At 36.8% G+C, this 72089-nt stretch overlaps 1 protein-coding gene across 1 annotated transcript; it reads left to right on the top strand.

Annotated features, from left to right (window-relative positions):
• Positions 1 to 35200: 35200 nt before the first annotated feature.
• On the top strand, positions 35201 to 36055 carry LOC145679022 (histone-lysine N-methyltransferase SETMAR-like). Its single transcript, XM_081749623.1, has one exon. The coding sequence runs from the start codon at positions 35201 to 35203 to the stop codon at positions 36053 to 36055; it is 855 nt and encodes a 284-aa protein (XP_081605749.1).
• Positions 36056 to 72089: the final 36034 nt, after the last annotated feature.

Here is a 72089-nt window from a genome sequence, read left to right on the forward strand (position 1 = left end):
GACGCTGACTATTACACGACTGTTTCATACAGGTAATGAGATCTTGATCACTAGCAAACTGCCTGCCACAAAGTTGAGCCTTTAGTCGATCAAAGAGAAAGAAATCGGACGGGGTCAGATCCAAACTATGGGGGGTTAAGGGACCACTTCCCATTCTATTATTCTGATTTTCTGCTGTGTGTGATTGGCAGAATAAGTTTGTTTCTGTTCCTTTGTGAGCAGATGCGACACCCAACAGATACAAAGTTTTCTGTAACGTAAAGACTGTATTAATGTTAGAACAGTATCCACAGATAACACAGTCGCTTCAATAATCTGTAAATGTGGGCTTTGTTAACGCAGTTCGCTGCAGTTGATGGTCTCCCGAACCGTGTTGGTCCAGCAGACTGAAATCACCATTGTGGAACCTTCGTATCTATCCCTGGATACTGGGGCGGTCAATGTTTTATCCTCATACACAAGAAGCAATTTGCGTCGGATGGATGTTGCTGAATAATCGCTGGTCTTATACTGGAACTCAATTACCGGCCGTTGGCAGGTGTGGCTTTCTGTTTCCTTCTCCATTCTGGGCGTATCTGTAAATAGGGAAAGAAAATTTATCATAGGCCCTACAACTTCAGCATAAAGGACACACGTACACTCATGTCCCAAATGATTGTCACATATCTATAACTGTCTTCTTGTAGAATATAATTTGATAATGATGTTGCAGGGCACTTTTAATACTGATACTATGTGTATAATCGGAAAATGTATACACGACTCCAAAAGTGCATTACCACCTGCAATTCTCGTTTTCCTGCAATAGCAGGCAACCCAAAAAGCTCGGCGGTTGGGTTGGTTCCGAATTCGAAAGGCGCTGGACCAAACCTCAATTTTGTAATAAATATATCAGTGTGGCAGACTGCAAATGAGGGAATAAAACAAATTGTTAAAAATGACAATAATATTATCATAACGGAGATGGATGACATCAAAAGTTACAAAATGATCTTACTTAAGCAGTTCAAAAAAGATGAATGGCAAAAGACACATATCAGAGGAAAACATTTCTCTCCTCACCTCCCAAAAAAAGAATCTCATAAAAAAGAAAAAGTTACATAAAGTTACGTAAGTTTTAATATAAAAGCCCCACTCTATATTGTGAAAGTTGACACCCGAAAGGCAAGAACAACTGAACCAAAGTCAATAAAATTGTGCACAGATATTGTAGACGTAAAAGGAGGGAATACGAGTTTCGTATTTTCCTGGAAAAAACGGTTGGGTGGGGCACGAACCCCTCCAAACCTTTTATCACGAAATATCAAAACTGCTAGTAACAGTATGTCAGAAGTGTGTAAAAGACATGAATAATTGCAACGGAACATTTTGTATTGAAAATACGCAAAAACTAAAGGAATACGGCCTTTTTAAATTTTCTGCGGAAAAACGGATTTAGGGGCAAAAGCTCCACCCAAAATTTTGAAACTTGATGTTCGAAAGGCAAGAAGTGAACCGAAGTGAACGAAATTAAGCGCAGATATTGCAAACGTAACATGAGGATACGAGTTTCGTATTTTCCTCGAAAAAACGGTTAGGTGGGGCGCGGAACGTGGCACGGAAAATCAAATGTGCTGGTAAGAGCATGTCAGATATGTGTAAAGGACATGAAGAATTTAATCAAACTGCGTCTATGGACAATACGCAAAAAATAAAGGAAAACATTTATTTAAATTTTCTGTGAAAAAAAAAAACAGTTTTAAGGGAAAAAAGCTCAAACCCAAAATTTTGAAAGTTGATGCCCGAAAGGCAAAGGGAAGTGAACCGAAGTGAATAAAATTGTGCACAGATATTGTAGATATAAAATGGGGGAATACGGTTTTAGTATTTTTCTGGAAGTAACGGTTCGATGGGGCACTAACTCCTCCAAACCTTTGATCACGAAATATCAAAAGTGCTAGTAACCGTATCTGAGATGTGTGTAAAGGACATGAAGGATTGCAACGAAACTTTATGTGTGGACAAAAAAATAAATGAATATTGTTGTTTTTTATTTTCCGCGGAAAAACGGTTTTAGAGGGAAAAATTCTAACACAAAATTTTGGAAGTTGACGTCCGAAAGGGAGAAGAAAAAATGAAATCTTTCAGTTTTACGTCTCACGATTATGCCGGTTAGGCTAAAGGAGACAGACGTTGATGGTGAGTAATGAATGAAATGGTGGAATGAAGAAAGTGGGAGGAAACGGAGAACCCGTAGAAAACCCACGCACACGGTGTTTGTCCACCACAAAGTTCACTTGGCGGGGGCTCGGATCAAACCCAGGACCCCAAGCACCAGAGGTGAATGCTCTACCACTGAGCCACGGCGGCCCCTGAAAAGCAGAAGTAAACCGAAGTGAATAAAAATTTTCACAGATATTGAATACGTAAAATGAGGATACGAATGTCGTATTTCCCTGGAAAAAACGGCCGCGTGGGGCACGGACCCCTCCAAACATGACCACGAAAAATAAAAGTTCTTGTAACAATATGTCAAATGTGTGTATAGGACATGAAAAATTGAAACGAAACTTTGTGTATGAACAATAGGCAAAAAATGAAAGAATACGTTTTCTTAATGTTCTGCAGGAAAACGGTTTTAGGGGGGCAAATGAACCCACCCCAAAAGTTTGAAATTTGACGCCGAAAAACCAAGAAGAAGTGAACCGAAGTGAATGAAATTTTTCACACATATTGTGAAAATAAAATGTGGGAATTCTAGTTCCGTATTTCCTGAAAAAACTGTTAGGTGGGGCACGGATCACTTCAAACATTTGCTCAGGAAATATCAAAAGTGCTAGTAACAGTATATCAGATTTGTGTAAATTACATGAAGAATTCCAATGAAACTTTACGTACAGGCAATACGCAAAAAAAAAAAAAAAAAAAAATGGAGAAGGGTTTTTATGCGGAAAAACGGTTTTAGGGGCAAAAGCTCTCACACAAAATTATGAAAGTTGACGCCGGGAAGGCAAAAAGAAGTGAACCGAAGTGAATCAAATTGTGCACGGACATTGTAGACATAAAATGAGGGAATATGGGTTTGCTATTTTCCTGGAAAAAGGAGTGGGTGCGGCACGGACCCTCCCTAACGTTTGATCACAAAATATCAAAAGTGCTAGTATGTCAGATGTGTGTCAAGGACATGAAAAATTGCAACATAACTTTGTGTATGGACAATACGCAAAAAGTAAACGAATACGGGTTTTTCTAAGTTCTGCGGGAAAACGGTTTTAGGGGGCAAAAGCTCCCACCCTGAATTTTGAAAGTTGAACTCGAAAGGCAAACAGAAGTGAATCGAAAAAAATTGAAATGAAATCTTTAAGTTTTACGTCCCACGGTTATGCCGGTTAGGCTAAAGGAGACGGTGATGATGAGTAATGAATGAAATGGTGGAATGAAGAAAGTGGGAGGAAACGGGAGAACCCCGAAAAAACCAACGCACACGGTGTTTGTCCACCACAAAGTTCACTTGGCGGGGGCTGGGATCGAACCCGGGACCTCAAGCACCAGAGGTGAACGCTCTACCACTGAGCCACCGCGGCCCCAAGAAGTGAATCGAAGTGAGTGCAAATGTGCACATATATTGTAGACATAAAATAAGGATACGGGTTTCATATTTTCCTGGAGAAAATAGTCGTGTGTGGCACGGACCCCTCCAAACCTTTGATCACAAAAAATTAAAATGCTAATAACAGTATGTAGAAAGTGTATAAGGGACATGAAGAATTGCAATGAAACTTTTTGTATGGATAATACGCCAGAAATAAAGCAATACGGGTTCTTTTATGTTCTGTTGAAAAATGGTATTAGGGGGCAAAAGCTCCCACACAAAATTTTGAAAATTGACGCCCGAAAGGCAAAAAGAAGTGAACCGCAGTGAATGAATTTCTACACAGATATTGTAGACGTAAAATGAGGGAATACGGTTTTCTATTTTCCTGGAAAACAGCGTTGGGTGCTGCATGGACCCCTCCAAACCTGTGATCACGAAATATTAAAAGTGCTACCAACAGTATGTCAGATGTGTGCAAACAACTTGAAGAATTCCAACATAACTTTGTGTATTAACAATACGCAGAAAAATGAATAGTTTTTTTTTTGTTCTGCGGAAAAACGGAGGGGCAAAAGCCACCACCCGAAATTTTGAAAGTTGACGACCGAAAGGCAAGAAGAAGTGAGCCGAAGTGAATTAAATTGTGCACAGATATTGCAGACGTGAAATGAGGGTACGAGTTTCGTACTTTCCTGGGAAAAACAGTAGGGTGGTGCACAGACCCCTCCAAACCTTTGATCCCGAAAAATCAAAAGTAATAATAACAGTATGTCAGATGTGTGTAAAGGAAATAAAGAATTGCAACATAACTTTGTGTATGGACAATACGCAGAAAGTAAATGAATACGGGTTTTGTTATCTTCTGCGGGAAAACGGTTTTTGGGGGGCAAAACCTCCCAAACAAAATTTTGAATGTTGACTCCCGAAAGGCAAAAAGAAGTGAACCGAAGGGAGTGAATTTGTGCACAGATATTGTAGACATAAAGTGAGTGAATACGGGTTTCGTATTTTCCTTTAGAAATCAGTTGGGTGGGGCAACGACCCCTCCAAAGCTTTGATCACAAAAAATGAAAAATGCTAGTAACAATAAGTTAGATGTGTGTAAAAGACATGAAGAATTGCAACAAAACTTTCTGTGTGGACACAAAATAAAGAATATGTTTTTCTTTTTTGCGGAAAGACGGTTTTAGGGGCAAAAGAACACAAAACCAAAATTTTGAAAGTTGACGCGCGAAAGGTAAGAAGAAGTGAACTGAAGTGAATGAAATTTGGACAGATATTGTAGACACAAAATTAGGGAATAAGTTTCCTTATTTTCCTGGAAAAAACTGCCAGGTCGAGCATGGATCCCTCCAAACGCTTCATCACGAAATATCAAAATATCTAGTAACAGTATATCAGATGCGTGTAACGGACATGAAGAATTGCATCAAACTGCGCGTATGGGTTGAGTTGAGTTGATTTTAGTTTAGCGTCCCTTTCAGCAGCGAGGCTATATGAGACGTGGACCTACTGATTAACGTGGAATCCGAACCACATGAGCTCCGCCGGGAATCGAACCCGGGTCTCCCACGCCAAAGGCGCGTACGCTAACCGCTTAGCCACGGAGGAGTATGGGCAATACGCAAAAAATAAACGAATACATTTTTTAATTTTGGTTAAAAACGGTTTTGGTTGGCAAAAGCCCCCGTCTACAATTTTGGAATTTGACCCCAAAAGACAAGAAGAAGTGGACCGAAGTGAATGAAATGTCCACTAATATTGTAGAGGTAAGGTGAGGGAATACGTGTTTCGTATTTTCCTGAAAGAAAAAAAAATTGTGAGTGAACCGAGGCGTTGAGTCGCGGGAGAAGTGGACCGAAGCGAAAGCAATTGTATGTAGATATTGGATATGTAAAATATGGCCTCTCGTGTTTCACAAGTGTCGTGTCTCCATCCGATTTCTTCAAATTTGGCAGATCAAGTAACAGCAAACACAAACAGTATAGCGTATTTTATAGTATTTCAGGAGGTACCTTTAACCCTTGTAATGTTTCTTCAGCATAAAGAAAAACACGTGTCGATTTATTTCCAGTTTGCTATTGGTATGCCAAATTTGAAGCAAAACGGATAGGAACACTTGAGAAACCCGAGAGGCCTTATTTTACATATAATGTCTACACACAATTTGATTTGCTTGGGTCCACTCCTTTCTGAGCTATTACGGTAATATTTCCTTTTTTTGGGGGGGATGGGACCTAGGCCCCAACACTGTTTTTCCGCAAAAATTAAAACACGTTTCATATACTGTTTTGCAAATAGTCCCTTTACGAAGTTTCGTTGCAATTCTCCATATTCTTTAGGAACTTTTGCGTATGCTTATTTGTACTTTTGATATTCCGTAATCAACGGTTTAGAAGGTCCGTGCCTCACTCAACCGCTTTTCCCAGGAAAATACGAAACCAAATTATCTCGTTTTTCTTCTACAATATCTGCGCACAATTTCATTTAATTCGGTGCACTTCTTCTTGCATTTTGGGCCTCAAATTTCAAAATTTGGGATGGGAGCTTTTGCCCGCTAAAACGGTTTTTCCGCAGAAAATAAAAGAAAAACCGTATTCGTTTATTTTTTGCGTATTGTCCCTACACAATGTGTCGTTCCAATTCGTCATGTCCTTCAAACATTTCTGTTATTAGCAGTTTTGATATTTCATGATCAAAGTTCTGGAGGTATGTGTGTCCCACCTAAACGGTTTTCTTTTTTTTCTCAGGAAAATGAGAAAAACGTATTCCCTCATTTTATGTCGACAATATCTGTGCACAATTTCATTCAGTTCGGTTCACTTCCTCTGGCCTTCCGGGCCTTAACTTTCAAAATTTTGGGTGATAGTTTTTGCCCCCTGAAATCGTTTCTCAGCACAAAATAAAAAAAACCGTGTGCCTTTATTTTTTGGTATGTTGTTCATACACAAAGTTTCGTTGCAATTCTTTGTGTCCTTTACACACATTTGTCATATTGCTATTATCACTTTCGATATTTCGTGATGAAAGTTTTGGAGGGATCCGGTCCGCACCTAACCGTTTTTTCCAGGAAAATACGAAACACGTGTTCCCTCATTTTATATCTGCAATATGTGTGTAAAATTTCGTTTACTTCGGTTTCCTTGGTTTTTGCCTTTGGGGCGTCAACTTTCAAAATTGTGGGTGGGGTCTCTTGCCCCTTAAAACCCTTTTCTCCGCAGAATATAAGAAACACGTATTCGTTTATTTCATGTATAGTATCTACCTTCCAAATTTTATCAAGATCGGACTGTTACACTTCAGAAGTGTTGCTTGTTAATAATAATATTTCTCTAAAATTTTATGAATAAATAGAGGGAATTAAAGCGAAAAATTGGGATCAATTGGAACTTCGGCTCCTACCAACATTGAAAGAAATGACAGCACAAGTATTTAGATGCAAGGTAGACATAAAATTTAGAACTGAGATTTAACTATATTTCTGTCATGATTTTAATGCAGACTTCGAAGTTCTTAAATGCTAATTAAGTCAGGATTTCACATCCAAATTAAGTTGCAACATAATAATTCTTGTTAGAAAACCCGAATTGGCAATGCGAATTTAAGATTAGCCGATACTTTAGATAGCATGGGAAAAAGGTGAAGAGTGTAACCTAAGTGTGCTGCCAAGTGAGTTGCGAGGCGGTTTAACAAATTGGATGTCTTCTACTCGGCAGAGTCCACTTCAACCTTTAATTTTGTTTTAAAACAAAACATTTTTGTCATGAGTTACATTTAGGGATGCGCACGAGACGAATCGAGACAGGATTTTCCTGACAAAATTCGAGTCGAGACATGGCACTTCCATTAGAGAAATATACATTTTTTGAGTCGAGACATCACTTTTACAGCACATTTTCGAGACGAGACAGCCACAAATCTTGTCTCGTGCGCATTCCTAGTTATATTAGCACACACTACATGAGTGACAATTTATATTATGATAGAATATACTATGAGCTTTAATAGAAAAAGTGTAGACACTCGATAATTATTTTATGTAGTAAGATTTCAATAGATTCAGTGCTTGATCGTGCCGTGTATGAAGTTATGAAATATGAATTGGTTTCAACAGGCGCGGATCCAAGAGGAATTTTATAGGGGACAGGGATACAGCCCCCCCATGATGCTCAGGTGTACACTGGATAGAGTGGGTTTCAATCCTACTTTATTTACACTGGGTAAAGTTGGAAACTATGGTTTAGTCCAGCGTTTCCCAACCTTTTTCAACTAGCGGCACACTTCAGGGTAACTTGAATTCTCGCGGCACACATATTATTATTATTATTATTATTATTAATATTATTATTATTATTATTATTATTATTTGAAAATATAAAATACTGTATTATTTTTGTCTGATTACTGACATCCTTCTCACAGAGAAGAAAGCTAGACCACTGTTTTTTTCCCCGTGGTAAATCATCATGCTTATTTTTCATTTTAATTTAAAAATAGAAAACAATTACAATCAGATATAGGGCTCAAGTTGTTAAAAATACACTTTTTTTTCGAAAACTGTATCCAACCTTTCATTAAGAAGGAGGATCACTAAATAACGAACGAACAAACGAATCTCTTTTACTTTTAAAACACAAATATAGGTAATTCGTATGCATGTTTACTTTGCCGGATAGATTGAATAATATTTTAAAATTTCAAATTACGAAATAGTCTGCAACAATAAAGAAGCAATAATGGTCATAACAGTGATAACAAATACTTTTTTTTCAAAATTAGAAATGTACAGAAAAATGTTCTACAGAAAAGTATGACAGTATGAAACTTTAAATTTTAGATTCATAGTAATAATTTGAAATACAAATATACCTTTTTCTGTATGTCTTTGAATTTGATTGCTATAGAATTAATAATTTTGTTCCGATTTCCTCGCGGCACACCAGTGACCCATTCGCGGCACACCACTGTGCCGCGGCACACCGGTTGGGAAACGCTGGTTTAGTCCATCCCTTGATCATATTCTGGTTGTGCGGTGTTAATATCTGGTCAGAACTTGCTGTTCTAGAAGCCTTAAGCTCATACGCGATAAAATAGTATTTCCGCATTATGCACCTTTTTAAACTATTTTCACTTTGTGGTGGACAAACATCGTGCTCGTGGGTATTCTCGGGGTTCTCCCGTTTCCTCCCACTTCCTTCATTCCACCATTTCACTCATTTCTCATTATCACCGTCTCCTTTAGCCTAACCAGCATAACCGCGGGACGTTAAACTTAAAGATTTCATTTCATTTCATGATTTAAAATATCACTAGTTGACCTTAAGGGTATAATTGCGATTTAAATATTCGTAAATTAGAAGAGATGTAAAAATTAAGCGTTAAAATAAATCCGATAATTCCTAATGCAACCTAATAATAGCAATAAAACTCCTTATGTAACATTTTCAAAGCTAAGATTAACAGTTATGCTCTTGAAGAGGTTTTATGGCAACATAGATTATAAATCCAATTACCATAAGTAGTACCTCTGACAGCCCCGCATTTCACATCACCATCGCCCTTCATCCTGACAATTCCGGACATCCGGGCAATTCACTTACCCACAATGACTTTTCAGGCGTTCCAGTGACATCAATATCTCAGTTTGGGTTTGGGTTCATGCTTCGGTGAACCTTGACTATCACCATCAGCAGCTATTAGAGAATCAGAACTTATTTCCGTATTAGATAATGTGGGTAACTATAGCTTTTCGTCTATAGAAGACTGAAATACTGCCTTCGGTGCCCGTGGTCATGGGTTCAATTTCCGGAGAGGCACTCAACAATTTCGATGTTGACCCAGCATCGTGGGGGAGTTATCTTAAGTAAGAGGTAGCGGACTCCAGTCTAGAAAGCCGACATAAGGACTTCGGGTGTTGATGCGTTGACTACACATCCCCACTTTGAACGTAAGGCCGCTGGTAGGAACCAAAGGACTGTCGTGCCAAGAATTTAGTTTGTTTTTATTATTAAATTTTATCCAATATTTTATTTTCAACTAGTTTGCGAAACTCGGAGCTAGCTACTTGTTTTCTTTTTAATTCATGTTCATAGTTAGAAGAACTAATCACTAAGGAAAAACAATCTTTTCAATAAAATTCGTCTCGCGTCTTTCGTAGCTCTAAGTTTAGTTATTTTTAGTTTTTTTTTAAGTTGAAGGGTGGTTTATCATTTCCCCTCGCTTTCCCTATTTTTTTTCTAGTTTTACCTATATTTCTTTGCACGGACATTGCACCTATACCCACGTGCTTAGTGTGTTCGTTTACAAAAGCGGGCCATTTTCCTGCCACTATAGAAAGTAAGAGTGCACTGTATCAGAGAAATATTAATTGACGTATGTAAGTGAATATATCTGTGACGAAGTCATAATTACTCAGTTTTTGCATCGTACATAGTTTCCTCATCCTCATTAATCTCTTTACCCCCGCTTCCTGAATTCCAGTTCTAGTATTTTTTCTTGATAGCGGACTGATGTCTCATGTAGACTTATTAACTATAACATCAGCAATAAATAAAGTACGGTTTAATTTGCACTAATTTTAAAACATTACATTAATTAAATAATAATAATAATAATACGGAGCGAGCTCAGGCTACTTGTTATGATTCTTGCTTCGCAATTGGATAATACCGGATTCGAATTCGGAGACCAGCCATCCTGACTGAGGATTTTCCAGGGTTGTTTCTCAGTTATACTGGGCAAATGCTAGGTTAGTACCTTGATCTAAGGCTCTGTAGAAATTCCTTCCATTCCTTTTCCAATGTTTTCATCTGTTGATTACTACAGTGTAAAGGAGCCTCTGAGGATGTATCTAGTAGCTTATAGTGAAAAAACAATAACGACGTAATATATCTTCACGAAACGTGTGGGTTAATTTAACTACAGCCTTACAGTCCCAATATATAGCTAAAGTTTTAATATCAATTTCCTGACTTTTAAATACTATTTTCATATTGTTTCAGCTTTCAATTTTCTCATGTATGTTCCCACCGAGAATGGAACCTGAGATCACATGAACAAATGCGAATATGTTAAATATTTTTGAACACTTTAATATACAAAACACAAAACGCTTCAATGATACGACGCATGGATATGTTTTGGTTACCTCCTGCAATGTATGTTTAAAGAAACATGGAGGGTGAAGAAAAAATAATAGAAATCTCTTTTATATTTACTCCTTCAACAAACGACCGACCTCAGAAGGGCAAGCCATAAGTTAGGTAATAAAGTCATACAACGAACACAACCATATCGCTCTCCTGAATTTCTCACGCCAACCAGTCTATATTTTTTGTTGTATATACCTTCGAAGTGAAAGATATTCATTATTACATTTGTCCATTTTTGGACTCTGGTGAGTCAGAAACTACTATTAATAAAGAATTTATTTTGTCTAGTATTCCTGCGATTAAAAGGGCCTTATCTAAAAGATATTTCATTTGTATCTGAGAAAAGGAGAAAGTTTATTTTCTAAGAATAAAATAAATATTATCAATGTGAAGCTAACATTAAGTTTCGAAGAGCAGCTAAACAGAAGAATTTGTTACCATTTACATCAGTTTTCAGACAGTTCACTATACTCTGAAATGGGAAGAAATCAAACTTGGAAACATTTTACTAAAGCGACTTCGACAGAAAGGGCAACATGTAAATATTGCAAGGTTAAAATAAAATAAAGAACAAAGGTAGCACAAACGTGTTACGGAAACATTTAAAAGCACAGCAACCTACTATATCAGTGAATCCGAAAAAAGTTTTAACGAATTTTAGATATTCAATTTTATAAGATCACAATTTCAGATGTAGGTTTGGATACGAATCAAGGTCTGAGATTCGAATTTCGGATCCAGATCCGAGATCCGGATCCGGATCTCACTGGATCCGGGATATCCGGATCCAAAAATTTTTGGCCATCCCTAATATATATAATAACATAGCATATTTCTTTCCAAAATTTTATAAAAACGATTTATTTTATAGATTTCAAAATTCGGCCAAATATTTATTAGTATTAATATTGCATGTTCACTTTTACTTTTTCTTGCTAAGGTAATATTATAGCGCGCTAATTAAAAATTAATTTTCTTCCATTTAAAAGCTGTTTAAGATATCGGCTGCATTTTGCAACAGTGCTGAACAGCAGATAGGAATCTAACCAGGTAGATTTCTTTCTCTCTCTTCCCTCGCTAGGTCACGTGCGTGAACTTAGGATTGTCCGCGGAGAAAAAGAAACCGATGGAATGTAGATTGACAGCAAATAAGAACAAAGTCTGTTTTCTTTCTCTTCATAGATCGTAAAGATTTCCTTGATTCTATGTAAACATTTCCGCGAATAATTACCTGTACAGGAATATTGCAGCTAACAGCGTACGAAAGTTTCAGAAAATCTGTCTATGTTGTTTTCAAGTGTGGGGAGTCTGTTCATCTTATAAAATCAGTTTCGAAATGTAGAGCGTAGAACAAACTCACTTATTTTTTTTCATCAACTGACAAAAGTTTACATACAGATCAAAGAGAAGTCTTAGTGCGTTTGCACACGGCAACGATAATATCGGTGGAAGCATCGATAATGTCGGCGGTGAAATCGACTTCAATGTACTCAAATCGTAGCTTACACACGCCACCGATATTATCGGCCGATCCTCCGACACGCAGATGCTGTCGGCCAAGTCCCAGATAATGTCGGCGGTATCGCCGACACCGATTTTGTCGGTGGCAATGTTTTCTTATGATTGGATGCACATGTGGCCGATAATGTCGGCCGGCCAGTGGGTTAGATGAAGAGAATGAGTGACAAGGCGCTGTATATTTTTGTTTCGTTTCTTGTCTTTGGAATTTTGTTGTTTCCATTTTTTTCTATTATAATTGTATAATAATATTATTATTATCTTGTCCTATAAACAACTTCGGAACAGCTTATTATTTTTTTACAGTCTCTGTTTTGGAGTACCTAATTCCCTTTATTAAATAAGTATAAAATGTGGGAAGTTTGAAGAGTACTGGTTTCCCTCTAAATAGCTATTACCAAATAGAATATAGAAAATTTAGATAACCAAGTTCTTGATTATTTTCCACTAATTTTTAATTTTTGTTCTTTCTCTCTCTCTCTCTCTCTCTCACACACACACACACTCTTTGATGGTATATTTTTTAATCTATTAATGCATTTAAATTTCAATACATTCTGGAAATTAATTTAAGCGTAATTTTCAAATTTTGATACACTGTGAATATAAGCATATGGAAAAATCCTGATTATTATTACTTCCTTTTATTTTCATTAGAATTGTGTGCAGATCACTTTTCCCGGTTCCACTCAATAAGCAGTGATTGAATACAATATTTTTTGACAAGTCAAAGTAGAATTATTATTTTGAAACGAAACCAACACAATCAAACACTCTTTCCCAAGCTCCAAGGACAAGTTACTCACTTGGCATTTTCTTGATTGTGATCTCAACAATAGGGATGTGACTTCATGCTTCACTTGTTACAGATTTTTTCTCTCACTTCCAAAACTATCCCAAATCTCCCATTTTAAAAAATAATGTGTAGAATGGCAATTGAAAACAAAGACCAAAGCTATGTATCCAAGTTTTCCCTCTCCCCTTTGTACCGGGATCGACCCCCTGATAGAGTTCTGCATTTTAGCTACAGTGACTGGATCAAAAGGTTGTGTATTATTGCATTCTTACCTTTCTAGTTTTGCTTAGATTTTTAGAGATGGCAGGAATTTTTCCATTCGATATTTTAACCGTTATTGAACTTGTGGAATGTAGACTTTGCATATGGGATAAGATAACAGACTCTTTCAAGGACAGACCTCCGTCGTGGCTAAGCGGTTAGCGTACGCGCCTTTGGCGTGGGAGACCCGGGTTCGATTCCCGGCGGGAGCTCATGTGGTTCGGATTCCACGTTAATCAGTAGGAACCACGTCTCATATAGCCTCGCTGCTGAACGGGACGCTAAACTAAAATCACCTCACCTCTTTCAAGGACAGGATTGAAAAGCAAAAAGCACGGCGAGAAATTTATGCAAGCCTTGTCCAGGATTTTGAGTTCATGGACAAAAAGAAACGAGAAACGACAGGTATGTATGCAACAGCGCAAATCTGTCTTCAACATTAGGGGAGGGGGGGACGGGTGAGATCGTTCCCATATTATATATATACATATATAGCGATGTTCAAAATATTTCTGTAGCCGAGAAACAATGCTGTAGAGGATCAGGGGAGCAGAATTGTCTTCAACATTGGGAGGCGGGCAGATTTGAGGCTTATTCTGAGTGGACATTAATTTCATCTCACTTTCCTTTCTAGCGATCGGACACAAATAATCAAATTTCTCTCCCAAAAAACACATTTCAAATCGGATTATTGGGGAGGACAATCTCCCCAGTTCCAAGATTGGAGGGGACATGTCCCCTTCATCCCCCCGGGATTTGCTCCAGTGTATGTATGGAGCAATGTAAAACAGAATTACTAATTCGAATTTTATCATTTAATCTACTATGACATTAATGTTAACTACATGGAAAACAAAATAATATATATACATGTGTTTTCATTGGGAAGGCCGATGGGGGCTGAATTTGAACGTAAACACTATCGGGGTTGTCACTATACATCTGAGCAATCCCGATAAATATGGATTCGACACAAATATTGGTCATTTTCTACTACTTTTACATGTCCCGGTAAACGCCCTCTGAGACCCCCTTGGTTCGAATTGTGAAAAACTCGCCTCTGGCCTCCAGCCGATACCGCGAAAACTTTGAATGTGACACTAAAATCTGCCATTTTCTACTACTTTTACATATTCCGATAAAAGCCCCTATGATCCTCTGGTTCCAATTTTGAAAAAAAAACCATGCCTCTGGCCAGCAGCCGATGGGGGCAGTATTTGGAAGTCAACGCCTGTGTGAGTATCACCATTCATCTCAGCGACAGTGAAACCTATTGATTTGAGACTAATATCCGTCATTTTCCATTCTTTTTACATGTCTCGCAATTCTCGACCCCGGTGACTCCCGGCCCACATACAATGGTGGCTGAATTAGAAAATCATCGCTAATGAAAGTATCACCATTGATCTCAGCGACCGCGAAAACTATGAAATCGACACTAATATCGGTCATTTTCTACTACTTTTACATGTCTGGGGTAACGCCCTCCTGAGACCCCCCTGGTTCGAATTTAGTATAACGCTTCACCTTGGTCTGGGACCTGAACCAAGGTATCCGTGTCCAAAATTTGGTAACTCTCGGCCAACTTGTCTGGTTCCCAGGCCGGTCCCGGTTGAAAAAAGAAAAACTCTTCGTATTGATCTGTGGCCTAGACCAAGCTACCCGCGACCAAATTTTAAAAACTTTCGTCCACTCGTCTGGTCCACGGGCCGCACACAGATAGAGAGACAGACACTCAAGCAAACTCTATTTTATTTGTATTAGAAAGGTCAGATCCACCGTTATTGTAATAGAGCGGTGCTTGAGTGATTGATCGTAGAAATTTAAAATCCAATGAGTGATAATTTCATAGCCTTGTTTTATTACAAGTTTAAACTCTTTAGTCAGTAGAGAAGAGGGCATGATTCGTGGGTCAGAGTTGATGACAATGGGTTTCGGTGGGTCTTGGGTCACAGTGTGTGACAGTGGTTCATGGTGGGTGGTGGGACAGAGTGGGTCACGGTGGGTGGTGGGTCAGTTGGTCGTGGCTAAAGTTTTCATTGCCCCACACTCTCTCTGAACTACAGTGTTGAAAATTAATCAGTGAAAATCAATTGCAATTGATCAATCAATTGAAAGTAATTGCTGTGGAAATCAAAAATTGCAATTGAATTAATTGCTAATTAATTTCAATTGCAATTACTTTCAATCGATTGATTAATTGCAATTGATTCTCCTTTATTAATGGGCAACTGCAATTAACAATTAACCATTACTTACTTCCGTTGTCAATTGCAATTAACAATTAAATTTACAGATTAATTATTAGTGTCAATTCAATTGAAATTTGCCCAACACTGCCAGTCTTCTCTTCACTGTCCCGATCCGGCCCTTCAAACTTTTTTTTCCTTCTATCGAAGCCAGTACTAGCCTATTTGGGAAAAGTCTCAATGTAGAGTGGTAGTGGTAAAAACGATGCATATTCGCCGTTCTGTTGGAAGGGGGGCTGGTGGAATGTGCCGTAAAATTTTACGTTGCCCCCATAGGAAAAAATCTAGATTCGACACTACTAATATATATATATATATATATAATTGAGAAACACTATGTTTGTGACTATAAATCTCCCGAACCGCCCCACTGATCTTAATCAAATTTGAAACATGGATGAGTTTTACGGCTGGGCTGGTTTTAGGCTATTCACTTTGATGGTACAACTTAGGGGGGGGGGGTAAAAATAAATAAAATTTAATAATTCCTGAACCACTCGGCCAATCTTGATCAAATTTTCAACATAGATGAGGCTCAAGCCTGGGATCGTGTTATTTAAATTTGACGAAGTAACGTGTGGGCGGAGAAGGAGGAGAGATATATATATAAAAATCAATTTATATAAGACTGAAAGCCACTATTTTTGTAACTTAATAACTCTTGAACTATATCTTGAATATCCGACCGATCGCAATCAAATTTTCAAGATGTATGAGGTTTGGATCTGGAAACATTTTTGTAATTTTACTTTAACGGTACATCCTAGGGGGGAGGGGGAACCTATAAATTGAAACTAATAAAACCTAATAACTTTTGAACCACCCAACCAATCTCGATCTAATTTTCAACAAATATGAGGGTCGGGCCTTGGGTGTTTTTTTATCATTTCACTTTGACGAGCCAACGTAGGGGAGGGAGAGGGGGCAGATATATGTAAAAAAAATAAAAATAAAAATGCCTGTCTCTGTGACTTCATCACTCTTGAACCACCCGACCGATCGAAATCAAATTTTCAATATACATGAGTATAGGGGCAGGGATTACTTTAGGCTATTCACTTTGACGAAGCAACGTAGGGGAAGGAGAGAGAGAGAGAAATTTAAAAATGATCAAAAATGACCGATATTACTGTTAAATCCATAGTTTTCGGGCCCGATGAGACAAACAGTAACACTTCTGATGCTGTTTCAATCCAAGTTCAGCCCTAATAGTTGGGAAGGTGGAGGGTACAATGGAGGAGAGGGGGATAAACGTTTAAAAATTATCGAAACTGAGTAATATTAGTGTCGGATCAATAGTTTTAGGAGTAGCTGAGATTAACAGTGACAATTCTGATTTCGTGTGCCACAGCACGGGGGAGGGGGAGCTATATATAATAATAATAATAATCGAAAATAACCAATATTACTGCCTAATCCATAGTTTTCGGGATCATTCTGATGAACTGTGACATCTTCGATCCGGTTTAAATGCAAAATCAGCTCCGCCACTTGCGGGAAGGGGAGAAAGTGATATATAAAATGATCGATAATGGCCACTATCAGTGTCAAATTTATAGTTTTCTGGGTCGCTTAGATGAGCAGTGGTACTTTCGATCATGTTTAAATTCAAATTCAACCCCTCAACTTGGGGGAAAGGGAGGAAGAGATATTTAAAGATAATGGAAAATGACCGTTAATTAGTGCTGAATCCACATTTGTCGGGGGTCGCTGAGATGAACAGTGACACTTTCGTTGCCATGGCCCGCAACATAGGGGAGGAGGAAATATATATATAAATGACCGAAAATGACCATTATTGGTGTCGAATCCATGATTTTTGGGGTCGCCGGGTTGATCAATGATTTTTCCGATGCTGTTTAAATCGATGCCATTAAAAACGAAAACAGCATATTTCACGGGTACTAAACACATGAAATACGGAGTTGTGCTTTAAAATTTTCATTTTAACTTAGCAAAGCGGGTAATATATGCTAGTAATACTAATAAAGCTCAGGTACTGTCCTTTCTCTATTTCAAAACCACCTAATTTTTAAATCTCTTTGCTATAATATCTATTACTGGAGCTATCAGTATATTTTGGTTTTTCGTCTTTATACAACACCAAGGTTATAAAGGAAGGTCTTTTATATGTGGGTTCGGAACTTGAATCTGATAGGTCGTTCCCAACCATACTATCTCGCCTCCAGAAAAACTGGATTACAGGGCAGAGTCTAAAGCAAGAAATTTCTCTCTCTTTTGCTAAAAAAAAACTTTAGTTCGCATAATAGTCATAGCACATGTTTAGAGGTTTTTCAACGAATCTGTATGAGACGAGACCTGCAAATGACACAATACTGAAAGTTGAGCTTACACCAGGAGTCGAATCTGGTATCATCCTAAAACAAAAAAATCCTAATGGCTGACTACTTAAATGCTCATAAATCATTCTAATGTAAAAAGTTTTGGTGAGCCCGGCCCCCTAGACTCCCCGTGGATACGAGCCTGTGTGACCCCCCACCCTCGAACACAATTTTCTGGAAGAAAGCCTCTATTCTTCCTTTTGTCTGTCTAGTTTACTGAAAACATGAAAAGCAAACTAGATCACAGAGCATAGAGTTGGAAATGATTGGCATGTTGCATTGCAGACATATTTCGTACCGTTGATGATTTTGGGAGGTTTTCCAGGGACAAAATTCACCTCGGAGTTATATCTCCTATGATGCTCAATATGAGTTGAGTTTATTTTGTCGTCCCTTTCAGCAGCGAGGCTATATAAGACGGGACCTACTGATTAATTGACAAACCCGAACTACATGACCTCTCACCGGAATCGAACCCGGGTCTCTCACGCCAAAGGCACGTACGCTAACCACTTAAACACGAAGAAGCTCGGAGCTCATATTAGAAAAGAAGAAAGCACATTATGGGAATTTCAGTGCAGACAACTAAGTACGACGACTGTTAAAAGAATATTTTTCATCTTGAATATATTGTAATAATGGTCAATCTTATTCGATAATGTCATTAAAAAAACAAACTTTCTCTTCTCTGTAACTTACTACAGTATACAAGTTAAATTTCACACAGTGTGCAAAAGAGGGGAGGGATTACAACGTACGATGGGCTTCGTTCGCTTCCTATCCGATGGACAAAACCTTTCTTGTAAAATTCAGCGTTTCAAAGAACCTGTGTGCTTGCTGATAGCTACACATAAATTGACAGAATTTTAGTACTGTCTGCCTGAAGCAAAGTCTTATTTTAGTACTGAAGCTGCCTGAGGCAAAAAAGCAAGCACACCGCAGGCGTGGTGGCTTCTGTGCCTCGTAACATTGTGTTTAAAAAAACAGACACAAGGCCACTTGTCAGTTCTTGCAACTGATAAGGCTTTTTTTCTTTTATACAAATCATATTGTTGTTTGAAGCCTCTATTCCTTTCAAAAACAATATAACCAGATTCATGGGAACCCACAGCAATTGTAATAAAAGTTGAAAAAAATATCTGTATCATTCAGATACTTTATTATTATTATTATTATTATTATTATTATTATTATTATTATCACATAATATTTTTCGTTAGTCCTCACAGCAATTAATACTTAGCAGCAGGGGTTAAAGCGCGTGGGAACGCGGGGGACCCTATCCCCACCTCCAAAAAACTGTGTACGGCGTCCTCCCACTTCCTAAGCAATTACAATGGGCAAAGATAGGCATGGGGGACGGTGTGACGTCATGCTGCTACCTACCGTACCCCTACCTTTTCAGATGATTCCATCCCATCTAGTCTAATCCCACCTCGCCTAACGATTTATCAGCCTAACGACTTATATCTCCAAAATAAGAATGTCTACCATTTTAGGCGAGATGGGAATTTCCATCTTACTTAATCCCATCTCGCCTAAAATAGCGGTAGGATGCAAGGAGGGAATTTCTGTACTGAAGAGGGAATTCCTCTAATAGAATTTTAACCAGATATTTCAATCAATATTGGCAATCTCTGTCAATTACAATATAAATATATAATAAGTACTATACAAGAAGAAAGCATAGGGGAAAGGCGATTTAGTGAATTTAGTTCACTTTTGGTTTATTTTGGGAATACTGGAAATTGATTGGCAAAGAGAAGCTAATCAGAAACAGGATAGAAATATAGAGAGTGTTTCAAAACAACACTTACAACGTTTGAGGGCTCATTCCTGACACCGTGATAAGACAACCTGGGTGCACAATGCTTCATTTTGGCGCTATGACCAGCCAAAAACCAGTCGGAAAAATGCCCAAAACAGCCGTAACTCGAGAACAAAAGGTCGGATCGAAGTCGGGGGATAGGAAAGGTATAGTATTTTTAGCCATGGCTTCCATTAATGCACAACCCGATATGGTACAGAGGCAGCACAATGGTCACCTCAAATAAATTCAAGAATTATGGGGATATTTTATGAAAGGGGGTTATAGCCCCACACAAGTTACTGGCACATGGAAGGAGCATTAGAATATTAATTCTGTGACATTTGTGAAAAATCTGACGCTCACTGGCATTTCCGGAAAAAAATTTTGAATTTTTATAAAGGTACATCATTTAATGCTTCGTCCCCTGTGCCCCCCTAAGGCGGTGCGTTACCAAAATAGCATTCCATATTTCAAAAATGCATACTCTTTTGCTACAACGACGCCAAATTTCACACTAATTAACAAAAACACCTTCTTCTCGTATGTCCCTACTAAGGATATTTCTGGTGATTTTCTTACTTTTGAAAGGGGGCTGTAGCCCCATTATCAGTCACTCTTACATGTAAGGAGCATTGGAGCATTAATTATGTGACATTCGTGATTAATCTGACGTTTACTGGCACTCCGAAAATAAATTTTGAGATTTGGTAACACATCACCCACCAGCTTTTTACGGCCCTTGCCCCCCGAAGGGGGGCCTTCCCAAAATAATGTTTGAGACGGCTTTAGTAGCTTTGTGAATGAGTGTTTTTGCATTTCGTAACAAATACAACTCATTTGCCCCAAAATCTTTACGAATAATTATTGGAGAAAACTGCTTCCAAAATTTAACATTGAACCTCCCATAAGGAAAATGAACTTCTGTGTTTACACTTCCAAAAGGGGGGCTAAACATTAATTTTCTTCTATTTCCTTTAGAAATTCGAAAAATTAAGATATTTCTCAATAAGAGTGCCAAATTTTATATTAATGGTGTGAAAACTTCATCTTCTCCTAGTGCTGTAGAAAATTACACGAATTGTATAACAGTCTGTATATATATATATATATATATATATATATATATATATATATATATATATATATATATATATATATATATATAATTTAAAATCACGTTTTCAGTCAAAAAAAAGAACATTTCATTTGTTTACCTTTGGAATACCAATATCTAATCTAAATGATCTAGACCCTCAAAAGTATTGTAATATTTATTTTGTATATTACTGTTACGCACACGCCTAAAATGCCATGATTGTTCTTTCATTTTAGTAGATATTTCTTTTAAAGTTATGTTTTTTAAGTAACATTCCGTATTTTGGAATGCAAAATATTGATGATAATGCTTCTACAATAACTTTGTTTTCCTTCTGTCGTATCTTCCTTTCTCACCTCGCAAAAGTCGATTTATGGTCAAAAATGGTTGGAAAATGAAAACAGGGATATTTCACCCTGTTTGACAAGTCTTGTTATAAAATACTGTACTTAGAAGGTAAATTCTGTACCACCAGACATGTCAACTCTGACGCGAAATCGTAGCAGTTATATTAGTATTAACTGTGGTCGTAGTAGTAATAATAGAAGTAGTAGTAATATTAGTAGTATTACAGTACTTTGCAGTCTAGAATAAAGAGTCAGTTTCCCAAACACACTACGATTAACATAGACTGACAGTAAGACCGTACGAACACGGCAAAGGCAGGGGTAGTGGAGGACATTTAAGGGAAAAAATGACAACATTAGTTTCCAATCCGTCCTTGAGTGCCCGGTTCCAACCCGGAAATACGTGCGCCCGGTTCGGCCCTATAGCATTTGTGTCCGGGCCGAACAGGACACGCCCAGCCCGTGCAGGGCAGAGCCCTGCAAACCCAGGCCCGAAGACGGCCCGGCCCGACCCGAATGGATCTGAATTCTGTGCCCGGCTCGGCCCGGCCCGAATCTTGAGCCGGGCTCTAACCGGGCCGGGCACATTTCGGGCCGAGCCGGGCCGAAACGGGCCGGGCACAAATCGGGCCGAGCACAAATCGGGCCGAGCACAAATCGGGCCGAACACTGTGAAAGACGGATCGGAAACTAATGTTGGCAGCCTGTGTTAATCGTAATGTGTTTGGCATGGGCGGCGATTAGGGGGGGCAAAGGGGGGCAGTTGCCCCCGCACTTTTTTTAAGTAACCAATTAATGTATATAGTTTCATTTGGAAATGTAACGATTTTGTATGTGTTACTGATTAATAGGAAAAAATGCTGCCATATAATATTTGCTGTTGCGTGAATATGTATTGGTTGTCTTCCCGTGGAGTAAAGAAAGCTACAGTAATTGCGTTTTAATCGCCACAGAAAATAACCCCCCAAAAATACTAACCTATTGGAGCACAATTTCAGCATACTTTCATTTCTTCTTACAAGGGCTCGATATGTTAGTGAGCCGCTTTGAAGCTAATCGAAAGAACATTATGCAAAAAAGTAGGGCCTATTTCACAAGTTATTCTTTAATTGCACAAAAATTGACAGTTCCTAAAATGTCTTTTCTTCTTTCTAAAGTAAGGAATATCGATTAAAAAGAGCGTGATAAGAAACAACTTCTACCTTTTCCATTGTTTTGTAGTGTAATATACGAGTGAAGTGTTGTGTTTAAGGATGTACGAGTGTATATACAATAAAATTTAGTAAATTGAACATAATTCTAGGTTTTAAGTTTATTTTATATAACTGAAGTGTGGATTGTAAGTATTGTTGTGTTTTGATGTGTTCCAAGAAAGTGAAATCTGCACCTAATGGCAACGAACATATTTCAAGAAGTTGCAAAAGCAAATATTTCTTTAAATGTCGTAGCATATGCTTGTAGTATTTACTGTCTTTCATTTTCTAAGAGTAATAACGTACATTTAATATCATGTTTGGAATTAAATATTAAGTTTTTCATTAATCCTCAGTTTCAATATAACTTTTGCAAAACAAGCATCATTATTCATTACTATGATTAATATTATTCTTTCTATTTATTTGTTTTGCAAATTTATTAAATAATCTGATCACACAATTTTCCAGACAAATTTTAAGATGTTCATGAGCAAGGAATCAAATCTCTTCTTACACTTTCGTTGTTTAAGAGTACAAAGGGCTAGTATCTACTTACGTTGTTCTTCTCAATTTACTTAATAAACTATTATATACGATATACGGTATTTTAACTGAAAATATAGTATCCTATTAGTTATACAACCTTTCGTCAAACAAAATGTTAGAAACAACCAGAAAAACTAACATTTATATACAAATATCCAGATCATGTCTTGCCCCCTCACTTTTAACGTCCAACCGCCGCCACTGGTGTTTGGGAAATTAACTCTTTATTCAAGACTGTAAAGTACTGTACTTCTACTACTCTTATTACTACTACTACTGCTACTGCTATTATTATTATTATTATTATTATTATTATTATTATTATTATTATTATTATTACTTCTACTACTACAACTGCTACGAGCGTCAGAGTTGACATGTCTGGTGGTACATACTTTACAATCTAAGTACAGAAAAAATCGAAGAAATACTAGTTATTATGGCCAGTCTGCGTAGTCTGGCCAGTAGAATGCATTCACATCTGGTGCTAGAGGTCGTCGGATCGATCCCTCCTCGTGTTATGTGAGCTTTGTTGTGGACAAAAATCGTGAGCGTGGGAGTTTTTGGATTAGACCGTTTTCGTCCACTGTCTTCATTCCACCAATTCATCCATCATCATTCATACGTCTTGAGCCGTAATTGCCTAAAGAACATATGAGAAAGTCAAGTCCTTGACCTATTAATTAGAATTTGTTCCGCTACATTAGACCACGGAGGACGAAACCATGAACTGGCGTGTTCATAAGATTAGCGCAATTTGTAGTAATGTTCAATTAGCACGGCAGATTCCAAATCATATTACATGTTCCTGTATTCTTTATAATTCGATGCTACAATAATAATAACAAAAAACAATGATCAAATAAATCACCCAGACCCCAGGATCGATGAAGTGTTCCTGGAACGGTGCGTAACAAGTAAATAACTGAGCTATATGACGGAATGCGAGGCAGTAAATCAAAACAAAATCCACACATATCATTGTTGATTAAAAAATACCTCAAAAGTCCCCTGAATGAAAAATGTATAGATATCAGCTATCAAAAATGCCTCTTAACATCACATATAATAGAAGGGATAGTTGATATTAAGAAAATGAAAATATAAGGTTTCCTAAGAAACCAATAGTGCAAAATGAACATCGCTTTACTGTATGTCCTTGTACGCATCGAATAGCACGGAAACAGATTCAACAGTTTCAGGCTTTAGAGCATTTCTCCGTTCCTGAGAACTAAAATCTCTTTCAGTAGACGCACTAGAAGCAGGGATGACGAGATACTGACGCGTTAATTTACACAATTTTGGTAATGTTTGTTCTTGTTGCTTCCACCACTGCAGTATATCTAGTTCTCTTACACATGATGACATGTTGAGGTAGATGTCTACTTCATCATCAAATTCACCAGAGACTGAATGTCTATCTTCCCAATCCATTAGTTTATTCTTCTTGGTAGGTGGTTCCAAGTTATGCAAACTAGCCTAAAGGAGATGATGGTGAGAAATAAATGAAATAGTGGAGTAAATAAAGTGGAAGGAAACAGGAGAACGCCGCGAACCTCCCACACGGTGTTTGTCCACCACAAAGTTCACTTGGCGAGAGCTCGGATCAAACCAGGGACCCCATACACCAGAGGTGAACGCTCAACCGCTGAGCCACCGTTCCAGGAACACCTAATCGACCCTGGCGATTTGGTGATTTATTTGATCATTATATTTTGTTATATTTGTAGCATCATACTATAAACAATACATGAACATGTAACACCATTCGATATTTGCCTTGCTAATTGAACATTACTACAAATTGCACTGATCTTATAAGCACGCCAGTTTATGGTTTTGCCCTCCGTGGTCCAATGGTAGCATACCAAATTCTACTTACTAGGTCAAGTACTTGACTTTACCATACGTTCTTTAGGTAACTACGGCTCAGGCTGAATGGATGATGACGGGATGAATTGGTGGAAAGAAAACAGTGGGAGGAAGCGGGACCACCCCAGAAACTCCCATGCACACGATGTTTGTCCACAACAAAGCTCACATAGCATGAGCAGGGATTGATCCGACGACCTCTAGCACCAGATGTTAGTGTTTTTTCTATTGAGCCACTATTCTCCCTCGTAGATCAAGCATCAGTTCACATTCTACGCAGACCGGCCATAATAACTAGCATTTCTCAATTTTATTCTGTACTTAGAAGGTAAATTCGGTACCATCAGACATGTCAACTCTGACGCGAAGTCGTAGCACTTGTAGTAGTATTAGCAGTGGTCGTAGTAGTAATAGTAGAAGTAGTAATAGTAGTAGTAGAAGTAGTAATAGTAATAGTATTACCAGTACATCACAGTCTTGAATAAAGAGTCAGTTTCTCAAACACATTACGATTAACATAGGCTGACAGTAAGACCGTACAAACACGGCAAAAATAGAGGTAGTGGAGGACATTAAAAAAACAAGTAGGCTGACAACATTAGTTTCCGAACCGTCTTCCAGACTATCGGGCCGAGCCGGGCCGGCCCGGCTCGGCCCGGTTAGGGCCCGGTCCAGTTTGATATTACTTGAAACGGGTCGAGCCGGGCCGGGCACCGGGCCGAATCGGGCGCGCCCGGCCCGTGCAGGGCTCTGATTCATATCCACTGCAAACGCTGTTTTTGTTCCATTTTGACTTTTATTTTAGTACTCAGACGAGAATTGTGTTCTATGTCTTAATTTTCTGCATTCTTTCACATATGGAAAGATTCGTTTACATATCTAAATGTTTCATTACGTATGGAGAGCTAAATGACAAACAGGTATGGGCTGATATTAATACAAAGTTTCGAAATATTGAATTATTAAGTATTTCAATCAATGTTGCTTTTTTATACAATTAATAACAAGTCTTATTATATTTAAAAGAAGAAAAACACATCTGCAAAATTTCTCCCGATTGCAAAGGTTGACTTCGAGGTTCGAACCTGGTTTACTTTTTCCCGAAGATACCCGAAGCTGGACTTAGAAAATTTTTTCCTTAAAATAGCAATAAAGAATGCCCTCGACCTTTGAGACAACATGTACCTTTCGGGAGTCAACTTTCAAAAGTTTGGTGTGGGTTCTTTTGCCCCATAAAACTGTTTTCCTGCAGAAAATAAAAAAGCATTCCTTTATTTTTTTGCGTATTTGTCCATACAAAAAGTTTCGTTGGAATTCTTCGTGGCCTTTACACACATATGACATACTGTTACCAGCATTTTTTATATTTCGTGATCAAAGGTTTGGAGGGGTCCGAGCCCCCTAACCGTTTTTCTTAGAAAAATACGAAACCCGTTTGCCCTCAATTTAAACCTACAATATCTGTGCAATATTTGATTCAATTTGGTTCACTTCTTCGCGTCTTTCGGGCGTCAACTTTTAAAATTTTGGGTGGGTCTCTTGCCGCCTAAAACCGTTTTCCCGCAGATCATAAAAAACCCGTATTCCTTTATTTTTTGCGTATTGTCCATACAAAAAGTTGTGTTGCAATTCTTCATGTCCTTTACACACATCTGACATACTAGCACTTTTCATATTTCGTGATCAAAGGTTTGGAGGGGTCGGCGCCCCACGCTTCCGTTTTCCCCAGGAAAATACGAAACTCGTATTCGCTCATTTTACGTCTACAATATCTGTGCACAATTTAATTCGCTTCGCCTCACTTCTTCTTGCCTTTCGGGCATCAACTTTCAAAACTTTGGGTGGGTTCTTTTGCCCCCTACAACTGTTTCTCCGCAGAAAATAAAAAAAACGTATTCCTTTATTTTTTGCGTATTGTCCATACAGAAAGTTTCTTTCGAATTCTTGGTGGGCTTCACACACACCTGACAATCTGTTACTAGCACTCTTGATATTTCGTGATCAAAGGTTCAGAAGAGTCCGGGCCCCAACTAACCGTTTTTTTTAGGTAAATACGAAACTCGTATTCCCTCGTTTTATGTCTACAATATTTGTGCAAAATTTCATTCACTTCCGTTTATTTTTCATACTTTTTGGCGTCAAATTTCAAAATTTTGGGATGGGGTCTTTTGCCCCATAAAACCGTTTTTCCGCAAAAATAAAAAAAACCGTATTCCTTTGTTTTCAGTGCATTGTCCATACAAAAGTTTCGGTGCAATTCTTCATGTCCTATACACACATTTGACATACTGTTAGTAGCACTTTTGATTTTTCGTTATCAAAGGTTTGGAGGGGTCGGCGCTCCACCCGACTGTTTTCTCTAGAAAAATACGAAACCCGTAACCTCATTTTCTGTCTGCAATATCTGTGCAAATTTCATTTACTTCGGCTCATTTCTTCTTTTCTTTCGGGTGTCAACTTCAAAATTTTGGGTGAGAGATTTTGACCCCTAAAACAGTTTTCCGCAGAAAATAAGAAACCAGTATTCATTTACTTTTTTGGTTATTTTGCATACTCAATGTTTCGTTGCAATTCTTCATGTTCTTTACACACATCTGACATACTGTTACTAGCGCTTTTGATATTTCGTGATCAAAGGTTTGGAGGTTTCGGTGCCTCACCCAACCTTTTTCTTCAGCAAAATACGAAATTCATATCCTCATTTTACGTCTGTAATATCTGTGCAGAATTTCATTTACCTCGACTAATGTCTTTTTACCTTTCGGGCGTCAACTTTTAAAATTTTGGATGGGGTCTTTTGCCCCCTAAAACCGTTTCTCGCAGAACATTAGAAACTCATATTCCTTTATTTTTTGCGTATTGTCCATACAAAAAGTTATGTTGCAATTCTTCGTGTCCTTTACACATATCTCAAATACTGTTACTAGTACTTTTGATATTTCGTGATCAAAATGTTTGAAGGAGTCCGTGCCTCACCCAACCCCTTTTTCCAGGAAAATACGAAACCCGTATTCCCTCGTTTTAAGCCTTCAATATCTGTGCAATATTTCACTCACTTCGGTTCACTTGTTCTGACCTTTCCAGCTTCAAATTTAAAATTTTGGGGTGGGTTATTTTGCCCATAAAACAGTCTTTCCACAGAAAATAATAAACCCGTATTCCTTTATTTTTTGCGTATTGTCCATACAAAAAGATCTGTTGCAATTCTTCATGTCCTTTACACACATCTCAGATACTGTTACTAGTACTTTTGATATTTGGTGATCAAAGGTTTGGAGGGGTTGGCGCACTACGGAACCGTTTTCCCCAGGACAATACGAAACCCGTATCCTCATTTTACGTCTGCAATATCTGTGCACAATTTAATTCACTTCGGCTCACTTGTTCTTGCCTTTCGGGCTTCAACTTTCAAAAGTTTGGGTGGGGCTATTGCCTTAAAAACCGTTTTCCCGCAGAACATAAAATACCCGTATTCCTTTATTTTTTGCGTGTTGTCGATACGAAATGTTTCTTTGGAATTCTTCATGTCCTTTACACACATCTGACATACTATTAATAGTACTTTCGATATTTCGTGATCAAAGTTCGTTCACTTCGGCTCAATTCTTCTTACCTTTCGGGCATCAACTTTCAAAATTTTGGAGTGGGTTCTTTTGCCCACAAAATAATTTTTCCGCATAAATAAGAAACAAGTATTCATTTTCTTTTTGCGTATTCTCCATACACAATGTTTCGTTGCAATTCTTCATGTCCTTTACAGACATCTGACATACTGTTACTAGCGCTTATGAAATTTCGTGATCAAAGATTCGGAGGAGTCCTTGCCACACTTAACCGGGTTTTTTTTAGGTAAATGCGAAACCCGTATACCCTCATTTTATGTCTACAATATCTACGCAAAATTTTATTTACTTCGGTTCACTTTTTCTTCCCTTTCGGTGCCCAATTTCAAAATTTTGGGGTGGGGCCTTTTGCCCCATAAAACCATTTTTCCGCAAAAATGAAAAATCCGTTTTTTTTTTTGTTTTCAGCACATTTCCCATACAAAAAGTTTCGTTGAAAGTCTTCATTTCCTTTACACACATCTCACCTACTATTAATATTATTTTTGATTTTTTGTTATCAAACGTTTGGGACGGTCGGCGCCCCACCTGTTTTCTCTAAGAAAATATAAAACCCTTATCCTCATTTTACGTCTGCAGTACTTGTGTAAATTTCATTCACTTCTGCTCATTTCTTTTTGTCTTTCGGGTGTCAACTTTCAAAATTTTGGGTAGGAGCCTTTGACCCGTAAAACAATTTTTCCGCAGGAAATAAGAAACTCGTATTGATTTATTTTATGGTTATTTTCCATACAAAATGTTTCGTTGCAATTCTTCATTTTCTTTACACACACCTCACTGTTACTAGTACTTTTGATATTTCGTGATCCAAACTTTGGAAGGGTTCGTGCCCTTTCCAACAGTTTTTTCCAGGAAAATATGAAACCCGTATTCACTCATTTTACGTTTACAATATTTGTGCACAAATTCATTTATTTCGATTCACTTGTCCTTGCTTTTCGTTCGTCAACTTTCAAAATTTTGGGTGGGTGCTTTTCCCCGTAAAACCATTTTTACGCAGAAAATAAAAAAAAAACAGTATTCGTATGTTTTTCGCATATTATCCATACATTAAGTTTCGTTGCAATTCTTCATGTTCTTTAGACACATCTCACATACTGTTACTAGCACTTTTGATATTTCGTGATCAAATGTTTGGAGGGGTCCGTGCCTCACCGAACCTTTTTTTGCAGGAAAATACGAAACCCGTATTTCTTCATTTTAAACCTACGACATCTTTGCAATATTTCACTCACTTCGGTTCACTTCTTCTTATCTTTCTCGCGTCAACTTTAAAATTTTGGGGTGGGTTCTTTTACCCTATAAAACTGTCTTTCCGCAGAAAATAAAAAAAACGTATTCCTTTATTTTCTGCGTATTGTCCATACAAAAAGTTTCGTTGTAATTCTTCATGTCCTTTACACCCATCTGACATTTGTTACTAGTACTTTTGATATTTCATGATCAAATGTTTGGAGGAGTCCGCGCCCTACCCAGCCATTTTTTAAAGGAAAAAAAGAAACCCGTATTCCCTCATTTTACGGTTATAATATCTGTGCAGAATTTCATTCAGTTCGGTTCACTTCTTCTTACCTTTCGGACGTCAAATTTCAAAATTGTTCGTGGGGGCTTTTGCCCCCTAAAACTGTTTTCTGCAGAACATTAAAACCTCGTATTCCTTTATTTTTTACGTGTTGTCCATAGAAAAAGTTTCGTTACAATTCTTCATGTCCTTCACACACATCTGACATACTGTTACAAGCATTTTTGATATCTCGTGATCAAGGGTTTGGAGGGGACTGTGCCCCACCCTACCGTTTTTTTTTCAGGAAAATATGAAGCCTGTATTCCCACATTTTACGTCTGCAATATCTGTGCACAATTTTATTCACTTGAGTTCAGTTATTCTTGCCTTTCGCGTGTCAATTTTCAAAATTTTGGGTGAGTCTTTTATATTAAACCTTTACTTTATGTAACTTTTTCTTTTTTAAAATTCCTTTTTTTGGGGGGGAGAAGGAGAGAAATGTTTTTTTCTGATATGTGTCTTTTGCCATTCATCTTTTTTGAACTGCTTAAGTAAGATCATTTTGTAACTTTTGATGTCATCCAACTCCGTCACGATAATAAAATTGTCATTCTTAACAATTTGTTTTATTTCCTTATTTTTCAGTTTGCCACACTGATATATTTTTAACAAAATTGAGGTTTGGTCCAACGCCTTTTGAATTCGGAACCAACCTAACCGCCGAGCTTTTTGGGTTGCCTCCTATTGCAGGAAAACGAGAATTGCAGGTGGTAATGCACTTTTGGAGTCGTGTATACATTTGTGGTAAATTTCATAGGAAGAGAATTATAAATACGAAAATTAGAATGACTAAAACAAAATATTGCTAAATAGACGAGAAAGTTTCATTTTCGTTTTATTGTTCTTATTTACTGCTCTTTTGACATGAAAATTGCCACATACATGTCTTTGCCGATTATACACATACTAACATTATAAGAAATACCGGGCGAATTCGTTATTGTTAAACTTTTTTACTGTAATTATTAAAAGTAATTTCCACTAAATTATTTCATTTATCAGCAGAGCAATAGATATACTCAAATTCACTACCTTCCATGTATTTCAACTCTGTTACTTCCTCCAAATACCTTTATTCATTAAAACTCATAATACACTTTAAACTTAATGTCGTAATCTTCCAATACACTAAATATAATCAACTTCTACTACTTATTTACACGTAACTCACTTGACATTATCCTTAATCCATGTCCATATCACAATTTCAGTAAACAAGAACAATCTACGTAGCAACACACTTCTTTTTCTTTTTAGTAAGTATATTACAAATTTAAAACATTTCTCGCCCCAACTAATATTTCTCCTAACATTTCTCCCGGGTGTCAACAAAACAAAAAATGAACTGTACACTGTAATATTCTACCCACTCCTTTTGTTTTTAAATTCTCTCCTTCTTCTTTTTACATGCACAGCGATTTGTGCCCGATTGTGTTAAACTCTTCTCTATGTTCGCCATTATGTCCCACCATTGAAGTACTTTTTTATGCCACTTTCTTTGATCTTGTAGGAGAAACTGAATGACTTCCTTTTTTAATCCCAAAATATATTTTTCAGTATCGTGCATTGTAAGTGTCTTTCTTCGTCTATAGTTCTTTTTGTATGTATTGCGTTTTCTATTTTTGCCTTTGTAACTATCATGTTCCATCTCCATGGGTGAATTAGATTGTCCACTATAATTGTAAAATAGCTCCTCTTCTTCAGACTCGGACAGTAATTTATAATCTTTCGTGTTCACTGAATCCTTTCTTTGTTTTTCTTTTTGCGATTTATCTGTCTTAGATTTCTTTTTCTTTTTTTAATTCAGGCTGAGGTACATTTGTGCATTCGTCTACGACTTCATTTGAAGATTGGTAATGCAGGGTGTCCATAGTTAGTACTGTATACAAATCTTGTACTTGCATCTGGTACAATACTGAAGGCTTGTCTGATACTTGCTTTATACTGTGACTAAGGCTTTGTTCCTTTTCCGCAACTTGGTCATCTATGTGTAATTCGTTAATCTCTGTATGTAATTGTTGAAGTATACAGGCACTAGAAAAGTGATGCAATCCTGTGCATTTGTAACACCTCTTACCAAAAGCTAGACAATTATCTTTTACATGCGAACGTCGACAATTCCGGCATTTAATAACCTTTCCATCATTGCTATCTGAAGAATCTAATGATACCGAATAACCTAATTTCTTCTTTGTACTTCTTTGCGAGTTACTAGAATCTGTAGAATACACTGATCGTGGTGAGTTACTTGTACTAGTATGATATGCTGAGCGACCTTGTAATTCTTTCCTTTCTCTCATTCTACTATGTTGCATCATGTTAATTGGAAGTTGATTTCGCTCAGAAACACTGCTGAAAATCGTCATCTGCTCTTCCGTGTTTTCAACCGCCTTAGCAATATCAACTACTTGTTGAAAATCAAGGGAACTAGACGTCAGTATCTGTCTACGGGCTACATTATTTTTCATGCCGAACACAAACTGATCCCGTAAAGAATGGTCTAAACATTTATCAAAGTTGCAGTAAGCAGCTTGATTCTTCAACACCAATACAAATTGGGCAACCGTTTGATGTTCCCGTTGTATCAACTGATAGAACTTGAACCTCTCAGCTATTTCGTTAGTTTTAACTCCATAATGCGTTAACATAAGCTGTTTTAATTCTTCATACGATTTTTGTGCTGGTTTACTTGGCGTGCACAAATTTCTCAACTCTTCATAAGCTGGACCCCCTATGACAGCCAAAAATGTCGCTACTTTCCGATCCTCCGGAAAAGCTGCAGATAACACCACCTGTTCGAATCTCTCAATGTAAATTTGAATTCTTCCAGTTTCCACATCAAAAGGTTCAAAGTTGCTAAATGAAGCCATCTTTACTATTTAAAAGCGTAATGTTCTTTATAATCGACTGCGCCAATTTTAAACTTTTTTACTGTAATTATTAAAAGTAATTTCCACTAAATTATTTCATTTATCAGCAGAGCAATAGACATACTCAAATTCACTACCTTCCATGTATTTCAACCCTGTTACTTCCTTCAAATACCTTTATTCATTAAAACACATAATACACTTTAAACTTAATGTCGTAATCTTCCAATACACTAAATATAATCAACTTCTACTACTTATTTACACGTAACTCACTTGACATTATCCTTAATCCATGTCCTATATTACAATCTCAAATTGTATATCACAATTTCAGTAAACAAGAACAATCTACGTAGCAACACACTTCTTTTTCTTTTTAGTAAGTATATTACAAATTTAAAACATTTCTCGCCCCAACTAATATTCTTAAACCTAACAGTTATCAAATTATGTTCCTACAACAACATATTTATAGACATGCGACAATAATTTTGGATATGAGTGTACATGTACAAAAAAGAGGTTCTAGTGCTAGCCATGAAAAGTTATAGTCCATTGTGCAAAACTTTTTGAGCGCTCTTTGTACTTCGTGCGCGCTTTGTTTTCATCCTTTTTAGAAAACAACATAACATGACAACGCTAATGCAATTGTGGTATGTCAATACTTTGTTACTCTAATATTTCACAACGAATGTGCTTCTTGAAACAGTTATAACTAGACATATTGTTATAATATCCCCTGATGACATCTACAATGTAATTTGCAAATGAAGTTTTGACAAATCACAGATGGTATTTTTATTGACTAACTTGTAAACTTCTAATGAAGTCAGGATAATTAATAATAAAGAGTTTCTTACATAGGCCTACAATTTGTCCTTGAACACTGCATTTCACAAAAATATGAAGAATTGCATTATATCCTTTATTAGACAAATTGCCACCTTGTTGCTCTTGTTGACGTTCTTTCGGTAACCGCGTGAACAATACCCGCCCAATATCAAGATGTATACCTGTGCAATAGCAACAAAGATCGTAATTGGCTGGTTAATTCCGTATTACCATCATATGCCCAATGGAAAGAGAGTTTTGAAACTTACAAGACAAAGTGAAATGTGTTGTACCCTGAAACCGTGTGAAAGAACGCAAAATGCTATTCTTATAATACTTTATAAATGTGAGGCTTTGTTCTGCACACACACATATCTAAGTATTTTCCACTTTCGTTGCTACTGAATCCCCAAAAAAGTAGAAGAATAAGGTATAAGTGGTGTCAAAATAGAATATTTTGTAACAATTGTGGTAATACGTCAGTAACAAATGAGGCATACATTTATCAATAAGATTTCCATGGAAGAAATGTGGCCAATAACATGGTCACCTAGGATACCACACCATACCTCGTGGGACTACTGATGCCGATGTGGAAATAGTCGGTGCCATAGTGGATTGTCCATATCCCATTATTATTTTTAGGTTCCGACCTGCAAATGTTTCTTCTACGTTTCTCGATCTTCAGCTTCCTCTTTTAACTCCCAATATTTTCTTCTAATTTTCAGATCATCAATCAGTTATATTCTTCCTGCTCCTCGTTTTTCTTTCGTCTTTTCCTCTATGGGGGTATGAAGAAGATAATTTCTTTGCAAGATGTGTCCAAATCAATTATGAAGAATGCTGGCTAAAAAGAGTCCTCTTCTTTCCTATCAGGTTTAAAACGTCTTCATTTGTTACTCTCTCTGTCCATTTCATCTTCTCCATCTTCCTCCAACATCACATTTCGAAGATCTCTAAATATTTCTTCTCTAACTTTCGTAATGTCCAAGTCTCTAAAGCATTTAATCCAATACTCCATATACGGCGTTTGACTAGCTTATTACTTACTCCAATAATAAGTCTTCTACTTAAGAGCGATCCTTTCTTGTTAAATGTCTCTTTGGCTACGGGAATTCTTGATCTGATCTCTTTTCTCGGTGCTCTTTCCATTCTGCTAATGTTGTTGTGGAGTGCGTTTAGTAGAATCTGTTTAACTTTTTCTCAGCTATTTTCTACACTACCTGCCATATCGCCAATTACACAGAATTTTTCTTCAATTTTCTCATTTATAAGGGACGATGAACTGAAACCCGTTCGTTCCATGTATTGTTGGTATAGAGTGTAGGAGGATATTGTTTGTTTAGTAGTGTGTAACGGCTAATGTTCCTGTGTGTTTGGTGTAGGAATGTTGTTGATACGTGTTTCCGTTTTGCAGGTATAACGAGTGAAAGATGGCGTTTAAGATCCCCAATCCGACCAAACAGGACCAGCATGTTATCATCCAGTTTCTGAGTGCCGAAGGTTGTCAACCAGCTGAAGTGTTCTGGAGTATGAAAGAAGTGTATGGTGATGCATGCGTCCCCAAAACAAGAGTGGTGTACTGGGCCAGAACAAACCACTGATTATCCCCGTCCTGGTCAAGCCCATGCTGTTGCCACAAAAGACACGCGTGAAAAGGTGAATGTGGCTATATCTGCGGATAGACGCATTAGTATTCAATCCATAGTGAACGGGGTAATCATGAGTTGTGGTACTGCTCAGAAAATTGTGAAAGATCCGGGATATCATAAAGTGTGTGCGCAGTGGATCCCCAGGGTGTTGACGGAAGACCAAAAATTGGACCGTGTGGGTTGCGCCATTGAACATTTGTCACGTTACCATTTGGAAGGTAACGACTTCTTGCTGCGCATTGTTGCTGAGGATGAAACTTGGTGTCATCATTTGGAACTGAGTTCAAAGTCTTCCAGTAGGCAGTGGAAACACCCCTCATCTCCACGTCCCAAAAAGTTCAAGACGCAATCATCTGTTGGGAAAGTTATGGCGTCTGTGTTCTTTGATTGCCATGGACCATTATTGATGGACTTCAAGGAACCAGGACAGCGCATCAACGCCGCACGCTACTGTCAGACCTTGACACAGTTACGGAGAGCTATCAAAAACAAAATACCTGGTTTATTGACCACTGGAGTCATTGTGTTGCATGACAACGTGCGTCCACACGTTGCAAACCAAGTGCAGGATTTGTTTCAACGATTCAAGTGGGAAATGCCGCGACACCCGCCCTACAGCCCTGGGCTTTCACCTTGTGACATTCACATCTTTGGACCTCTAAAGAAGGCATTGAAAGGTCAGAGATTTCAGTATGACGCTGAGGTTCAGGACGCTGTGCGTGATTGGTTTGATAGTCAGCCGTCCAAATTTTAGATGGACGGCATTTATAAGTTAGTGACACAGTGGGACAAGTGTATCAACGCTCATGGTGACTTCTTCTGAACAATATTTTTACTGCACGCTAAACATAGACGCCTCTAGTGTACAAGACGCATATAGATAGTGTACAAGTTTCCGCTCGAAATAAAATTTATTTCATGAATTATGACTACTGAACGGGTTTAAGTTTTTTCACCCCTTATACATCACTGTCCATACTTACTGGTAGCTGTTAAGTTTCATTTTCAATATCTTCTCCCATTTTTCTTGATTAACTTTAACAACATTGACACTTCCACCACTAGGAGATTGTGATCCGAATCAATGTCTGCTCCCGGCAGCGTCTTCACGTCTAGTACACTATTCCTGAAACGTTGCTTGACAGGAATGTAATCGATTTGGTAGCGTTTCTTATCTCCTGGATTTTTCCACGTGTACTGCTTAGTTTTTCTTTTCTTAAGCCATGTATTCGTTATAACTATATGATGTTTTCTAGAGAAGTCGATCAGCACCTGACCCCGTGCGTTTTTATTCCAAATGGTCCCACCTATTCGCAGTTCCTTCTTCCATACACTGTTGAAGTCCTCCATTACTATGGCGTTGACCTTACCTCTTCCCTTCTGATGCAATATATCACTAATCTCGTCATATATTACCTCTACTTCATTATCTTCATGATCGGTTGTTGGCATACACTTGTATTATCACAATATCCACTAGTTGTGTACTTATCTTTACGAACATAAAACGGGCATTGCAACATTCCACTTTAGTTACGCTTCTTGCTAGTTCGTTCCTCAATGCTATCGCGGCACCATTCTCCACCTTAATGCCACCCAAATAGAACAGTAATTTCCCGATACTATCTCGCCTTTTACTGATCATCGCACTTCACTTAAGCCCACAATGTTTACTTACACGCATCCGTTTCCACTTGTAAATTTTCAAGTTTACCTGCACATCGACATTGTGAATATTATATCGATTTAAGTGCCTTGTATTCATAAATGCAACTTTATCTCTAAATAATACTGCAAATACAAAGTTCCACTCTTTATTTTCCATAGCATTGAACCATATACAAAATTGTACTCTAGCATGGAAATACTGATAAATCCTGATGTAATATGAGATGGTAATGCAACTTGTAATGTCATGAAATAGCACTATAGATATGTGACTAAATCCATTTTCCTAAGCTACGTTTCCGTTGTCCATTCCACCCTTAGATAAGAGTGTACAGTAATGTATATGAGAAACCAGTACAACATTGCCGCAATTTTCATAGATGACGGTGTGAATCACTGAAAAATTGTCATGGTCGTCACACACACGCATAAACACATATACAAAGAGAGAGAGAGAGAGAGAGAGAGAAAGGGGAAAACTGACGTAAAGAATTGTTATTGGTTGATGGTTGCTGCAGGTGCGTTGTGATGACGAAAGAGTTATAACATATATGAAAGTGGTGTGAGAGAAATGATATATTTGTGTGTATAAGTGCTGTCATTCTTTTTCGTCACCACAGACCTCACATTTTGATCACAAGACAGACGACCTCTGAGATCTTCAGACGCAGAGTTTCGTTGATTAAAATATATATACAAGGTTCCAAGTTTCAGGCGCAATAAATGTGATATGTGTTGAAAAACATGTTTTGTGCACAAGTTTCCGTAAGGGGGCAAAGGGGAACGATCGCCCAATCCTCTTGGCACTCTAAAAGTTTTTACATAAAGGGAAATGGAAACAACACCAGCAAAATAATATACCTAAGAATTTCATTTTCATATAGACATGTAACTTGTCAATTGGTTTGGAATCGTAATAGCGTTGTCCTCCTAGGTGTCTTCATTTCACAATTTAAGCAGAGATAAGATACGCATTTCAAAGAACACCTTAATTAATATCTTTTCCTTTTCTGCGTACAATGGTGAGTCACTGAACAAGTGGTTGTTTGCTACTAAAGGAAAGGATATTTGGCGCGCTTAGTATCTAAGGCCAAATCCATTTTTTAAGAACCGAAATTGAGTTATATATCGCTTATTATATGTTTGATCTAAAGTAATTCCATGGAAACATAATTTTATTTAAAAGCTTAATATTTCATACTAAAAATCTAGTTTAAATATGGGATTTTGCACGCGTGTATATGCAGCTTTACTGGGTTTTGCGAGATTACTCGAAATTAAGTGAAACGGATGTGGCGGATTTTGATATTAGGCCTCATTTAGTCCATTGTCGCACAGCTAAAATTCACACTTCTCATATTTTTTCCAAAAAGAAAAAAAATATATAATTATAATTATATTTGTCTATGTGAATAGTTGCTTGTTTCTTTACAAAAATAAAATTAACAACACTCACAATAATGGGACACAGTTTAATAAAAGAAATAATTACGTACGCGCCTTTGGGGTGGGAGACCCGGGTTCGATTCCCGGCTGGAAATCATGTGGTTCGGATTCCACATTATCAGTAGGTCCACGTTTCATATAGCCTCGCTGCTGAAAGGGACGCTAAACTAAAACCAACTCAACGAAATCTTACTCTGATTTTTAACACACACCTTCACATTCATTCATTCAATGGAGTATTTTGTCTGTGGTTTAATCGGTGTCAGCAAAGATGCTTAGAAGTAGAGGGTCTTTTAAGAGTCTTCATCCCGGCGAAATTAAAATATCGCTAATTTTACAGTAATTATGTGATATCTTCAAATAGATAAAAGATAATCGAAATGTGGAACAAGAGCGCCCTAGACAATATTATTTTACATGAGAAACCGTTATCACTACTCACTCATCTGCTTTCGATTTCGAGCCATTTTGAAAATCGGCATTTATTTTCGCGTTTCTAAACAGCTGAAAACGGAAAGCCGCTAGGTGACTTGTGATAACGGTACCTCACGCAAAATAATATTGTCGAGGGCGCTCTTGTTCCGTATTTCAATTATCTTTTATCTATTTGAAGATATCACATAATTACTGTAAAATTAGCGGTATTTTAATTTCGCCGGGATGAAGACTCTTAAGGCAACCAGAATTTTGCCTTGTAAAAACGAGACACATATGAATCTAGGGGGTTCTGATTCACAGATTATTTGGCGTCAGCAGTAATTTTAAGTTAGAAAATACATCAGCAAAGCATTGAAAAGTTTCAAGCACTCAACAACATTTAAAAGTTTCAGGCATGACCTGAAATGGAATGAAGCATTTTTAGTGTAATGTCTCACGGTTACGCTCCTTAGGCTAAAGGAGATGGATAATTAATGAAAGTGAATGATTATAAAAGTATATTTTGTGCTGTCTCCGATAATCAAACCACGTATCACTTATAACAAAAGTCACTCGCTGTAACCACTAGGCTAATGGGAAATGTGGGTACAAAAAATAGCTCCATATTTAATCATCTTAACGATAGAATATAGAATTTATTCTGATCACTTATATTTTAAATAACGCTTACGGTACACTGTTCATTTTAGTTAGAAACGCGACATTTAGGGACCCCGATTGAGAATCAGAAAGAAAATGAGTCAACGACTTAAACGGGACGTGTGATCTCCTTAGGCCCTTTATATTTGACTGCTGCTCAAGACGACAAGTCCGTTGCTCATTCCACTAATAGTGAGAAGCTGTTTCACACCGCTAGAGATTTTGGTTGTGATCCCAGAGCTGTGAGGAAATGGTTAAATCGTCACGTGGAGTAGGGAAACATAGAATGGAATAAGCTAGATGAAATCCAAAAATTGGAAGAACGCAGGCAACATCAGCGGCTCAAGACCAAACTGTAGTTGTGGAAGTACGTAACCCCCTGTGCGTAATCGAACTGTTTTCAAAGGTAAATCAGTAGAATTAGCATGTTCTTACGAGACAGTGAAGCTACACTTATTGTTGGACTTTATCATTCACTCAAGTCTGGGTCAATATCCTATGAAAATTAATCATTTTTACGAAAGGTATAGTATAACATATTTTCTAAATCACTGGAAGGGAGTTAAATCCAATTGAAGACTTTGGGGGGAAAATGAAATGAAAATAAAATCGTTAAGTTTAACGTCCCACGGTTATGCCGGTTAGGATAAAGGAAACGGTGATAATGAGAAATGAGTGAGAGGGTGGAATGAAGAAAATAAGAGGAAACGGGAGAACCCTGAGAAAACCCACTATCACGGTGTTTGTCCACCACAAAGTCCACACGGCGCGAGCTGGGATCGAACCAGGGACCCCAAGCACCGGAGGTGAACGCTCTACCACTGAGCCCCCGCGACCTCGCTGACTTTGGGAAAAATAAAACCCGTTAAGTCCAAAAAGTGAAAGTGTAAAGGAGATAGCTTCGCAAGGGTTTCTCCTCATCCGATTTTCTTCAAACTTGGTACCAATATATTAGACCAAAAATAAATCGATACGTATTCTTTTGTTTCTTTCAGAAAATAGGTTAAGGGGGGCAAGGGCCCCCTTTCAAAAAAGGGTCCCCTTGATTAAATGGGCCACATTAAAGAAATGAAACTCTACCGACGTAAAGATGACTTTTAAGTAGGAAATAAGAGTTTTGTCGTTTTTGCGAGAAAAGGGTTACAGGGACATTGTCTCCTTCGAAATGACAAAGGACCCCGCACAATAGTTACGGAAGTTGGATTTCTGTGTAATTCCTTGAAGCCGTGATATGTTGTAGATATGGTGTTCCTGAGAAAAAGTCTCAAGGGACACAAACACAAATCACTGACTACTTGGCCACTACAGGGTCACTTTTTTGAAAACAGCCGAAGATAACAACATCCTGGATCTCGGTAAAAATGTCTAAAACCGTCACATGTTGTAGATGTTTGACCCTGAGAAAAAGTCTCAAATCACTGACCGTTTGGCCACTACAGAGCCACATTTTTGAAAAAAAAAAAAAAAGAAAGAAAAACAGAAGGTAACGTTATTCTTGATTTCGGTGGAATTGCTTGCCATGATATGCTGTAGATATTTAGACCCTGAGTAAAAGTCTTAATGGGCAAACTACCACTCACTAACTCTTTGGTCACTACAAGGCCACTTTTTTGAAAGCAACCAAAGATAGTGATGTTCTGGATTTCAGTGAAAATGACTGAAACTGTGATATGTTGTAGATATTGTGATCTTGAGAAAAGGTCTTAATGGGCACAACCACTAATCACTGATCGTTTGGCCACTACGAGGGCACTTTTTTGAAAGCAGCCGAGCCGAAGATAGTGATAGGCTATTCTGGACTTCGGTCAAAATGACAGAAACCATAATTACGTATGTTGTAGATATCGTCATCCTGAGATAAACTCTCAATGGTCACCACCACAAATCACTAATCGTTTGGTCACTACAGGGCTACTTTCTTGAAAACAGCCGAGTATAACGATGTTCTGGATTTCGGTAAGATTGAGTTAAACTAAGATATGTTGAAGTTCTTCTCATCATGAGAAGAAGTCTTAATGGACAAAACGTCGAATTATGACCGTTTGGCCACTACAGGTCCAAATTTGTTAAAACAACCGCGTATAACGATATTTTTGATTTCGGTGTAAATTGCTTGAAACTGTGATATGTTGTAGATGTAATGATCCTAAGAAAAATTGTCTAGGGCTTTCCAGGGTTTTCCTCTGTCCCGCAAGATGAACATCTGACTGTTGTCTATGCTTAAATGATGTTGGCCGCTACTCTCTCCCTCCCTTTTTCGGGTTGTGGGATACGACTTTTCAAGGTTTCATACAATTCTACCAAAATTTCAGAGTATTGTTACCTTCTGCTGTTTTAAAAATGTGGCCCCGAAGTTGCCAAATGGTCCATGATTGGTAATTGTGTCCATTGAGACTTTTTCTAAGGATCACAATATCTACAACATGTCACGGTTTCAAGCAATTCTACCGAAATCCAGAATCCGTTATCTTCTGCTGTTTTTAAAAATCTGGCTCTATAGTGGCCAAAGGTCAGTGATTGGTGGTTGTTTGTGCGTATTGAGACTTTTTCTCAGGGTCACAACATCTACAACATATCATAGTTTCAATCATCCTCATCGAAATCCAGAATATCACTATCTTCGGCTGTTTTCAAAAAAGCGGTCCTGTAGTGGCCAAACGATCAGTGATTGGTGGTTATGCCCATTAAAACTTTTTCTCAAGATCACAATATCTACAACATATCACGGTTTCAGTCATTTTTACCGAAATCCAGAATGTCGTTATCTTCGGCTGTTTTCAAAAAAGTGACCCTGTAGTGGCCAAACAGTCAGTGATTTGTGTTTGTGCCCCTTGAGACTTTTTCTCAGGGACACCATATCTACAATATATCACGGCTTTAAGCAATTACACAGAAATTCAACTTCCGTAAGGATTGTGCGGGGTCCTTTGTCATTTCCAAGGAGGCATTACCCCTGTAACCCTTTTCTCGGAAAAACGACAATATTCGTATTTCCTACTTTGAAATCATCTTTCCATCGGTAGAGTTTCGTTTCTTTAATGTGGCCCATTTAATCAAGGGGACCCTTTTTGAAAAGGGTCCCTTTACTCAACTTAACCTATTTTTCGAAAGAAACAAAAAAAAATACGTGTTGATTTATTTTTGATCTAGTATATTGGTGCTAAGTTTGAAGAAAATCGGATGATCAGAAACCCTTGTGAATTTATCTCCTTTACACTTTCACTTTTGGACTTAACGGGCTTTTGCCCCAAAGCCGTCAATTCTTCATCCTCGACTAATTCTATACTCTAGCGCTTTGGATGACTGGAAAGCTTCAGATACATATGCCCTATATTACACAAAAACTAAATATTTGTTTACGAGAGTTATGGTTGAATATATTTTTTGATCGATAAAGCAAATCCATGTCTTATTCTATATTGACCTTAACTGCATCCAGGGGATACATTGAAAACCTCAAAGGAGATATGCGCTATCTTGCTTCAAAATCAAACATATATATATATATATATATATATATATATATATATATATATATATATATATATATATATATATATATATATATATATATATATATATATATATGACGAAAATTATCGTGGAACACATTTATTTTCTTGTTCGGGATTCCCTCTTAAATTTTTGACACACTTTCTCAATACAGAGGGATAACTGGGAAGCTTAACTAAAGTATACGCCATATTGGATGAAAATCGAGTTATTTTTGTAAAATTTATCAAAGAAAGTTATTTTCTTAATTTCATATAATTCAATAATAATCTTCGTAATTTGGGAGAACTTATTCTCTTTTAGTAATCAATCCTTGACCGGTTTCAGCCACAACAGTTGCGGATGATTAGAATACTGTAACGAAAGTATCCACTACGTTTTATCGACTTCAAATAATTTTTAAATAGCAGTTTTACCATAAAGTGGTTTTATATAGGTTAAAACTTGCAACATGGGATAAATTTTATTGGCGGTAGATTCTTGCGACATCATACAATAAAGTTATTTTGAAAGATTGGAAGAAAGCATATTCCAAGATACAGTACATTAAAATCGTATAAGTCTTACAAAAGTTGTGGTAAAACACACAGACGAACGGGATGGTTGAATCAAGTTGTAGAAACTCGATGCATTTGTTTCTATTACGTGTATATTTATTTTTAGATTAAGCTTATTTCTATATTTTGTTAATGAGAGACAAATGTAGGACACACTTATTTTTTTTATTATTTAGAATCACATTTGTAACCTTATATTATTATTTTACCAAAAAATGTAGTTTTAATAAGAAATAAATCCAAGAGTATGAATCCAAATCTAAAATTGTAATATTACATTTTAGAGCTGTTCCTTCGACGAAATAATAATAATAATAATAATAAAAGTATACTTGATGAAGATTTAATACTTCGCCAAACGAGGTTCACTACGCCAAATATTCACGTGTTGCAAAGAATCCAATATATTTGTAAAAAAAAAAAAAAAAATCTCGAAGGCCTTATGTCTGGAGAACTACATACAATGTAGCCAAGCCCGAACTATCCTTTAACCTAGTATGATATGCTTATTCCGTAAAAAAAAAAAATACGAAAACTCGATGTAGGGGCAGTTAAAAAATTTTGTGGCCCCTGACCAAAAAAACTAATTCTTAGCCATGATCGCCATCTTTTGATCCATTTTTTATCATTCCTAAAATTCTTGTTTTTATATTTTTGTTGCGTGAAACTAACCATATTACTATTTTTCTGTTTCCCCTGCTAGTTACATTATTTGTGTTACGTGTTGCGTAAACTGCATTTGCAATTCGCAATTTTGTTATTTTACCACGATTCACACCATTAAAAGTTTTAATAAGGTCAATTAAATTGTTAAGTGAACTGATTTTGCTCATACTTTTCATTGCTAGGAGAGGTAAAATATACTATCCCGCGAAAAAAAACATGGATTTTTTTATTGTGACAGAAAATACCTCCTTGTAATGGCTTAATGAACTTCGAGAACTGACAAGAGTCGGAGAGAGAGAGAGAGAGAGAGCTAACTGCCAATTATGTCTATCTCCCTTAATCGCTATGAAAGCCTTCTCAGATTGTGACGTGTTGAGAATACAGTAACTAGCCATCCCTGCGACTACGTACATGGAATTTCAAAGCGTCTAGGATGCAGAAACAGAACACTGCAGCAACTTCGTCGTCAACCAGTATTTATCTATGATAAGCACTTCACAGCCAAGGTTGAATTGAAAACAAATGAACGTGCATACAGAAAACTGCCATATCTCAAAGAAGAAAAGTTTAATGTAAGGTGCATGACAGTTTTGTCAGAAAAGCATCGTACGTACAAACGTAAAAAGACTGTTGTCTGGTTTGAAAAGTGTATTTTGTTAAAATAAATAAAGTTTGTGTTGTGATTGTATGTGAATATAGGCGTGTCTAGGAGAGCATTTATTATCTTTGTGCTTTAGTTACTTAATACTGCAATAGCTTTTGAAATACTTATTTAACTTTATAATACTAGGCCTATTTACAGTTTTGAACCATCTTTGTTTAATATTTCATAGGATTCAACAGATAAAAGAGGAATATATTCACTAAGCTCTCTTTATAGTTGTTGAAAGTTAATCCTTAAATGAGGAGCTTATTTTCAAAAGAGAACATTTCCATTTCCAGGTCCCCCCCCCCAAAATTCACCGTTATCGGTTTCTGGATCTTTGACACGAGCTCTGTCGGATTATACAACTGGGTGTATGCAAATGTGAAGATTTTTAGTATAAATCGCAAATAAAAGTTAGTCGTTTTCTATCAAAAGGGAATATATATCCACCACCTTCATTCACTTTTACTATAAAACAGTGGCGTAGCGTTACTGACAATGTACTCTGATACTTTGATGTTTGTAATTTTTTCTCGGAAGAAACGCAATTGCCTTTCATGTCAAAACAAAATTCATCACTAAACAGTTCCTAGAAAAACTGTGTTCATCAACGTCATCCTCATTCTTTAAAAATGTTTGCATTTTGGGGGGTATGGAAATCAAGTTTTCCAGGAATCTCTCCCGTTTAAAGGGAAGAAAGGAAAGAGTGAGGGCCTATATGCATATGGGACTTTGAAGTGATCGTTCTTCTGTTTGACATAGCAATGACCACAGTTTTAACTTTTCTTTGATTCAAATCCTTGTACACTGAGCCAGGCAGTTCTGAAAATAATCAGTTCCTTTCTGATTATAAGAGATATAGAAAAAAATATTACCTTAGTTGAAGGGGTAAGAAGAAATGGATATATTTGAGCCCAAGAAGACATTCATGTCGATAAAAATAACAAAACATATGACCTGTCATAGTGTATTTTGAATCATTTACCGCCGTTCTCAATAGGATTAACACTACAGTACTCGCATGAAATTGCTGAAACATGAGTGCTCGCGCGGATTACGATTGTAGTCCATTTGATAAATACATATATCTTAGTGGTTATCCAATCGGTATTTTTACATTATTTTTGTGGGTTTTCACAAACAATAAAGAACACATTTTAGTGCAAACATTTTGCTTTTTTATGCACAAAAAGAATTAGAAAACAGAACTTTAGAATGCTTATGCAATTTACTATACTTTTGTAAATGTTCGTTTATTTTCTTACTATTTGATTAAAAATTGAAATAAAAGAGGAAGTTTGCATTTAAAGTGTTAAAAACTGTTATAAAAATAAAAAGAAGTTGGTAAATTGTTTGCAAGCTTAACTTTTACACTTGAAAACAAGGACAAAAGTAGGCAAAATTTTGGGTGTTTCAGTCATAAGAGTCAGTGCAAAGAGTGTGCTTGTGGTCAGAGCAGATCCACTTACTGCACCTGAAACATCTTTTTCGGGTACCCTTGTTTCTTAATCTTCCACAAAAAGGTTTGATAAGTTCTATAGCCACAGATTGCAGGAAGTCTCTACTGTTGATCATAGCATCATTGTTATTAGCATTGAAAACAATGAGAGCGTTTACTCCAGCAACGTTTAACATGTGGAAGAAGAAAGTGAGTTTCCATCTTTGCGAATTCCTGGCTGTATCATACTGGCGACACAATTTGTCCAATATGTCAACTCCAAATTTAGTGTTGTTCTATCTTAATATCTATGCAATGTAGGTATGTTGTTATGACGATGTGTTCGCGTATTTCTTGGGTGCACTAGACCAATATGCCATCTGGTAATTCTGTCCTTTCCAATGCAAAATTCTCCGTGAAACCTGTCTTCCTGGATAACACCGTTCCTTTCTTCACCTTCTATTTCTTCCAAATCGTCACTACCTCTTTCTTCAGAGTCACTACTCGACAACATCTTCCTCTATTTCATCTTAGTCTTCTATACTCAAAAAACACTTTCGTCGTCACTTTCAGTTTCTGTTAGCCACTGTCGTATCTGTTCTTGCTCTGACATTTCAAACTAACATACATCACATATATTTGAGCGAATAATGTGAAATAATACATTCAAAACAAGAACAGTTAAAACGTTAGCCAGAAAACAAACTATCACGTCAGTACTCGCACGGATTACAATAGTACTCCATGTGAAAATAACAATCAGTATAACATCAGTGCGTTGACTTTGGGTGCTATCACTCGACTAATGGTGTTCTAGAAATGGGGAAGGAAGGTAAACGACCGCTCAAGGTCACAAGTTTTGCCAACCCTCAGATACCAGAAAACTGAAACCCGCTGGACTACAATAGTAATCCGCGCGAGCAACTACAACAGGAAACCTCGGTTTAATAACAGTCACTTCTAGCCGTAATTGGCATCAAAGAAAGCGGCGACCAATGGATTTCGGTAAATGCTCAACAGTTAGTTCCTTAACCTATAAGGAAAGATAAAAAGGAGGGGTGAAAATAATGATCTTCCTTAGTTGTTTCGGTTTCATTCAGATGAAAAATATTTGAGGAAAAATTGTTAACATGAACGGGTGCAAAACAATAGTAAAGTCTTGTAGCATGTGTATGAATATGTCACAGAAATCTCTTGACGTCCCGGGTTCGATCCCAGCCCCCGCCAAGTGAACTTTGTGGTGGACAAACACCGTGCTCGTGGGTTTTCTCGGGATTCTCCCGTTTCCTCCCACTGTCTTCTTCATTCCACCATTTCACTCATCTCTCATTATCACCGTCTCCTTTAGCCTAACCGGCATAACCGTGGAACGTAAAACTTAAAGATTTCATTTCATTTCATTTTCAATCTCTTGACGGTTGATCAGTTAGGGCAGTTCAGATTTGCTTGAGCTAGACGTGTTTATGGTGTCGAAATAAAAACTTACTTTGCAATTGCAAAATATCGGAAAATGTTTTACAAAAATGGTAAAAGCGAAATAAAAAGACAATTGTGTTAATTTCGGTGAAAAATGCACAAAGAAACAAAAACAAAACAAAGAAAGAAAAACAATGGGGAATATATATATTGTAGAGGTATATGGATTTTAAGATTTTATTTTTGGTGACGGAGATAAAGATTTATTACAATTAAAATTGAAAAGATTAAAAGACTGTGATAATGTTAGATTATGTCATATTAGCACGTGCATTTGTTTATGTAAATTGCCACACATGGCTGTATTTATGTTGTGTTATTATTGAAATCCTGGCGAGACGCTAAATCGTCAGATTGTTTGTTTTGTTTTGTAAAGATGAAAATCAAGAACTGTAATGTCATCAATGTGTAATCTAGTTTGTTAACATTGACACAATTTGAATGTAGCACAACTTTCAGATCTGCAGAGATTGTTAGTCTGGGAATTTGGTCACGATGTAATACGGGTTGAAACAAATGTTTCACCAATAGCTGAGGTAAACACAATTGAACGACATGGCGAATTCCAGCGTCTGGAATTGAGAACAAAAACCTCGTGTTGGAGAGAATCTGGATCAGATCAGACGCGGATCAGATGCCGAGCAGAAGATCAGACGACGATCAGATTAGATCAAACCACAAGTTCTACAGTTCGCTAATAATGGTTTGTCTTTAGTTGGCAGTCTGTTGGAGACCACACATAGACCTCAACTTTGTCCAGGAGATATCCAGAACTGAGAAGGAAGGAACCACCAGTCCAGACAGTCACAGCAGAACGAAGGTATGTGTGCCTCAGCAATGTGTGTTGATCGTAATTCAATTTCCAGTCATTTACGATTTGTGATCTGATTCATTAGGCCACATTCACACAGAACACACACTTAGACACTATAACATTATTTAGACAAATACATCAATGAAACGAATTATAGAGTTTATTATAATTTTCCTCTCACATAAACATTAACCTACTCATTCTGGATAATGAGTAGTAGCAACTTCTGTACGTCACTCTTCGAATATCCCCATGCTTTATAGGCACGACGTAAGGAGGTTGTTAATATATATATATATATATATATATATATATATATATATATATATATATATATATATATATATATATATATATATATATATATATATATATATATATATATTCAGAGAAAGAGTCAAAAATATTTTAGAAAAGTGGCTAAAAACGATAGTAGTGGCGAAGAAAATGTGCAAAAGCAGTAACGGAGAAACAATGAAGAAATATCTAAAAAATATATATTACGACTTAAGTAAAGAAGACGTAAACTTTAGAGAAAGATGTAAGTATTATACTATTATTGTTAAAACTAAATATTCTGTCGCAGCAAACGCATATTATATACCTGACAATTTTGTAAGAATATGAAGAATGGAGGCATGTTTGAAATGGAGCTGGCCGTCGACACGTTATCGCAAAAGACACTTATGTTGTGGATCGAGGTAAATGGCGACGTTTCATTTTCATTTAACATTGGGCGCATAAAGATTGTACAGCCAAAACGGCTCGTCCGATTTAAAAATTCCTTTACTTTAGATTGAAAACATCATATTTGGAGACGGTTTTCCCTCTTTCATTTTGTTGTAATTCTGATAATAACAGAGTTATCTTAAGTCAGGGGACTTTTGAGACACCCTATATATAGAACACTAAGACCCTCTAAACAAAAGTACTGTTCTATGCTACTACTCTAAAATTAATAATTGTAGAGTCTCATCCCCAAAATTTAGATACCGTTATGAGCAAATTAATAATAATAATAATAATAATAATAATAATAATAATAATAATAATAATAATAATAATAATAATAATAATAATAATAATAATAAAACTTCCAGTAGAAATATTCTCTTTTCAAAATAAGCTCCTCAAATGCTGATGTTCTGTACTACCTAATTAACTACTGAGCAAAGCGAAAAGATTTAGGATTTGGGATTTAGATTTCTGGGTTTTCGGCATCTAAGGCCATTTAGCCCTTCACGTTTTGAGGGATGACGTCCCTCGGCGAGCACATGATCGGGGAAAGGAAAGGAAGAATGGATGGGGGAAGGAAGGAAGCGGCCTGGGACCTATACGTTAGGTACCACCGTTACCTATACGTTAGGTACCATTTGCCTGGTGTGATTAGGAAAACCCAAGAAAACCTCATTCAGGGTGGGTGGCCCGAAAAAGCGTTTTACACTCTTTAGACCGAGTGCTCCCACCAGGAATCGAACCCAGGACCGCTCCAAAGCGAAAAGAACAGTACAATGGTGCCTTTGGAAATGTGTTCCTTGCCACGACTACAACGAAGGGGGGAGGAGGGATTCGAGGAGAATCAAAACTTGTGGTCGAAAAAGTTGTTAAAGGTAAAGCACTCCGCATAAGAATGATTAGGAAGCCTCCTCTATATTATCACAAATAGTAAGATTTTTAGTAGCTAAAATGGGGTTGCAAAGTCAATATAAGCCAAAAAATGGCCCTGATCAAAAATAAAGTTTTATGTCCCACCTTTATGACAGTTAGGTTAAAACAGCCGGCGATGATGAGAAATGAAGGAAATGATGAAATGAAGAAAGTAGGAAGAAACGGGAGAACCCCGAGAAAACCCCCGCACACCATGTTTGTCCACCACAAAGTTCGCTCGGTGCGAGCTGGGATCGAAACCAAGGACCCCATGCACCAGAGGTGAGCACTCTACCACTAAGCCATCGCGGACTTCTGATCAAAAAGGAATATTCTGAAGAGCTAGAGAGTGAATTCAACGAAGGGGCTACAAGTGAGAGTTTAAATGCTAATTATAATTATAATGAATAATAATATTACAATATTTACTGTGGTAACCTATAGCCTACTTATTAGTGCAGAAGAGGAAGATCCGTTGCAATGCATGGTTTCTCGAAGATGATCTCATAAAAAGTATAATAATCCACCTAAAACTAATTTTGTTGGTAATTTTCATTCTGGAAACTGCAAATTGATTAAAATTTTATGAATTTTAGGCTCATTTTGTAAACTTCTTTACATTTACAGAACTGTTTTTTTTTATGCTTGTTTCTCTTATTTGCAACATGTGTGTTATTTGAAAGAGGAATACACTCTTTCTATATACTTTACATTCGTTGGTTTTACTGAAATTTTGTCGCTTTGAACGTTGAGTCTAGATAGGATGTGGACCTAAGTTTAAGATGACATTTGAACCGCTGTAATGGGTCAAAATATTAGGGCTATCGCACCGGAAATCGAACTCGAAACTAAGTTTGACCACGCTAACTACTAGATAAGCGGGAAGGGCTGTATAGTTTGCTTGTGTGTTAAAAAGTTTCACAGATATCATTCCAAGGTAAAATTGGAATTGTTTCACATCAAGTTTGAAAGATGTAGCGAACACGTTAACCAATAATGGCGGCATGTGAATTATGATACCGTGTGTTGCAGAAAAACTTTGGAGACAGAAGCTAGAGACCTAACTCAGTAAAAAAACATAACTGTGATGTTGAAATTGGAAATGGTTGATATCTGCTACCAGTAGCGTACGCAGGAATTTATTTCGGGAGGGGTCCAACCTCAATATGAGGGTATTTTATATAAAATTACTAAAATTGCCCCTAAAATTAGGCTAAATTTACACAAAAGTTGAAATTTCGGAGGGGGTCCGGACCCCCAGGATCCATCCCTTGCGTACGTCCCTGTCTGCTACTTCCGGTTTCAATAGAGGGTTAACCTAAGATATTAAATTTATTCTTGAAACACTGAATCGATTACAAATAACCTCTTCTTGATAGTTTTTTTTTTTTACCGTTTTTTACCTGATGGATATCAGTATTGAAACTGGGAGTAGTTATAAATTTGAACCACAACTGGTTTTACCAGTGTGTTATGAATGGTGACGATATATTTCTTTGAAACGCTGAATCGATTGCAGTAAACTACCTGTTCGTTATCTATTACTGTCTCTGTTCTACGGCGAGAAACGTTCAAACGGAAAATGACTAGCACAAACACTTCCCGTTTGAATAATAGGTTATGGAGGAAATGGGGCCTATTTTTGGGACGCTTAATCGATTGCAGAAAACCACTACTTGATACTTCTTATGGGGCGTTTACACTTAGTCGATTTAGTCGCACGACTAAATCGACTCGCTGCATTTGCCACTAAATCGAATCAACTAGGCCGAATCAGATCGATGGATGTGTTCAATTATTTCAACCACAGAAAATAGAACGTCTTTTAATTCAGTTGCCAGTCGATTAGTCGCCTTCGATCAAGAAGCGATTAAGTTGAAGTCCCGTTTACACGGTCGATTAAGTTGAAAGTGACGTCAATTCAACTGAATCGAACGCAAATCGACTAAGTGTAAACGCCCCATTACCGTTCTTGCTCTGATACTCTGTAATTATCGACAGATAGACAGACGGACATTGCCGTTCCATAAGACTTCGGACAGTTTGGAAGTATAATAATAATAATAATAATAATAATAATAATAATAATAATAATAATAATAATAATAATAATAATAATAGAGGAACAGGTACAAATATGGAATAGGGGCACTAATATGGAATACTATAATATCTCGTAAGGTAACGTGAGTACTCTAGCGAACAAACTGTGAAACAATCCCTCCTTCCTTTGTTAACAAAAGTAGTCATTGTTGAGTTTAAAGCCGAAAGCAACGCGTCGGTTTCTTTTGATTGTTTTCCCGGTGAAGTGAATTTTTTGTAGGTAAGGAGCATTTCGTCGTTTATTTCTAATACACGTGCCTATTCAAATACATTTCTGTTCGTTTGGAAAGAGGACATTTGTAGCGACATTACCACATATCTAGTTTTTTTCTATTGTTTGAACTGTGAGTGTTTTGACGTTTTGTTTCGCAAGACAGTAGTGGCTCGAATATGAAATACCTGGTATTCCATATTTAGACCCTTATTCTATAACTGTGTTTCAACTGTAGATATGGCGACAACATCGAAAGGTAGAAAATTGTCACCTGCTAGAAAAGTGTGGGATGAGGTTGCTATGCAGGAGGCAATACCCAGCAGACAGATTATTTAATGTTGACGAAACTGGATTGAGTGTGGTGCAGAGCAAAGTACCACGAGTTCTTCCAGTGAAGGGTAAGCAGCAGGTGGCAGCACTAAGTTCTGCTGAGAGAGGTTCTCTCGTGACAGTAGTAACTTGCATGAGTGCTAGTGGAATATTCGTTCCACCCATGTTCATTTTCCCCCGCAAGAACATGAACAATCAGCTGATGAGAGGTGCCCCGCCTGGGTCTGTCGCTGCTTGTGATCCCTCAAGGTGGATTCAGAATGATCTCTTTACCCAATGGTTCCTCCACTTCATCGACAAAGTGAAACCGTCACCTGAGTCACCTGTTCTCTTGATTTTGAATGGTCATTATAGCCACTCTAGTAATTTAGATGTCATTAACTTGGGTCGACAGAATAATGTCTGCGTTTTGTGCCTAACCCCTCATGCTACTCACAAAATGCAGCCACTGGACAGAACGTTCATGAGTCCACTGAAGTCTTACTATAGCGAGGAAGTGCGGATGTGGCTAAGGCTTCATGATAGGCCTCTGACTAACATGGACATTGCTGAACTCTTTGGTAAGGCCTATCTCAAATGCCAGACTGGTGAGATCGCCGTGAATGGCTTTCGAATTACAGGGCTCTACCCAGTAAATCGGAATGTTTTCACAGATGCAGATTTCATTGCATCTAGTGGAACAACGGACAGTGTCAGTGAAGCTGAGCAGAAAGGAATTGGGCCAAGCAGTGGGAGTGTTTCTTGTGCCGATGAAGCAGGAGCATCTACCAGCGGTACAGTGATTACTCCATGGAACATATCGCTTGTGCCCAACGTAGGGAAGAAAAGGGGAAGCAGGGGAAGAAAATCAGGAACTGCCAATATTCTGACTTCATCACCATATAAAGCGTCCATTGAAATGTCTCTGGGAGCAAGGAAGCAATGTGCGAAACGAAACAAGAGACAACGAAGACCAGCAAGATGTGAAACGTCCGACACTGCGAGTGATAGTGATAGTTCATTTTGTGTGAGAGATGACTCTTCTGATATTGATATTGGTGAAGGTGTAACACCCTATAGCGAGGACGCTGAATGCATCTTCTGCTCGGGCAAATTTTCATGTGATAAGGAAGGGGAAGAATGGGTTATGTGCCAGATGTGCACTGAGTGGGCTCACACTGCTTGTGTAGGTTATGAACATGGTTATTACGTTTGTGACTTATGTAAGAGAACTGTACAATGACGTAATATGTCAGTGGTGTTCGTTTTTACTTTGTTCCTATAACTTGGTTTAATTTTCAACTTTTTTAGCTCACTAATTTTGCTTGTTGAAAGTGTTTGTTCGAAAATGTTCAAGGTATTCCATATTTGTACCCCGTTTTCTAAAGTAAGAATTTTGCAACTTTATTGGAAATTGATGTTTATAAATATTTTCCATTCCTTTACGAAGCACAAAATTTGGAAATTGTTTAAGGATATGTTACACAGTATTTATAGAGTTTTTTGTGTTAATTTATGCAAATATATTGATTTCGTCAAACAAAAAGTAAATGGTATTCCATATTTTTTCCTATAACAATAATAATAATAATAATAATAATAATAATAATAATAATAATAATAATAATAATAATAATAATAATAATAATAATAATAATAATAATAATAATAATAATAATAATAGTTTTAAACTCATGAATACAATTCTGGACAAAGGTATCTCCAGCTCTTCTTCACACACCTATTCTGGTCAACGAAATACCATTGATTGATTGATCAATAAATATATCTTCGAAACCTTCTGGCCAAATAAGTACTGTGTCCTCAAGACTCATATTCATTTATATGACATATGTAGAAATAATATATGTAAATATAGTTACTGGAATAACAAACTGCAATAAGTATTGATTCAAGCCAGCCATTACAAACTTTGCAATGATGCTTTAGAAACAGAGTATATTTGTTATGAGTCACTTCATAGGTAGGTTAAGGAAAGCGAAATAATAAGAACACAGCTTGATTTAAATTCTGTGTTTTAAAATTCATTTAAAATGGTTCAGCCATTTTGTTGTGAAAAAGGCGACATAAAGCTGATTTCATTTCTAGAAACTGTTGACTGCAGAAGTCATTTTTCTTTAAATCATTTCTTTTTTTATCTTCGACATATCTTTTCTTAAAGAATTACACATTTTCCTGTTACTGTTTTTGGATGTTTTTTTTTTCTGTTTGATTTCCAAGGTAACTAGTGCTATATCATACATCACTTTACCGGTGAACGATGCAATTAGTGCTCAAGGGTTATTCGAGGTCAACAACAAACATGTAATTAACTTTTCTAGGGTATATTACCTCAATGTAGTATGACGTCGCTGACAAATGGATATCGACTAATTATTAATGTTTTTCACCTGTCAGGATACGGTAATAAGTTCTTTATAATACACGTTTAGAGGAAGTATGAGATTCTCATGTGTGCTTTTATTTTTTGAGTGACTTTCAGAACTAATTGTAAGCACTCACTCAGTACTGACCGGATTTCAAAGCTTCAAGTCAAAGAAGCTTATTTTTTAATTTCTAATACATTTTAAAATAACTATATTTATAGTTACTTTCTGTTAACCTGGCTCTACTCTATGGTTATTAAAAGCTGGCATTTGACAGTTGAAAAAATGAAATGAAATCTTTAATGCGTTGGTTCGTACCTTTTAATTTATTTTTTCTAAAAAAATATTCATTAATAAATTTCTTGGATATTATTTTTTAAACAGTAAAGAAAGCATAATAGTAAATAGTATTATCATCTTTACTTAATCTGTATTTCACAATTTCTAAATTAATTACTCGTAAGAGTAGTGCTAAGAGTCACCACTTTTTCTTTTAGCAGGTTAAGGAGAAAACAGTTTCATAATATTTGATGGGAAAGAAATTGTGGCAAAAGAGAAGCTTAAAAGATTGATAAAGAAAATTAATAGTTCTTTGTGCGCTACTAAAACGCTGAACTACTTACAATATACTTCAATAAATAGAATGTCATTATAGAAAACCCCTCAGAGACAATAGAAGCGAGTCTTTGAACACGTTATAGACCTATAATGGGTTATTAAACTCTTTTGAAATATCCATTATTATTATCATTATTATTATTAGAGGGTAGGTAGAGCGAAGGAATATAACGAAAATTATGATTACTACACACACAAGATCTTTGTAATTATTGATGTAAAGAATAGAGTTGCAAGGGCTTGAAAAAAACGCTTTTTTTTTTTAAAAAAAAAAGCGAAGTTCCTTTCGCTGCTTTTTTTTTGCCTGGGAGAATTTTAGGTTTTTTTCACAAAAAAAAAATCAAATTTATTGCAGATACAACATTTCATTCCATCCAGGTTTTTTCATTATAACACGAGAAAAGATTTAATTACTGCATGCTGAAGGGAAAATCCTGAAAAAAATGCAAGAATCAATTAAAACCGGCCATTGAATAGGACAGAAAAGGTGCTAATCGGTGGACAAGCTCTAGTTCCAACGAACTGTTTATGGAACTATTAGGTTAACGTTCTACGACCAAAAACGTTTTACTAAGAAAAAGAAATAATAGTGTTAGTTATAGCTGTTCTGAAAATGTTGCAGATTTCGTGGAGCTACATTATTTAAAATTTATGAAGAAACTAAAACTTCATTATCGTAATATTAACTACGCCAGCTAAATTCGAGAGAGATAATGTTTAAGCTTCTTGCTTCAAAAATTTTCTGACATGATATAACAGAAAAGAAAGAATATATTCTGTGAATAATGATGCTTAACCAGGGATGCAAATATGCAATCGCCCACTCGCCAGGGGCGAGTGGTTCATCGGTGCAGGCGAGTATTTGATATCATACCGAAGGTAAGTAAATAATTTCTATTGTGGGATGTGGGCTAGTAGCTTTATTCTTGGGCAAGTAAAATTGTGTTGCTTATTTGCATCCCTGTGCTAAACTGATATCATCCCTAAAATAGCTGTTTATAAATTTAATTTTGTAAACTCTTTGAAATTCAGAATAAAATGATTCCCAAACAGAGAACGAGATATAAAGAAGACAATATATATAGAATCTGTATATAGTAGAAAGCATCTGTTTCTTGGTTTGTAGTACCTTTTTCTGACCTACCAGGTTGCATTTAGGCAAACTGTAAAACACAAGGTCCATTACTTTCAGGAACTCAATTATGTGCGTAGGCAGCTAAAACCATATCTATATATATAAAAGAGAACGCACAAATCCTTTGTTACCTCATCACGCTAATACGGCTGAACCAATTTCTTTTATTTTTGGGGGGTTATTAGGATTTGGACCCTAGATGGTTTTTATCATATCACTTTAATTTTTAATTACCAGTGTCTTGAGATAATTGACCATTCAAGTGTCCATAACGTACAAATCCTTTGTTAGCTCATCATAGCTAAATCTAACCTATTTATATGCAACCCACATGACCGTGTCACTCGGCGGGTTAACATAAATGACAGGCGATATAATGTTAACATTCTTCTATGGTTTTTATCATATCACTTGAAAGCGAAAAAGTAAAAATTATCTAAGTAACAAAGTTTATTGCGTTCCAGGGTGACCGCAGCGAAGCGGGGTGAACGCTGCTAGTTTTTGATATGGTGGTTGTTTAACGCACACTTGCTGGAAGAAATTTCAATGCCAATTTGAAAACTAATCAAGGCTACCAGCTCCGGATTGAACGATTCCATGTCAGAAAGGCCCGAGCCAAAACGGTCCCGCGTCAAAAGGTCTTGGGTAAGTATAGTATGGCCCCATGTTAAGAAAGCCTAAGATCAAACCAGAGGTGGAAATGACGACGGCGCGAGAAGACAGCATCCCTTTAGTAACCTGAAATATTTGTTCAAAAGAAGGAAGAATATTAATGGTTATTAGCAAAATAGAAAACTTGGATGGTATCTTGATTCTTGTTTATTGTGCAAGAAATTTATCGTTTACGTTGGTTCCCCATGAAACTTTGATTGCACCCCTGCCCACCTGGGCCTGTGTTGTCGTACGTAACCTGATCCTACTGCAGTGCAGCTCACAAGTTTCACTGGGTGTACTGAAATTGCGCAAACTTTCACTCCGTTACCTGTTCACACAGATAAAGACTTAATGAACAGGCAACAAATTTGGAAATTGTGCAAAAAAAAAAAAAAAAATGTTGTGCAACGTTGCCAAGGGCGCCCATGTTGTGGTTTCCAAGGGGGGCAAGTATAAGCGACGTTTCAAATATAGTTTCAAATTTTGCTGTAACTAATGTAAAAATCCTATTGGGTTTTCGATATTTCCAAGTACAATTTCCTCTTAGGGGGGGGCAATCGTCCCACCTTCTTCCCTGATGGGCGCCCTTGAACTTTACCATTATTACCATAAACATTTCGAGTAACAAAACAGCCACCAAAATGCGAGTCATGTTAGGAAAAAATACAACGTAATCGATGACAATATCATTTTCAGTTATCGTTATTATATGGGTGCACGGGCGTCATTAGAGAGGGGAACGGCAACATGTCCCAGTCAATAATTTTCTGTATCATATCTAACTGTAAGATTGCCTATAAGATTAAAATTGTCAGAAAATAGTTATTGGAAAAATGTGAAGAAAACGAAATTATATAAAATAAACAAATAATATAATATATATCCCTTTAAATATCGTGAACAGGCATTCGATCAACCAGAGATAAAAATTTATTTTCCAGTTATGACCAATCACAAACAAGTATTTGTTTGTTTGAGGTGTGTTTACCACGTATTTTAGTAACTATCCTTCCACTTTTCTATAAATGATCCTTGCATTTGCATTTGCATCTTAGTTACTGCTCTTGGGTGCTGTGACATAAATTTGTCGACAATGATCTGTGCGAATCATACATGAATCCACAATCTGAACTAGGTAATATTGGTATTATTGTAGTCTATTATTCTTTTTTATTAATTTAATAATACTATGTATATTTTGCTACTGTTATAGATTAATATAGAACACAGTTGAAAATAGAATGTTATTCTGTTTAACTGAAGAATCTTAATTCATTTATGGGGAAGCTGTGGCTTAGTGGTAGAGCGTTCACCTCTAATACTTGGAGTCCATGGTTCGATCCTAGCTCGCGCCAAGTGAACTCTTTGGTGGACAAACATCGTGTTCGTGGGTTTCCTCGGGGTTCTCCCGTTTTCATCCACTTTCTTCATTCAACCATTTCACTCATTGCTTATCATCACCGTCTCCTTTAGTCTAATCGGCATAACTGTGGGACGTAAAATTTAAAGATTTCATTTCATTTTCATTTTTAATTCATTTACCACTATGAAAAAGGAACTACCGTTCTAATGTACAGAAGAAATCATAAAGCAAACAGTGGGGTCGATCAATTTCACTACTTTCTTAATGCTTAATTATTCAAACTGTAACCGTGAAATGTTCCGTAAGTATATAATTTGCTTTGTAAATATTAGAATGCAATACAAGTATATCTCACAAAGGAATGGCGTTTATATATTTTATCTCTGTGCAAAATTTCACGCAATTTTCTGAATCCTGTTGTTGGCGCAATTTCAGCACTTTCTGCTTCTCTTTAATAAGTCATAGATCACAGAGATTATCAACGATCTTATCCTTAAAAAAATTGCGCAATGTCGTTGCACCACACAGCTAACGCATACATTTATGAGTTTTTTACTGACTTGTATTGGAGAATTTAGAGTGCTTGAATATGAATAATAATAATCATAGATCTACTTTTAAAGAATATGCTCGATATGTTCCCCTTCAAGCACCATGCACAGGTGAAACCAGTCAGCCAATCATCTTGCACTTTTTGAATCTATCACATGGCGCTTAAGGTGATCCAAGCTCTGATTTTCTCTTAGAACTCATTGGCTTTCACATAACATCACAGGGAAAAATCTAGTGGGTCAGATTAGGTAAACGCGGGAGAGGACCTCGCATCCCGATCCAGTTTGTGTAAAACTACTGGTGCATGTCAGTCCCAAAGTGTGAAAGGGCTTCACTGGAAGAAAATGGGCGGTTTCATCACCAAAGGTATTACAGAATGTTCCAGCATGTTCAGCCACTTTTGGACTTGACAGATAAATCCAAGTGACATTAAAAAGAAAATAATTTTCAAGAAAAACCCAGATCACAAATTGGTGCACAAGGACGTGTTACGTACTGATTGTTTTTCAGTTATAGTGAGCGAAAGTTTTCAAAACTAGTTTTCAAAACAATACATAAATTCAAAGAAATTAGAACAGACTATCTCTCTCATCTTATTCTCATCACGGCAGTTAAATTATTCATTGTGAGAGTGGAGAGATGATTCCGAATCTTTAAAAATGTAAGTTTTAAATTTTTCGTAGTTGAATCTTGTCTCTTGAGAAGTAATTCTCTTTGTGGTCTCAGTGATAAAAGCTCTTATGACTAATTGTTTGATAATTATTTTCTTAAATTTCACTTGTAACGCGTTATTGTATTATAAGAAATCAAAGTAAACTATCCCGAACTTCACTTCGTAATTAAACGATTAAACTGTAAACTTAGTCTCGTTTCCATAGAAAGAAATTTCGGATTCGGGACGCCATTCTTAAAATGATATTACATTATTATTAAATCGAATTTTTATTGTTGTACCCAATTTTGAATCTGACGTAGATGATTTATTACACACACACACACACACACACACACACACACACACACACACACACACACACACACACATATATATATATATATATATATATATATATTAGGGATGGCCAATTCCGTAATTTTTACTTTCCGGAATCCGGAAAGTAAAATCGGAAAATTCCGGAATTCGGAAAAATTCCGGATTTCGGAAAAAATCCGGAATTCAGAAAAATTCCGGAATTCGGAAAAATTATTATTATTATTATTTTTTTTTTTTTTTTGTAATCCTAAGAATTTTTCAAATGCAAACGAACAAATTTCCTTTTTGTAATCCTAAGAATGTATGATGCAAGTTAAGCTGAAACTTACATCCTAAAGTATACACTACTGAATCTTCCCATGGTTAATGAGATGTAGTCCAAAAGTACGATGTACTCCTAATATTTAATTTTTGTTTTACTGTGATATTGTCCAGAGGTAAGACATATATCACACTCAGATAAACAACTTGACATAATGAAGATGTTATCATACGTAGTTTTCCAGAAAATCGTGAGAAACGATTTTTTGTGAAGTTAAAATATCCGTCGCTTGTTGCCAGTGTGATGCAATTGATAACTTTTATGCTGAAATAGTCTTATTATTATTATTATTATTATTATTATTATTATTATTATTATTATTATTATTATTATTATTATTATTATTATTAATCGTTTATGTACTGTAAAAGAAAAATATGAACCGTTAAGTAGTAGATTTTATCTGTTGTTTTTTGATATCTTCTAACAGTAATAACAAATTGCTTGTAAATACGCAATGATTATCAAGGACAATTGCATATTAATGTAAGGACTTCTCTGCAGACTAGCAATAAACAATAAACAATAACAGATAAATAATAATTGCAAAAAAAAGTAACTAACTTGGGCACGTCAGAATGTTCGCGAGAATATAGGGACGCATTGAGACTAGCAAAAAACGTGGTGTTATTATTACTCAAAGGGCCGTACGATGGAGGCATTAACGTTAATGTTAATGGCACCAATGAGCACTTACTTGCTCTAACGGTTAACCTCATTTTTGAGATGATTCTTAGAAGTGAGGGTGTTGGCATGCAGTTGGAGTACTAACGATTTGCGTACTATCGAACACTAACGTAGCACTAGCGACGCTTAAAGTCGAAATTGGAGTCTGACATAAGTGGCTTGTCAACTTCACGGACATTATATTTTCCTTGAATGCGAGAATATTGCGCCCAGGAAATTTGCGCTCTACCACAAAAATAGGAAAAAATGCGCTCGCAATATATTTGCACTGGGATGTTTGCGCCCTACCCAAAAAAGAGGGGAAAATGCGCCGGCTATATATTTGCACTGGGATGTTAGCGCCCTACAATTCAACTTATTATTGTATTGTGTAAAGTAACTTCCACTCGCACTTGAACTAGGTTTGCCTCTCATCGTCTCAGTGAGTTACTCCATCCATTATAATATTCCGAACAAATGAAAAAAATACAATTTTAGTTCACTAAAGGGCAATCCATACAAATACAATTTTTCATTATACTACAAAATTTACAATGAACGTATAAATGACTGATATATATTATTTATTAATATAATCAAAGAGTATAATTTAATCTACAAAAGGCTGTTTGGCTCTACCCAGATATCTCTGTTCACAATCCTTGCGAGTTGTTTGGCTTTTCAGGACACAAAATATAGAAAAGAAAATGTAAAGTGAATGTAAAATCAGTTCAATAATATTATGAAGAAAACTATGTACAGTGTGTTTACTTGCTGGAATTACACTTCAAACACACAATTGCGTTCAGTCGTTCTTTCAGGAAAAATGTTCCGGGGGGCACATTTAGCATTCCGGAGGGGGGTCACTGCTGGTACTATTCTATTTATTATTATATTATAGACGTATTATTTTGGTCTCCTCCGAGGGGGCACTCTGAGAGCTCTGGGGAGGCCAGTGTTCCCCCAAAATCATCTCTGGAAGAAGCAGTGATTGCGTTGATCCGTTGTGTTCTTTTCGCTTATATTGAAGTTTATTCTCCCCTTATATAGCCACAATGAAAATAAATCACAAATGGCATGGTTGTGGGGGGAGGATTGTTTATGCTGTAATGTCAGCCCCTCCGAGCAAATGCGTAAGCTCCAATTGGTTATTTTATTTCGCAGGGCTCAAACTTCCCGGTGGAGGTACATCGCAGGCGCAATTTTCCCTGTTCTTGAGGTAGGGCGCAAATTTCCCAGACGCAAAATTCTCGACACCGTTCGAATGACCTCGGAAGACGATATATTTTTCAATACTTTTTTTATATTCTTTTACTCGAGATTTCTTCATAGCTTCTTATTAAAATACTTACTAATATATCCTCATTTTATTGTCCTAACCAATCAATATGGGTATGTTATCTGTAAAATATTTAGATTGATCGAGCCTCTGGTGTGTAACCACAGTATTTCATATCATGCCCCCATTAGAAATCTTGGCTAAACGAACCAATATATGTTGCCAATAAAATAGTTTAGAATGATTGAGTCCCTGGTAAATAACCACAGTATTTCGTGACAGACCCTTCCCCCCCTTCCTATTACCATATTCTAGCTAGCCTGACTCAGCTAATTCTCTACATTCTTTACCAAGCACACATTTTCTAAAGCGGAAAATGCTCTCTAAATACCTAAGCTCATTATTTTCAGCAGATGCACAAACTGGTTAACATTCTATCTACATGAATGTTATATATGTCGATTACTGGAAACCGCTTCTCGCTATCAATTACCATATTTACTATATAATGATTAACGTTAAAACCGGAAATGGTTGATTTGTACCGCTTCCGGTTTGAATATTACATTCATCAGGGAACTCGATTCTTAACTATTGACTCTGTATATCATGGCCAAAATTGATTGGTAATCCATCAGATAGTTCTTGAGACTGTTTGTTTCACTGACGGACAGAATGAATATATGGCTATAGAGTTTTGATAAACTAAATTCGTTAATGAGTGATGATGGAACAAATATAAGAAAGGGAACCAAGAGTACTACCGGGAAAATTTTCGAACACAAAATTAGCCATCGAAAACCCACATGTCCTGGGTTAGAATACCATAGATGAAAACTCTACCACTGAGTCATCAATCACCCGCTTATTAGTTTTGTTAATTATTATCTATATATATAAAAGAGAACGCACAAATCCTTTGTTACCTCATCACGCTAATACGGCTGAACCAATTTCTTTTATTTTTGGGGGGTTATTAGGATTTGGACCCTAGATGGTTTTTATCATATCACTTTAATTTTTAATTACCAGTGTCTTGAGATAATTGACCATTCAAGTGTCCATAACGTACAAATCCTTTGTTAGCTCATCATAGCTAAATCTAACCGTATTTATATGCAACCCACATGACCGTGTCACTCGGCGGGTTAACATAAATGACAGGCGATATAATGTTAACATTCTTCTATGGTTTTTATCATATCACTTGAAAGCGAAAAAGTAAAAATTATCTAAGTAACAAAGTTTATTGCGTTCCAGGGTGACCGCAGCGAAGCGGGGTGAACGCTGCTAGTATTAATATAAATTAATGAATGCCTGCTTATGTTAATTATTAAACAATATTACATTGTATACTTCGTAAAGTCAAAAATTATAAATTTGTATTTACTGTACATACAGTGAGCGCAGAAAGTGTTCGTACACCTATGCTATTGAAACGAGAATGCCTGCGAAAAAGAAACAGAAAATTTAAGAAGTGTAATAACACACACAATATGAATAATGAAAACTAAGCTTTATGAATATATCAATAAAGAACCACAAAGACAAGTTTAATGGTCAGAAAGTAAATAAATTCCGTAGAAAATGTATAGAGTAGACGCAAAAAGTGATCGTACACCTGACGTACGAATACGAAACAAAGATACCACAACTGGGGTTCACTAGTATTCACCTGAGTATACACCTCTGTATAGCATGACGAGTAACAGAATGAGTTTAGTTGTGAATAGGAGTGAAAAAACTGCACGGTGGGCTGTCGAAATGGGAAGCAACCGAACAGAAACAAATGAGGAGACAAGAAAAGTAATTATTAAAGTGCATAAGAAGGGTAAGTCTTTGAGAAAGATAGCAAACCTCAGGGGCAGATCCAGAGGGGGGCGATCGGGGCCATCGCCCCCCCCACAAGAGGAAACTTTCTTATTTTATATATAAATAAACCCATCCATAACAAGTTTGGAACTCTTAAAAGTAGCAGTATTACTGCCGACCGCCCCTTCCCCAGAAGTCCGTCCTGGATCCGCCCCTGTATAGAGTAGCCACAATCGAGTATTTTCCGCTGTATGTTTGGAGTCATTGTCTTGCTGAACAATAAATTGTTTTCAAGAACCATCTTCTGCGCACTAGTATGGAGATATTCCTTTAATATGTTAATATACACTTTGTGGATCATCACTCTATCGATAAGGTGGAGACGACCCACTCCTGAGGCACTCATACATCCCCAGACGAGCACGGACCCTCCTCCATGTCTTACTTTAGGGACGAGATTTTGAGGATTCATCTCTGTATTCACCTTGCGCCATACCATACGCCTCCCATTGGACTCGATAAAATTAAATTTACTTTCGTCCGAAAATATGACCCTATTCCAGAAAGAAGCCTGATCCCTTATCTTTATACTGTTTTTCAAACTTTAGTCTCTTTATACGATTTGTCTTGTTCACCCAGAACATTTTCCTGGCTATCCGACCATGATACCCTGCAAATATTCTGCACTGTACTGGCTGATACTTTAACACCGCGTGTTTCCAGATCCGTTGCCAATTGCACAGCACTACTTTTTGGAACCTTTTTTTCTTTCCCTAATAATGTAACGTTTAACTTATTCGCTCAACACTCTTGGTCTTCCAGTTCTTTTTTTTATTATTTTTTTTATGGTTTCGCACAGTGATAGAAACATTATACATCGCAATTATTGTTTGTACTGTTGAACGAGGCCTGTCTGCAAGGTTTGCCAGGGGCGGATCCAGGACGGACTTCTGGGGGGGGGGCCGGTCGGCGGTAATACTGCTACTTTTAAGAGCTCCAAACTTGTTATGGATGGGTTTATTTATATATAAAATAAGAAAGTTTCCTCTTGTGGGGGGGCGATCGGGGTGATCGCCCCCCTCTGGATCCGCCCCTGACTCTATAATACCTTGAAACAGCTTCGCACACCTCCCCAATCCCCAGACATGAACCCCATAGAACATATATGATCTGTTCTGGAGACGAGAATCAGAAGGCACAGCTTGTCTACTAAAGAAGGCCTAAGAAAAGCTATTCAAGAAGAATGGGACATAATCAGTCCCGAAGCTACAGAACTACGAACTACTACAGGTGAAATCAATGCCACGAAGACTACAGACAATCATTAACGCACAGGGTAATCCCACAAAATATTAAATAACGTAATATACTTTATAAGCATTAATTCAATCATAAGTGTACGGTGACTTTTTGCGTTTACAAAAAAGGAATTCTCTCTTTTCTTCTGAACAAAACAGTGATTGTGTTTGTTTGGCCTTTCTCTTGTATATAGAAATAAAATGTATGAATGTGTAGTCTTAATTCTGGTTATATATATATTTTCCACCTCCCGTTCTCATGCTAGCTGTTTTCAATATAAAGTATGCACGGTGTACGAACACTTTCTGCGCTCACTGTAGGTATGTTGACAATAAGCGAATGTTATTAGAATATTTGTTGAGATTTATTTTCCTTCACTGCCTTTCGCCTGGTTAAAAAGTAGTTTGCAGTGCTTTGGAGCAGCTGCAGTTGGGAACGCGATAATGTTTGAGACATACCGGCGACTTTTTTGTGTGTGAAAATAAGACCTTTCTCATAAAGTAGTAAATAACTGCAGTAGCAATTGTCTACGTAAATGATAAAGACATATCCAACTACAAGAAATTAATACAGCATATGTACCCTATTCATTATTGTGTTTCTTTTTTAACAGCTACTAGCTAAGGATGGCCAATTCCAGAATTTTTACTTTCCGGAATCCGGAAAGTAAAATCGGAAAAATTCCGGATCTCGGAAAAATTCCGATTTTTTCTAAATTCCGGATTTTTCCGAATGTCGGAATTTTTCCGAAATCCGGAATTCTTCCGAATTCCGGATTTTTTTCTGAATTCCGGAATTTTTCCGAATTCCGGATTTTTTCTGAATTCCGGAATTTTTCCGAAATCCGGAATTTTCCTGAATTCCGGAATTTTTCCGAAATCCGGATTTTTTTCTGAATTCCGGATTTTTCCGAATTCCGGAATTTTTCCGAATTCCGGAATTTTTCTGAATTCCGGAAATTTTCCGAATTCCGGAATTTTTCCGAAATCCGGATTTTTTCCGAATTCTGGAAAGTAAATTTTCCGATTCCGGAAAACAAAATTTCCGGAATCCGGATTCCGGAAAATTTTGGCCATCCCTAATATATATATATATATATATATATATATATATATATATATATATATATATATATATATATATATATATATATATATATATATATAGGGTAAAGGCACCGAATATGGAATACTTTTTGTTTCTTCTTCATTTCTCAGAAATGCGTATTCCAGAATAAAAATATTATATATCATAATACTTGTGGTACCTTTGCAAAACAAAATACAAGTATGAAAGTGTGTTCCACATTATTGATTTTTTACAATATTACAAAATTGAAAGAAACTCAATTTCCCATATTAGGCACACCCCGCTCCTAATATGGAACACTACTTGTTCTTAAAGTGGAATACTAGAACAAATGTGTGTGTCTGCCTACAATACGATATTTGGACAACTCGAGCATGGGCGATGAATTCGAGCAATTTATTTGTTTATTTAAGGAATAAATTTACTTATTAATTCAAGGAAAGAAGCATATGAAGTGCCTCGAAATCACATAGGCCCTTAATATAAGTCTACGAATGGAAAAGAACTCGGTACTGGGCTCCAGAAAAGTAACATTTTTTCATACACCTGATGGGACTGAGGAAAACAAGGGAAAAACTCACTCAGAATGGGCGGTCTGAGCAGTGATTGTGCCCATGCTCGAATTATCCAAATGTCGCGTTGTAGGCATTGCGGCCTATAGGTCTATAAGACAAGTAAACAAAAATTACATAACATTCTTAAGATAATTAAAACATAAAACAGCAGAAATACCAGAATTCTACGTAGCATAAAGATAATTATCGAACTTGACTGGACTTATTCATTATTAGGCCTATGTTTGTAAAATACTTGTAAAACGAAACATTCGGGGAAGCAAACTACGTGCGACAAATAAAGTATACAAAAATGCCCTATATAAAGAAAAAGTTCGCACATACTGGATTAGTGTGTTTTAAGGCGTCCAAATTTTAATTCCAGTTTTGCTTTGCAAAACACTGGCCACAAACATTTTTCTCCATCTTTCATGGGACACGTTTCGTGGGACCATCTTTTACAAAGTGGTCACTTTAACCAATCTCCCTGCCCTGCTCTAAGCGACCACAATTTACCACAATGTCCACATTCCTCATCATAGTCATCATCAGTAGGGTCACTTAAACTGTCACGATCTTCGTTCAAATCACTTACTGACTCTTCATATTAACTTTCTAACTTGTAACCACTTGATGTCCTTATCTTTGGCTGTTTCGGTTGTTTTTTTTTGGGGGGGGGGGGGCTTGGGTAGTTAAACATATTTCAACTACTTGCAGTGATGAGGTAAAGGCCCGTTGTGATGAGGTAGAGGCAGCTTCTAAATCGTTTTCGTGTAGAGTGCTCGTAACAATTTAGCCTCACCTGGCTTTCGACCAATTGTGTTGCAATGCTGTGGTTGTAGTTGTGGACTCACAATGCTGCAATGCTGTGGTAGCGTACTCACTACTTCAATCGGTACTGTCGTGCTGTTCTCTTCACTTTGCACTGTAGGCGACACGGCATTTGGGACATTTGAACCAATAAATAATCTGTGAAAATTTCATTCAAATTGGCTCACGTGTTCAGGAGTTATCGCGAGACACACAGACAGACAACACAAATGCCAAACGTCTAGACTAGGAGACGTTTGCTGACGCTCGGTCTAAAATAATATGTCAGGCCTGTCAGTCCGCGTCAGTCGAATTGGCGTATGGAGTCAACAAATAAGCTCGCAGTGCGCTGATTCCAAACCTTCAGTAAGAAATTTAATCTTTCGTAGTTGATTTTGTTCATATTTATAGTCATTTACGAATGATTAGAAACCTTACTGAAGGTTTGCCAACGGCGCACTGCAAGTTTATTGGTTGACGCCATACGCCAATTAGAGTGACGCGGATAATATAACTTACAATTCAGTTAATCTTCTTCACTTCTAGTTCACATACATATGAACCTATTTAGGAATATTCCATATTAGGATCCTGCTAGTATTCCATATTAGGAAAATCGCCATGTTGGATAGTTCTCTTCCTACACACGGTTACGTGATTCCCAGTGTACTGAATCTTTATGCCCTTATGGTACACTATATATGTAATCTAAACATCACAAACGCAAAGATAATACATGCCTTTTTGCGTACATTCAGCAGCTTGGAAAGGTACGTCCGAAAAACTCAAGTTCTTCAGAAAAATATTCTGCAACAAAAGAAAATGTTTTGTTATCGTTCGGCAGCAAACCACTCATGCGCAGACTGAGGGTGTCACTGTGTACAAGTTTACGTAAAGTCTTCTCGGCGGCAGCACATAGTAGACGAAATAGTCTGGTATTTCAAATTAGGAACGTATTCCATATATAGCGCACCCACCCTATATATATATATATATATATATATATACATATATATAGTATGAAGGAAAAAAATAATTAATTTTGAAAAAAAATCCTACTCATGATGTTTTCCTTCTAGGCCATAGTTGTTGGCTTCTCCATACTCCACTGAATCGATGCCTGAAGAGTAGTGTGGCCATCACCATCATTCATGCTCCAACTCAATCCAGTATAGAATAACCATAATGGCTTGGAAGGGTTAACTCAAATTTTGACCAGACAAAGTCTATCGAATGTTTATGATACTCGTTTTCTTCTGGACTGTTAAAATTTTATTGCATCTGACTATTCATGAAATTTCAGTGTGTTAATTCCAAGATCTTGCTGAAGCGACACCCAGCATCGAAACCTTTGAGTTTTTGTTCAGTTGAATAATATGATTAAGCTTATTTATGGCACATCAGGGGCGTATTTAGAGGGTGGCTTCCGGGCTTAAGCTCCCTCCGAAATCTTACTTACTATAGTAAAGTAAATGAAATATCTTGCAAAATTTTCACATTTCCAGGGAAAGCCCCCTCCGAAAGTTAACAAAGCCCCTCCCGAAACAAAATCGTAAATACGCCACTGTGGCACATCAATATTAAAGAAATATCAACCAACTGCATATAAGAGAATGTAATGTTATTTAATTTGACCAATAAAAAAATTCGAACATTTGCACATCTTTTATTTCAACTTCACATTTATTAAACAATAACACTCCTTCCTTTCATAAGGAGTCATCTCAAAGAACGAAAGAACGGAAGAAAATTAGAAATTAAAGTGAAAAGGAAGATATCCTCATTCTGTTATTCCTACCTATATTATACATTTGAGGTCTAACTCCGTATTCCGTTGAGCGTGCTAAACTCACATCTCCATTTGATAAGCAAACAACACCAAAAGATTATTCTTATTCTTATAATGCCCAACTCATGGCTTTAACATATTCATCACAACACTAGAAGCCTTATATTTTTATTTCATTTTACTCAATGTTTATTCAGTTATCCGACGAGTAAATCTGACATAACGACAACACAATACGGCATACTCGTATCAATCTAGCTAATTTAAGATTAACCTAAAGCTAACTTAAACCTAATCCTACCTAACCTAATACAAATGCTGAAATCGGAAATATCGTAAGATACTTAAAGACGTATCTGATATTCAAGAGTACATAAGAAATTCGCACAATAATAATAATAATAATAATAAAACAGACACATATATAATTGCACGCTATAACTGTTGTCTACCTCAGCATTTATTTACATATTATCAGGAATAACAAATTTAAATAATTCTTGAAAGAAATATTCAAACTTATTTTCCCGTAAGTATCATCATGGCAACGCTCATGGAATGATAAGAAAATCCTGACATTAAGAGCATGTGTGCTCAGTACCACCAGCAACATTATCATAACTAAAATAGGGTGGCCGAAAGCACTAGGTGATAGATTGTAAATCTATTTATGGTTAATAAACCTGGATAACATGTTCAGATATGAAAACATTCAGACGATGTGCAAAATTCACCGTAAGATCTCATAGCATCAGCTAATTCTAAAAGACACAAGGTTAATGAACATTAGAAACGGTAAGTTAAGGTTCATTACTTATTTCTCCTTCCCCCAAAGAGTGTTTGAATCTGTGTGACGTAGCTGTTTGTTTAACTACTATTTATCATTACTGCAAACATGTTCATAAATTGGTGATGATTTATGATTCACAATTTTAGTTCAATCATCCCAAAAGATCACAAATATTCCAAGTGGCTAGATTCTTGACGAAACTTCTGGGGTCTACAAAATGGAGGTTGTAGTGACTAACCTGTATATCTCAGCTGAATCACCTTTTTACACAATACTGAAATTACCTGGACCGCATATTCTTGGTTCCTAGATACCTGGACTGCATATTCTTGGTTCCTAGATTACCTTGGTTTCTAGATCACACATCCTGGATTCGATTATTACTTTAAAGCAATCCCTATTCCGAAACCTGGCAGTATCAGCATCTCGACAGGATTCAGTCACTCCCACATATATTTCAAGGGAAGAGCCCCATTGTTATCCAAATATGTGCTAGGGTAGGCCAAATCTTCTTTTATAATGGTTAATTATCCTAAATATTAAATTTTCCTGCACAATTTTCTTAATTTTTCGAAGGGGACTCTTACCCGTTCATTTCTTACTTGAGGTTCTTCTGTACACCTTACTCACCCCCTCTCATAAGGCTGGATTTAACTATAATATATATTTTATTTAATTTTCTTACTCATAAAATACAAAATCAGTTTTAACTAAAAGAGAGGATTAATTTATGCTATTTTCACATATCCCATTATCTTCTTTAACACTGCAAATTTAATTAGGTTGTTCCAACTTTGACACATACCAACATGGCGGAAGTCCGTATAAACTAATATCCACTCGATAACATATGCTAATCAATGCCGCAGTTATTGTATGTAAATCTTTACAAGTAGAAAACAGGTAAGCTCATTACAAAAAAATTGCTGTATTCCCAAGTTTATCAAAATAACCATAATTCTAATGAGAAACAATTTAAATATCTATAAATATAAACAATAGGTTCTTTGTTTACCTTTGAGTTCACATTAGGCCTAAAGTTAAGCACGCAAAAGTAATCTATAAATTTCTTCCCGAGTCAGTGACAAATAATTTTGGAAC

Source organism: Thermobia domestica, chromosome 2, assembly GCF_964235325.1.
Source record: "Thermobia domestica chromosome 2, izTheDome1.hap1.1, whole genome shotgun sequence".
Lineage (NCBI taxonomy): Eukaryota > Metazoa > Arthropoda > Insecta > Zygentoma > Lepismatidae > Thermobia > Thermobia domestica.

Excerpts from the sequence above, each read along its gene's own strand:
- LOC145679022 (XM_081749623.1), top strand. The coding sequence starts at position 35,201 with ATGCATGCGTCCCCAAAACAAGAGTGGTGTACTGGGCCAGAACAAACC.